A 72,089-nucleotide genomic window follows, 5' to 3' on the forward strand; every position below is an offset into this window, starting at 1 on the left:
CATGAGTCAGTTGTATGTGTGTCTATAACCTGGTGCCTTTTTAGTCACATAACAGACAAAGTAGCTAAAAGGTGATACATATGATCACACTAAATATTTGTGTGTCCATAGGGCGGTTCTCTACTAGTTGTACTTAGTTAACGCAAGAAAAGAAAACAAGTTAGTATTGGTTATTTATGGTCATGTACCTTTTATTATGTGTGCCAAATATGATGGATTGGCTTTGAGAAGAAACAAATATTGTGTGTATAGGTAGCATTTAGTTATGATTACAACTATTATATGTGTCTATATGTAAATATAGTTATAAAAGAACAATAATGTATTATCGGTATAATTAGGGTTCGTTCATTGAATATGTTACTTTAATTATGTAATGTTCATTCTGGTTGTACTATTGTATTTGTAAGTTTAAAGAATAGTCTTTATAAAATGAAAATTTGTTGTTGTAAAACTGAAATTGTTTCCTGGTTAAGTTATTATACAAAAAAATGACAATTTTAGACTTTTTGGAAGACTCATAAATTTGACCATTTTTATCTTTGATATCATTTGGCAGAATAAAAAATGAAAAAAAAGTTCAATCATGGCATTTTACAAAAGTACGTTGCTTTTTTTGCAATTAAAGGGTTGTATAAATTAATGAAAAAAATTGAATGACAGTTTTGTAAAGTTAGAAACAATTTCTGAAAAAACCAAAAAAAAAACTAAAAATAATAAAAACAAAAACAAATAACAATATAGTTGTATTGAATAAGAGCTATAGGAAAGGACCAAATTGCCCTTTTTGTCATCTATTCTTTTAATTGCACCAGATAATACACCATTAAAAATGAAAAGAATACAACTTACTTTAACAGAATAGTATGATAAATAAATGAAAAGAATACAATTTTGTCTAACATTGCATAACGAAAGTACATTGCTATAACATGTAGTTTATGTTATAACATGTTTCAATATATTATCACTGTGAGCAACTAATGGTAGAAACAAAAGACTTCATGTATATTTCACATCACTAAAATCAAAAAGTTACAAGGAAAACAAAACAAGATTTAAAGAATCTCATAATAACAACATAGTTTCATTGTTTTGTTCACAAAATAAAGGGCTATTTAGTAGAATCTAAAAGATTTAGATTCGAACCATTAAAAGGATTAAACCATTAAAAGGCTTGTATAATTTAGTGTTGTTTGCTAAGATTACTGAATGAATTTGCTTAATAATAAAAATTAACATTTTACCCTTATAACAAAACAACTTCAAATCAACATGTTCTAAAATCTAATGCTATATAACCATATTTTTTCTAAATCGCAAAGATTCATCAAATTACATGAAATCCTAATTACAAAATGATTGAATTAACATTCATGTTTTTAAATAAATGTTGAACACTTGGAATATTTTGGCTTGGCATGATTTCCTCCTTCCCGCATTAATAGGTGCTCTTATAAGCTTCTCACCGTTGTCATCCACTTTGAGTAACATTTCAGTTGCATTTTTCCTGCTACAAAATTTCAAAGGTTAAATTAAGCACCACCACCTCAATGTAATAAACCAAAATGGAACTAAGAATGCACAAGGTACTAGCACTTTTTGAATGATTGGGAAAGAATAACTTTAATTAAAGTATATTCTCAATAGCAAAATGGTAGAAACAATGTTATGACAGTATATAAGGAAACATATTCAATAACTTTCTATAATCCATAAAAAAGAGTAAATAGTCGAGAATCATTTGACATTTATTAACATCAAGCTAAGTCCATTAAACATATCAAGTGATTCGTGAACAAACAAAGATTCACAATAATGATCAGATCCATGTTATTGAAAAATCAACAACAGAGCTAAATAAGCTTGCACTTCTTATGTTGATTATGAAGGTTTAACCAGAAGAAAAAGCTTACTTTGTTAACAATGAATTCAATTCCATATTACTTATTAACAAAGAATCCTAAAAAGTCAAAAGAATAAGGTAGAAATTATTGTGGATATAGAAAGAAAACAAAATATGTTAGTAAGAAAATAAATATGAGTGTGTTTTTGGTACGTTGATATGGTGGGGGAGGACTACGACGATGTAGAGGGTGAGACCCCTAATATACCACCAAATCATTCTTCAATTCAACAATCAACTCTCTTCCCACCAAATCATTTACCCCTTTTTCATGATCAACGACCCTAGAATACCTTTTTTCTAGGGTTCCTTTTTCGTTGTAATGTGAGTGAAGAAGAATAATAACCCTTTGCTAAATTAAACCCTAATAACAAGACAATTTGTATATGAATACACATAGACATGTGCATCATCTCTAGAATAATTTAAACAACAATTCTACGTACCAGTTGTAGATACACAAGAAGATAGACAGGTCGAGAAAGAGACCATAGATGCGTCGATGGTGGAGGGTATAGTAGCTGGAGGGAAGCATCGATCGATAGATGTTATCGGCGGATTGGAGTGCTGATTGTAGCAGAAACAGTCACTGATGACAGAAGGTATGCCACAAGTAGTGCATGGGAGAGAAAATTGGATTGTAACACACAGGAGTAAAGTAGATTGAAGCAAAATGGAGTGAAAAATACGATACCATTAAGGCTCTGTGTTAGATTTAGGAGGTATTATGGGTGGGTGTAATTAAGTATCTTTGAACATAAACGGGTGAGATGAGGGAAAACTTAGTCAAAATTTTGGGTAAGCGGGAAGTGACGCAAAAAGGGGAAAAAATATGTGAAAATTTGAATTTAAACTTTTAGTTTATTAAATTCTTTTAACTTTATAAATTAGTTAAATAAAAATAATCATTTATTGGTATATATTATAATTTGTATGACAAAATATTTATATGTTTTAGTGAAATTATTAATATAGATATTTTGATTTATTAAAATATTATAATTTGTATGACAAAATATTTATATGTTTTAGAAAGATTCAGCGACGAAGTTCTGCCCCTGTAGAGCCCGACTCCTAGCTAAAACCCCCTTGTAAGTAAGTTATGCTTACCCTATTTTAATATAGCTTATATTTAAAATTAGTACTGTTATTATGAACTTATAATAAATATTTGAGCTATTATTATGACTTATATAAGTGTCGTTAGAATATCTTTTTAACTACTCGAGGTACGGAGAATCTGGTTTAAAGGGCCGTATAGGGTTGTTGGATTTCAGAAGTGCTATATGCTAAAATGGTCCTGCCCTCCGGTGTTTTATGTGTGGCCCCTGTCTGTACATAGTGGTTGGAAAGTATTGTTTAAACGCTTATATAATAATAGTAATAATAAGAGTAACAATTAGTCACGGTAAATATTAGACTAAAATCTAGTGGTAATAATACTAGGTTTCGTCGAAGGAAATTATTTTAAAGTAAACGAAGCGCTGTACGAGTACCGAGTCACCACCTTATCAAGTGAGTGCATAGTCGCTTTCATCTTACACATAGATATGAAGTATTCAATATAAATTACGTGCTATGTGTGCATATTGTCTGAATATTTGCTGTCTATGCTGGGTGAAATATTTTTTTATACATGTTTTAAATGTTTTAAAATGTATATGTATTTTAGATCTACAAAATGTGTTGGGTAAAACATGGGTAGATGAAATAGTTGTCGTGTGATAACACGATGAAATACCTCAAGGTTGACAGTGATCCAGTCATCTAGTGGAGTATAGATGACGACCACAGACTATACTAGACAGTCCAATGGAATGCTAGCAGGCTCGTAACCTGTAGGTGTTCTTGAATTAGGTGCTCATTAGGTATTTTTGAACTGAGTGTGTTCACCAGGTATTTTGAACTGAGTGTGTTCACTAGGTATTTTTGAACTAAGTGTTCACCAGGTATTTTGAACTGAGTGTGTTCACTAGGTATTTTTGAACTAACTGTTCACCAGGTATTTTGAACTGAGTGTGTTCACTAGGCATTTTTGAACTGAGTGTGTTCACTAGGTATTTTGAACTGAGTGTGTTCACTAGGTATTTTAGAACTAAGTGTTCACCAGATATTTCGTACTACGTGTTCACCAGTTGTAATGCATAAACCCTGGTAATGATGGACTTTGTGCATATTCCATAGGATAATCCTTAGGAATGAATGAACGAGAAATTGTTGATTCTTAGGGTAGACCCTTAAGAGTAAAGTAGATAATGGGGATGGGTAATTGGGTTGATTGTTTGCTGTTTAAACATAATAATTATATTATTGTGGGTTGAAAACCCTATGTACTCATCAGGTTTCCCAACCTGACCCACTCAAGCTTATTTGTATCACTGGTGTCGATATGAATCTACTTTGCACTGAGAGATTTAAAAGAGATGTAGATCACTAGTGTAAATGAATGTAAGTTCTGTTTATGCTTATGTTTCTGTATTGACGATGACATCCCAAGGTTTTAAAAGGAATAAAAATACATTTCTTTGGAAATGCTTTTGATAATGTATTTATAATGTTTTTCTGGGAACAAATTCCACAACATTTTTATTAAAAAGAGATACTCTGATTTTATAAAGCATAAACAAAATTGGTCTTTTCTGGCCGTGAAAATGGGGATGTCAGAGTTCGTATCAGAGCATTAGTTTAAGCGAACTAGGAATAAAGATTTATTTCTAGACTTAAACTTAGAATGCTAAGCGATGATTGTGAGGAGTGTGTCTAATATATTTTAGGCAGTACACCTAAATAGACGCAAGCACTAGCTTATTTAGGGAAAATGGCTAACATGCTTTTATGTGCTAAATGATTTGTGATGCTTTACGCTATCGTTTGATCGGATCTATGGCCTGTTGCCGACCGGATCTGGAAATTTTATGTGCTCAGGTTTCTAAACGTTTGATTACGATACTAGAACTGGCATGTAAATTTTCGGAGTAATAAGGAGGATTACACGTCTAAATCTTCTTTATCTATATTCTCGTCTCAATGCACTGAATGCATGCTTTGGTGTGCAAAACATCATGGTGAAGACTCGTAATGAATTGAGTAAATGGAGGAAATGAGAAGGCTTACGATACTGAGTGGTACCTATCGTAAGATATCGTAAGAGTGATATCTTGCCTTTAGAATGCGTTTAAGAAATATTACGTCTAGTACGAGAGAAGTACACTTTCGATTAGAAGAAAGAAATATTTTTGGTATAATCCGTGAAGTTATCCCATCGTCTGACATTTCCATCACCAACCGAGTTGAAGCAGAGTTGATGATTGAAGATACGCATGGAAGAAGTCCTAGTAGAGTCTAGGGAAAATTATGTGATTGTTTGGACACATTTGTATGTGTTAAAATTGTTTTTGTGATAATGACTTAGAAAACTACGAGACAATACTTGGGATGAGTATGAGTAGGTGTGAAGGGTAGTAGAGACCTATACTACCGGAAGCACATGACTGACGCTTGGATCAAGTAAAGTCACAAGGTTACCAAGGAGCTAGTAATTGATTTCGTTTTATTCAAGTATGTCGTTACCATCGTTTCGGTAATGACTAAGAATTTGATTGTTATTTCGACCCTAGTGGTCATATCAAATTGAGTCCGACTACGCTGAGTATGTTATGTGGTTCAGAGAATCAAGTTCGATGTAGCATCTGACTTAAGACGGAAGATTGAAATAAAAAGCGATCAGTAGAGGTATCGCGAAAAGTTGCTTGTATCTAGAAATGCTACCTTTTAAGATGAGATTAGAACATGAACGAAAGTATAGTCTGTTCTGACACATCGTTCCATTGTAGTAATAAAAAAAAACTTATCTTAAGTTCGTATCCAGTGAGGATTGATATCGAGATTGTTACTTTAACTGTAACAACTATTCTAATTCGGGTCATTCCTTGACTTGAACACCTTTTCATGAATCATATACACACATCATGAATTTGATCTAGTAGTAGAAATTAGGTCCGAGTCTCGTTGGAACTTAAGTCAAAGTTGAAAACTAAGACTAGTATACTTGATTCTTCAATTTCGCGTGAATCTCAGAATCACTACATAGAATGCCAATAAACCAATAAAAATAAATTACAAACATTATTTCTAACTTGAATAAGAGTTAGGAAACACAAAAATAATTTGAAGTCTCAAAGATTCAAATTATTTTGATATCCAAAGATGTATTAAACTCCAAAATCCTAAAAGACATAAAAACTCATATTTATAAACTTTAACCATAAAAATCCTATAAAAATAATTAAGAACCTTTTAATATTATCTTATCATAATAATTATTATGAAATACAATCAAGGAAAATAAAAATTAAGTTATTAACATTTACCCTTGATTTATAAGTCAAAATTAAAGAGGTTTATGCATAAAACTAGGTTAAGGTGCACATTTTGTAAAAAGTTGGATATTTTTATAAAAGATTTGAATTTTTATAAAAGAAACAAGAGAGAGGAAGCCTCACTCACCCAAGATTTCGTCATCCCCTCTCCTAAGACACTCCCTCTCTTCCCAACATACACATAATCATTTTTTCTTCTCTCTCACACTCCACCTTCTCCTTCATTCTCTCTCATTTATCTCTACCTTCACCACTCAATTTCTCTCTTCTCCACCCTCTAAACCACGAAATTTCAAGAAAATAGGACCCAAGAACACTCCTCAAACTCAAAATATTCATCATCTTGTGGTGTTTTTGAAGGTAAAATCGATTTCTACTTCATTATTCCTACAACGTTTACTATTTTTCTTGGATTTTATCCATCTTCTACTCCATTCTTATAAAAGATCATGAACACATAAACATACACACACACACTCATGGTTTTGATGATGATGGTGGTAGGATTTCACCCAAAAGCAACATGCATGTTGTAGATGGTGAAGTCCCATGACCTAAACCTAAGTTAAAATCATGGAAATGCACTTTTCTACAAGTTTTGGTGGAAAATCGTCACATGCACCCTAATTTTTCTTTCCAAAACGATTTTTGACCATTTCAAACTCATGAATGGCCTTTAAAACAACATGCATGTGATGATCTTCAAGCTTAGATGCTTGATGATCAAAGTTTGTTGTTAAAAGCATTCAAATATGTCCATGAATTATTTATTCTCAAATAAATATCTAAAACTTCTTTTCTGATCAAATACGATTTTTCCCAGAATTCCACCAACAAAATGAGAAGTTCTACAAATTTTCAGAAAATAATTCATTTTTCTCGAATTATTATTATTATTTCAAGAAAATAAGGAAATAATTCATATAAAATACTTTCTGAGGTCTATAAATCCTAGGTATGAATGACCCCTAAAGTAAATGATGACATCTCAGTAAGTTTCATCGATTTTGGTAACTGTTTGGTATTGTCACACCCCGAAACCGAAGGCGGAAACGTTCCGGGGCGGAGGACGTCATGCGTAGTATCACAACAGTTGTATCATAGCAAGCATAGTAAACACAACCATTACATTATAATAAGAATATTTACATTGTTCAAAAACATGGTTTATACATGTCAGTATATATAGCAAAAGTAAAAGATGTGACTTCAGGATGTTCCATCTTCTCCAAAAGTTGGCATAAGTACCTGCCTATTGATGCCCTGAGAATACAAGCAGTTTTAAAATATCAGCATAAAGCTGGTGAGTTCATAAGCAGTTAATTCTGGTGAAAGGAATGTTTCCTTGATTCTTTGAAAAGTTGTTTCCCAAGAAAAATCCCATATTTTCCTATGAAAGAGTTTTGATTATCCATTAGTTACACATTAAACAGACTATTTATGAAAGATTAAGTTATTCTAGAAAATCCCATATTTTCTTAAAGATTGATAGTTGATTATCCATACGCGAGTATCTGCCATACTTGGACAACAATTTTCTTTTCGAAGCTCTAGTTACACCCAAAGGAGTATATTAGCCGTATTTTCGAAGCTCTGGTTACACCCAGAGGAGTATATTAGCCGTATTTTCGAAGCTCTGCTTACACCCAGAGGAGTATATTGGAAAAGTAAATTCTCGTTACCTAAGTTGTGAGTGCCATAACCGTACTTTGACTGGATAAGAAACGAACGGGGGCCAATATCTTTTTAAGACTTTGTCACCCCTGAACCTAACGGTTCCGCTGTAGTTAGCAGCGAGGGTGTGTGATAGTCAGTCCCATATAGATCTCTACACAATAGTCACGCTCCCCCTTCAAGAGATTCTGGTTATAAGTCGTAGTCCTCCACTCACGAATCCGGGGGAGTGTTACCAAGGAAATGTCTCAAACATAGCCTAACGAATTTACAAGTAATAGCACGAAAATCCTGATTATGATTTGCATGAATCCTTTATGAGACAATACATATTATGAAAAGATTCACAAGTTCCTTGCTTTAGATTTGAAAACTGTTTCTACGAGTTGATTTCTTAATCGAGTGGTAAAACGGTTTTCTGTGTTAAAAGCATACAGAACATATAATTATTTTAAAAAAAAATAATATATTTTGAGCAGAAGTTTCCTTGTACTTTTTGCTTGTATTCCCCCCCCCCCCCTTAAAAACATGAAAATTTTGGAAAAGTATAGGGGTATGAACTCACCGGTTGACGTGGGATCCTAGAGTAAGTTGCTAGGAATTTTTGAGTGTCAATAAAAGCCTTGGACACAAACAGATCCTATTTAGCATGAAGAAGTTCATATATATACATTAGGTGAGGGTATAACACTATTCGTCATGGAAGGAAACTACCTTAGGGACTAAGAAACACTTAAAACTAAGTGTTAGAATCACATGTGATTGAAAATGAGGAGTTTACGGTCGTAAAAGGGGTTTATGGTTCATGGGCTTACGGTCCATGAGTTTACAGTCGTAAAAGGGGTTTACGGTTCATGGGCTTACGGTCCATGAGTTTACGGTCGTAAAAGGGGTTTATTGTCCAAGTGTTTACGGTCCGGGTGTTTACGGTCGTAAAAGGTGTTTACGGTCCAAGTGTTTACGACCATAAACACTTCGACGAGAAGTGCGATTTTCGGTGTTTCAAGGCCCTTTCTAGTCTTCTAGAAGTGTTCTAAGCTTAGTTTATATGTTTAGGAGGGTGTTGTGGCAACTTTGTGCCACTTAAAGGGAGTTTACGGTCAAGGGAGATTGCCTTGACTGTAAACACCCTTCTGGTCACGATTTCTAGATGTTAACAAGTGACTCTTGTATCCAACAAGCTAAGGGTAGAGTACTTACGAAATAGAAGCTTGAAAGGGTGGTTAGAGTCCCAAAAACACTAGTGTGTGTTCTTGGTGTTTTTGGTGAGAGAGAAAATATAGAAAAATGATGAGATTTATGAGCTAAGAACATGGATTTGCCACTAGAAATGAGATAGAAACATAATCAAGGTGAAGAATCACTTACATTCTTGAGGATCTTTGAGAAAAATCGAAGTTTGTAGAGAGAGAGTAAAGAGAGAAAGTCTTCTGGAGTGTGTAAAGTGAGAAATGGAGGCCACTCATCCCTTATATAGGGGTGAGTTTACGGTTAGGAGGTGGGGGAGGGTTTACGGTCGTAAACAGTGTTTACGGCCGTAAACAGAGTTTACGGTCGTAAACCGGGTTTGCGGCCGTAAACTCCTTTTGAAGAGTCGTTTGGCCCAAATGCTATGTTTCGACTTAGAAAACTTCGTTTTCAAATACAGAAGTCGATCGAACTGAGTTTAGAATATTCCGTTAGACTAAAAATTATACTAACGTAAACGGAAATAAATTCGAAAAGATTTATTTAAACACAAAGTCCTTCCCAAACTATCAAATTTGACGGAATTAGATAAGAATCCAAATTTGATTAACGGAAAGTTAGTAAGGATAACGGAAAAGTTTCGGGTTGTCACAGGTATGGTTTTGAATTTTCTTTTTGTTTAATTAAAATAAATCATAAAACCATTTTAGGGAATGTGAAAAGTCTATATAATATTTTTCGCAGATCGTAACTCATGTGGAATACTTAGAAAAATATTTTTATAATTTTTCATAATGCATAAATATTTTTCCCCGATTTTTGTATATGTATAATAACGGAAAAAATAGTTCTACTAATCCAAAATTCATGAAAATTTATCAGACAATCTTATAATATATTAGAACTCCAAATAAAATTTGGATGATTTTTCTATTCAGTATGTGATTTTTCTTCTATTTTCTAAGAATAAGTACACTTAAATCCACAAAATCGGATTACATTATATAAAAATCATCATTGTTATTTTTTCCGGATTATTTACATTGTAAATGAAGTTTACAAAAACTTTGGTAATTTACTTTAACTGTTTGATAATTATTCACCAATTAATGATTATTCAAGAGAATAAAACAAAGAAAAATAGCAAAACTAATTGAACAATATCTTTTATATTTTTCACAGCTTCTATATGTATAATAACAGTGTTACAACAGGTTTGGGCAATTTTGGAAACCGTCTTATATTTATTTCCATTTTTGTTAGAATAAATGTACAAAAATCTTAAAATCGGGTTAAACTATTTAGAAACCCATTTTTTATTTTTATTAGCTTAAGTACGTTTAATGGAAGTATTATAAAAATTTTGGGAATTTGTATCATCTGGATACTATTTTTCAGGAATTTATATTGTTATGAAGGCTTAAAAAGCTGGAAAAATAGTTAATTACATCAAAATTTCAAGGGAAAATTTATGAAAGACCTCTGCTGGATTTGGAACGAAAATGTAAAATTTCATAAATTTTGGAAATTGTTTGATAATATTTTTGGATTTTTAGGTGTTTAAAAACACCTTTAAATGTATTGAAATACCCCCAATTAATATTACAAAAATCTGGACAATAATATCCAAAATTATCTTAATCACATGAGTTATAAAATTTCACCATTTCAGAAATATGTTTGTAACTTAACAATATTAAATTTCGACGCAATATTGGCATAATTCTATTGTAATAGTAAGTATACTAGTGTTAGATTTCAATTAGAGGCTCATTAGTGTGTAATATTATTGTAGGATTCGGTAATGGTACAAGTGGAACTTAGATCAAGGAATCATTTGCATCATCTCAATGCATTGTGAGTATTCACGACTCCCCTATTTTCGGTTTTTTAAATGTTTTGGGGTGGAAAAGCATGTCCTAAACTATTTATGTTCGTTGTATTTATTTTGACTCGTATGAAACTTGGTTGCTATATTTTGTATGTATGTGTATGTTACTTTAATTCATGAGGACTGTATCTCGGTTAAGTCCCTAGAATCATTCGACACAACTCATTAACTCTTTTGAGCCTATGATTATTATGGATAGCGCTATCAGGAGATAGACAACTCCTCACTCGCACGATTCGCTTGAGTGCATTATACCATTTTATTCTCTATGTTTGCGATACACATAGTAGTCAATAGGGCAGGATTCGATAATTAGGCTTGGGTTGTGAACTCATGAATGGAAACTTGATGCATATACAAATCTTACATCGCATTTTAGCAACGAAACTTGTATACTCATTTGAGCAACGAAACTTGTATACTCATTTGAGAAACGAAACTTGTATATTCATTTTAGCAACGAAACTTGTATACTCATTTGAGCAACGAAACTTGTATACTCATTTGAGCAATGAAACCTGTATACTCATTTTAGTGATATAACTTGTATACTCATTTTATCAACGAAACTTGAATACTCATTTTAACGATGAAACTTGTATACTCATTTTATCAACGAAACTTGTATACTTATTTTATCAACAAAACTTGTATACACATTTGAGCAACGAAACTTGTATACTCACTTTATCAACGAAAATAGCTTACTTATTATAGCAATGAACTTTTATTATTGGAAACTTATTTATTTGTCTTAGCAACGAACTTGGTTGCTCATTATAGCAATGAAACTTGTTACTCGTTTTAGTAACAAACTCTATTTCCCATGAGAATATGAACGTTGCATCTCATTTGGGCAACATACCTTATCTCTCATGATGACAACGAACTTTGTTTATGTAAACTTATTTATTCATTTTTACAATATATTTGTATCTATGGAAACTTTATTACTCGCTTTAGCAACGAACTTCTATTCATGAAAACTTATTTACTCATTTTAAAAATGAACATTGTTTATGGAAACTGTTATCAATATACTGATTATCATGATTTCAAACTATATTATGTTATAAACATGTGAGTACTCACCAACTATTTTTATAGTTTACGCTCGTTTTACATGCTTTTTCAGGAATCATCGAGTAAGTGGCACTTAGGGAAACATCACTTTTAGGAGCATTCGCATGTGTTGTATTTCAATTCACATTGTAATTTCTTTTAAAAGTTGTTCAAACCCATTGTAAATTTGTAATGCTTTTAATACTATGGTTGGTGTTGTCTTTGTCTTTTGCTATGAAACCCTTTGTACTGCCACGCCCTGTATTTCCACTTTAGCGGGGTGTAACAGTATATCCGCCAAGAAATTAGCAGATATCTATTTGAGGAAAGTGGTAGTCAGGCATGGAGTGCCGATATTGGTGGTCTCGGACCGCAATGTTCAATTCACCTCCAAGTTTTGTAGGAAGTTTCATGAGGAGATAGGTACTCAGTTGCATTTCAGCACTGCTTACCACTCCCAAACTGATGGTCAGAGCGAGCGAACTATCCAGACGCTCGAGGATATGCTTCGAGCATGTGTGCTAGACTTCGGAGGGAGTCGGGATACTTACCTCCCACTAGTAGAGTTTTCCTAAAACAACAACTATCATGCTAGTATTAACCGACCCCGATTCAAGTTGTCGTATTGAAGGGGATGTAGGACTCCGATTTGTTGGGGTGAGGTTGGGAATCGAGTCATGGGAAGCCCCAAAGTGGTTCTTAAGAACACTGAGTTGATTCATCAGGTGCGTGACAGGATGTGGGTCACATAGAGTCGTCAGAAAAGTTATGCTGACCAACGCCGTTCGAATCTCGAGTCTCAGGTGGGGGATTTTGTACTGCTGAAGGTGTCGCCCTAGACGGGTTTCATCCACTTTTGGAAGAGGAGCAAGTTGGGACCCTGATTCATTTGTCCAATCAGGATCTCTGCCCGAGTTGGGAAGGTTGCGTATCGATTGGATCTCCTTAATGAGCTGAGTCAGATCTATAACACCTTTCATGTGTCTCAGCTAGGGAAGTGTGTATCAGATGAGGTTCCAGTCATTTGATTAGATGATATTTAGGTGGATGAGATTCTGAACTATGTTGAGAACCCAATTGCAGTTCTGGATAGAAAAAATAAATCCGGACAATAATATCTAAAATTATCTTAATCACATGAGTTATAAAATTTCACAATTTCAGAAAAATGTTTGCAACTTAACAATATTAAATTTCGACGCAATATTAGCATAATTCTATTATAATAGTAAGTATACTAGTGTTAGATTTCAATTAGAGACTCATTAGTGTGTAATATTATTGTAGGATTCGGTAGTGGTACAAGTGGAACTTAGATCAAGGAATCATTTGCATCATCTCAATGCATTGTGAGTATTCACGACTCCCCTATTTTCGGTTTTTTAAATGTTTTGGGGTGAAAAAGCATGTCCTAAACTATTTATGTTCGTTGTATTTATTTTGACTCGTATGAAACTTGGTTGCTATATTTTGTATGTATGTGTATGTTACTTTAATTCATGAGGACTGTATCTCGGTTAAGTCCCTAGAATCATTCGACACAACTCATTAACTATTTTGAGCCTATGATTATTATGGATAGCGCTATCAGAAGATAGACAACTCCTCACTCGCACGATTCCCTTGAGTGCATTATACCATTTTATTCTCTATGTTTGCGATACACATAGTAGTCAATAGGGCACGATTCGATCATTAGGCTTGGGTTGTGAACTCATGAATGGAAACTTGATGCATATACAAATCTTACATCGCATTTTAGCAACGAAACTTGTATACTCATTTGAGGAACGAAAGTTGTATACTCATTTGAGAAACGAAACTTGTATATTCATTTTAGCAACGAAACTTGTATACTCATTTGAGCAACGAAACTTGTATACTCATTTGAGCAATGAAACTTGTATACTCATTTTAGTGATGAAACTTGTATACTCATTTTATCAACGAAACTTGAATACTCATTTTAACGATGAAACTTGTATACTCATTTTATCAACGAAACTTGTATACTCATTTTATCAACAAAACTTGTATACACATTTGAGCAACGAAACTTGTATACTCACTTTATCAACGAAACTAGCTTACTTATTATAGCAATGAAATTTTATTAATGGAAACTTATTTACTTGTCTTAGCAACTAACTTGGTTGCTCATTATAGCAATGAAACTTGTTACTCGTTTTAGTAACAAACTTTATTTCCCATGAGAATATGAACGTTGCATCTCATTTGGGCAACATACTTTATCTCTCATGATGACAACGAACTTTGTTTATGTAAACTTATTTATTCATTTTTACAATATATTTGTATCTATGGAAACTTTATTACTCGCTTTAGCAACGAACTTCTATTCATGAAAACTTATTTACTCATTTTAAAAATGAACATTGTTTATGGAAACTGTTATCAATATTCTGATTATCATGATTTCAAACTATATTATGTTATAAACATGTGAGTACTCACCAACTATTTTTATAGTTTACGCTCGTTTTACATTCTTTTTCAGGAATCATCGAGTAAGTGGCACTTAGGGAAACATCACTTTTAGGAGCATTCGCATGTCTTGTATTACAATTCACATTGTAATTTCTTTTAAAAGTTGTTCAAACCCATTGTAAATTTGTAATGCTTTTAATACTATGGTTGGTGTTGTCATTGTCTTTTGCTATGAAACCCTTTGTATTGCCACGCCCTGTATTCCCACTTTAGCGGGGTGTGACAGTATATCCGCCAAGAAATTAGCAGATATCTATTTGAGGGAAGTGGAAGTCAGGCATGGAGTGCCGATATCGGTGGTCTCGGACCGCAATGTTCAATTCACCTCCAAGTTTTGCAGGAAGTTTCATGAGGAGTTAGGTAATCAGTTGCATTTCAGCACTGCTTACCACTCCCAAACTGATGGTCAGAGCGAGCGAACTATCCAGACGCTTGAGGATATGCTTCGAGCATGTGTGTTAGACTTCGGAGGGAGTTGGGATACTTACCTCCCACTAGTAGAGTTTTCTTAAAACAACAACTATCATGCTAGTATTAACCGACCCCGATTCAAGTTCTCATATTGAAGGAGATGTAGGACTCCGATTTGTTCGGGTGAGGTTGGGAATCGAGTCATGGGAAGCACCAAAGTGGTTCATAAGAACACTGAGTTGATTCATCAGGTGCATGACAGGATGTGGGTCACACAGAGTCGTCAGAAAAATTATGCTGACCAACGCCGTTCGAATCTCGAGTCTCAGGTGGGGGATTTTGTACTGCTGAAGGTGTCGCCCTAGACGGGTTTCATCCGCTTTTGGAAGAGGAGCAAGTTGGGACCCTGATTCATTTGTCCAATCAGGATCCCTGTCCGAGTTGGGAAGGTTGCGTATCGATTGGATCTCCTTAATGAGCCGAGTCAGATATATAACACCTTTCATGTGTCTCAGCTAGGGAAGTGTGTATCAGATGAGGTTCCAGTCATTTGATTAGATGATATTTAGGTGGATGAGATTCTGAACTATGTTGAGAACCCAATTGCAGTTCTGGATAGAAAAAATAAATCTTTTCGAAATAAAGAGGTGAGGCTTGTGAAGGTGAAATGGCAGCACCAGAGAGGCTCCGAATGGACCTGAGAGCCGGAGGATGAGATGAGAGAGCATTACCCGGATCTATTTGCATCTGCAGACTTCGAGGACGAAGTCCAATTCAACTGGGGGAGAGTTGTAGCATTCAAAAATACAGGTATTTCATTTAACCCCCCTTGAATTATTTTATTTGTGAATTTGAGGACCCTTCGTACGCTAGGCATACATATGTGTACGCTTAGCGTACATAAGCGGATGCATCAAGTAACTTAGGTTCGTATAAGGGCGTACAAGCTCGTACGTGTGGCATACGAGGTTGAGGTCTAAAACCCTAATAATCGGACTTGTGACCTATTTAAACATTCTTAATCCATTTGGACGTAACCCTCACCAGCCTCCATCACTTTCAAACGTCCCTAAAATCATAAAACCTTCATGTGTACCTCTTGAGCTTGAAAGTGCCTCAAATACCTACTTTTTGGTGATCTAGCAAGGAGAAGGAAGTTGAAGAAGGCCTTGAACGTGGGAAAAGCTTTTGGATCTTGCATTTGGAGCATCTTGGGAAGCTTGTGGAGGTAAAAAGCTCATACCTTGCTCTTGTTTATGATTAGTTGAGTTAGGGTTTGGTTTTGAGTCCTTTCTTGGTCCATGATTCTTCTCTTGTGAGTTTGAACAGCTCCAGAGGTTATGGGTGTTAGATCTAGGTCCCATTGTCTGGTTTGAAGCCTAAAAATGATAGCTTGATGGTTGTAGTGACTTCTTGCATGAGATTAAGAGCTTAAAATGAAACTTAATGGATTAAATATGGTATTGGGTTCTCTCATGGCATGCAAGGGCATAAAGTTGCAAACTTTATGGCCTATTAACTTAGAAATGACCTAGATCTTGAATTGGAAGGTGAAGTCTTCATGTATTAAGCACTCAATGGATGTTGTGCTTTACCCGCTTGTAATTTGGGCATACCAACATGTACGCTGCGCGTACAGTTGAAGAATCCAATACGCTAGGCGTACTTCTGAGGTACGTTGGGCGTATGCTCTCCTATAGGTGTTGGACTTTCAGTGGGATTTCGGCCCAATTGAACTCCACTTAACCTTGGACCTAGACCGATTGGGGTTAGATGGGCCTTGGGAATTGTTTTGGGCTATTGATGTCATGATTGGGCCATATTGGGCCATATGGCCCATTATAGTTTTAGACTTTGATCCTAGGCCCACTATTAAAGAAATACTTTTGGGCCATCATGGAGGGACTTGGACATAGGATTTTGTGCTCTTTGACTAGGTTATGTTATAATCCTAATTAGGGTAATTTGTAAATTTATTCAGTGTGAGATTTTGGATTGGTAGTCGAGCAACTATTGTTTTTAGCAGAATGAGGTGAGTCTTCTTACTATACCAATGGGTCGAAGGCACCAATGCCAGCCCATTACTTGATATGAGGATTCAATACTATATGCAATGGTTTTGTTATTTGGCATGTTATGTCTTATGTGAAGACCATGTTGGAGCACATGGCACTTGGTAAGACCATAAGGGAGCTCATGGCTCTTGGATGTAAGACCATGGGGGTAGCCCATGACATTCCAGATGAAGACTATGGAGGGAGTCGATGGAAATACTATGTATATCTGTTGCCTGGTATTATGTGGTTATATGTTTTGTGTATTTTGGGAACTCACTAAGCGTTTGATTACAGTTTTGTTGGGTGTTTCAGGGACTTCTGGTTCTAAGGGAAAGGGCTCGGCTTAATGGCGCAGCATGCAGTCCCAGTATTTCTGCATTCATTATTTTGGATACTCTGATTTTATGGAGATGATTTTATGTAATGGAATTTTGGAAAAAAAAATATGGTTGTAGTTTTCAAATATTAAGTGAAAAATTTTATCTAAATTTTTGGGCTGTTATAGACCGCCCCCAAACCTAATGTTAAACATCGGGGCCTCACATAACCTCTGTTGCTATGTCTCAAAAGCATCCGAATGCTACAAGCCCCACCAGAAATCCACTCCCTTCCTTGTCAGATGAGTGAGGGGTACTGCATCTTCGAGAAATCTTGAATAAATCCCCGATAGTATCCCGCCAAACCTAAGAAACTCATGATCTCTAAGGGAGATTTTGGAAACTCCTACTGCATCACGGCCTCGATCTTGGCCAGATCGACCATAATCCCATCCTGCTTAACGAGATGTCCTGTGAATTGGACCTCTCGTACCAAAAATTCACACTTCAAGAACCTGACATACAACCATTCCCGCCTCAATACTCCCAAAAGTTCTCGAAGGTGATACTCGTGTTGCTCTCTGGTCTTGGAATACACCAAGATATCGTCAATGAATACTATAACAGATCTGTCGAGCATCGGCCCACACACCCGTTTCATCAAATTCATAAACACTACAAGCGCATTGGAGAGCACAAATGACATCACCATGAACTCGTAATACCCATAACGAGTCCGGAACACGGTCTTCTTCACGTTCTCCTCTCTCACCCTCACCTGCAGATACCTCGACCTCAATTCGATCTTGGAGAACCAAGATGCACCCTACATCTAATCAAAGAGGTCATCAATAAGCGAAAGGGGATAACGACTCTTCACCATTAACTTGTTTAACTCCCAGTAATCAATGCACATCCGATGTGAACCATACTTCTTATTGATGAATAATATCGACGCTCCCCACGACGACTTGCTCGGTTTGATAAAATGCATGCCTAACAGCTCCTGAAGTTGAGAGGACAACTCTTGCATCTCAGGAGGGGCAAACCGGTACTCCGCTTTGGCAATCAGAGTCGCATCTGGCATTAGGTCAATCCTGAAGTCAACATGCCTCTCGGGAGGTACACCGGCTAACTCCTCCGGAAACACATCAATAAACTCCCTGACAACTAACACCTTTGAAACCGAAGTCTGCTCCCCGAATCGAGTATCAACCACATAAGCAAGGTAACCCGCACACCCATGCTAAATATAATGTCGAGCCTAGTGGCCTAACTAAACCTTGAACCAACCCTAGTGCCCTCTATATTGATTACCAGTTCTCCCCCACTTGGGGTTCAAACCACCACTCGCTGACCCTCGCAATCGATCATAACACCAAACCTGCTCAACCAATCCATCCCTACTATCACGCACTCATCCCCATGGGGATAGGGATCAAATCAATTGGATAAGGAACCTTGAAGATCTCCAATACATAACCCTTATACACACTGGATGCAGAAACCCAGTGTTCGTTGGCAATAGAAACTCACAATGGACACTCCAACTCACTAAGGGGCATAACAAAATCCATACTAAAAGATCGAGACACAAACGAACAACTCGCGCCCGAGTCAAATAACACAACATCCGGTAAAGAGTTCACTAAGAACGTACCTATTAGAACCATAAACATGAGCATACCATAAACATAATCAACAAAGTAATAAATAGAAACATACCGGTCACGACATTTGGCACTACTCTGGCCTCCTTGGCAGTGAGCTGAAAAGCATGGCCCCGAGCCCTCGGGGGCTCCACCCTCCCATGACGCCCATCAGTGATCCTTAGAGTAGCTGGCGTCGGGGCCTGCTGTGACAACCGTCAATATTCGATACAATTCTAGATTTGAATAAACTTAGGTTCACGTATAGGCACGAAACATACTAGACTTAGTAACTAGAAGCTTTTTTATAACCTACTAGAAACTTGGAAACGAGTAGAATCGAAGGATAGTGTACTTAGATTTCACATTGATATGTGAATTCTACAACTACTTTAACTGTAACAACTATCCAAATTCAGGTCATTCCCTGACTCGAGCACTTTTATACATTCGTATAGGTACATCATACATTTGACCTAGTTGTGGAAATTAGGTCAGAAGCTTGTAGGAACTTAAGTCAAAGTTGAAACTAGGATTAGTATATTTGATTCTTCAATTTCACTTGGATCACAAAACTGCTACATAGAATGCCAATGAACCGACAAAAACAATTAAATATTTAAAAATATAATTAAGGGAATAAAATTTGGATCATTAATATCTAACCTCATTTTATAAGCCAAAAATCCAAGTGTTATAATCAAATTTTTATTTAAAATGTATATTTTATAAAAATTTGGAAAAAGGTTTATAAAAATAAGAGGAAAATGATTTAAATGAGTAAAAGAAGAGAGAATCTCCCTCCTATCTCTCCTAAAATCAGCCATACTCTCCCCAATACACCATTTCCCCAAATCACTAATCATTTTACCTCTTCTCACACTTCATCTCCCACTTCTCTTTCTAAAAACTTCTCTCTCTTTTTCCATAACAAATCTGAACCTAAATGAATAATCTGTGGGAGAGATTTACCCACTGTATTCTTCATAAATCAAGTTACATTTCTGGATCCTGGTGTACGAATTTGGTGGAGTATAACCCCAAAGAGATGAAGAGAGAGATGACCTATCCATAGAGATAAAATCTCTCTTTTCTCACTTTTCATCTCTCTAAAATCCCACCTTCTTCCCGACTGAAAATCAGCCTTCAACCCACGTAGTTTGTGAATATTTTAGATGTTCTTGAAGCCCAAAAATCAAAGCTAGGTAAGAAACTTCATTCTATCCTTCATCCTCTTTATTTTGGGATCAAAGTTTTTAGAGAGCCTTTATCCGTTTATTAGTACCTCTCCCTTCATGAATAGATCTGGTCAATTGCCGGTATTGTGGTCCACTTAAACACGAGAGATTGTAAGAAAATTAGGACATACTACAAGTGACAAGCCAATGTGATCCTATGTTCCTAGATAATATTCCTAAAGGACCATTCTAAATCTGACTTCTCTCATAATAATTGTCTGCTCACCTAAAGTAAGGAGTACTTTGGAAGTTCCTGATTATTAGAAATAGGATCTTAACCAGTGATCAAGCAATCTAACAATCAAACAAGATAAGAATGGAGTAGATGAAGATTAAACCAAAGCTTGCAAACGTTTATATCAGAAAAACGTCTAGTACAACTTGGACACAATGACCGTAAACTCAGTGGATCATAACAACCAACAACAGACTCAGACACTCACTATATATAGGACGGATGGACTGGCCGTAAACAGGTTTATGGTCGTAGACCTGTTTACGACCGTAAACTATCTATGGCCGTAAACTAACCAACAACACATCAATTACATGCTAATCACTCAATAAGACCTATTAATTAGCCTAGCCCAAACCATTAACTAGACCCTTCAATCTCCCCCTTGGTTTGGGGCTAGCTGTGACTCAGTCTTTTTCAATTATAAGCACATCGGACCCCCCATTGCCCCACACCACATCTCTTTTCCAATAATCTCGGCAACCATTGTAGTGTACTCTTTTGCAGCAGACTTGAAAATCTCTTCAGCTACCTTGATCTGATGAAGAGCCAGATGATGAATATCCCACTTTCCAAATTGAAGTAGGTCTCTTTTGTCATACAGGCGAAAGCAACCAGCTCGGAACTTAATGATAGCAGTCGCAGTGGTTTCATCATAGACCCAGTAAAGCATGTTTGCAAGAGATCCATCACTGAAGGTCTGCGGCACCAGAATTTGTCTAACTTGATTTGTTGGCGGCCACATAACAATCTGGAAAGGCTTATTTGTTTTGGGATCCAATACATTAGGATATCTTTTAATGAAAGACTCGGCAGTCTTCATGCTAGAAAATTCTTTACTTGGTCCTCCAAGAACAACTTGAAATGAGTTGCCTTTGGATCTCCAGAAGGATTTGCGAATGGACCACTTGCTCGTTCTGAAAGATTAACCCTAGTCCAGGAACTGAAATCACAGAAGTCATTGTAATACTCCACCTTTTTGCTTTTGCGTCTTACTAACCACATGTTTAGCCAATTTTTGCACGTTTAAGAGCAACTACATTTGGTGCTTGAACTGGTTCTATCTCAAATCGATCAACGACCCGAGATGTTCTTTCAGTGGGCGGGTTAACAGGTGGATCTTGAACAGATGACTGGCCGGCACTGGATTTGAATTTATCGCCAAATTCCTCTGCCAGTTTCTTGTTTAGATCAAAATAACATGCAGTCATGGTTCCCATGTGTGTTTGCAGATCAGAAATTTGTTTTGATTTAAGAGTTTTATCCTCTTCAAGATCTGCAACACAAATTTTAAGTTGGGCCTTTTCAGCTTCAAGATTAGCCACACAGATATCAAGCTCAATATTCTTCTGATTAAGCACACTGATCTCCTTTTGAAGTCCAAGAATGGTGGGATCATCTTAATGGGTTTTGTACATAACAAACAATCCTATGTGTGCATGCAACCATAAGGTGAGGATCTATGTTTTCACTATTAGACATACAAACATTGAACACAAAAACTAGAAACCCTAGGAGGCACATGTAATTTTCGAAATTAACATATAATTAGGGTTAGGATACATACCTTGATTGTTATATTGTAATAACAATCAAATCCTTGAAGATCTTGAACTTTGATAGCAAGCGTCACAAGTGTCGCACCTCTAATGGCTCACAAACAAACCTAGCAACCAAGGATTACTATGGACAGAGAGAAGTAGAGTAGAATTTCGGCCCTTAGCCTTTCTTGGAGTGCCTTAGACGAAATCCAACCCTATAGGGGTTTATATAGGTGATAAGGAAGGTTTAGGATAAGGCAGATGTATCTTAGATAACCCTAATCCCTTAACTTCCTCCCTAAGGCTTCCAAGGCACCCTTAGAGCCCAAGGAAACCCTAGGACACTCTAGATTTCGTTCCCCACCTCTAAGGGAGGTTCTAGAATGCTCAATACACAACTTTTGAACATTGTCACCTTTAGTCCCTGCAGTTTCAATTAATTCCTTTAATCCCAAAATTAATTCCAAATTAATTTCTGATTAAATATTAATTAAACAATATGATTTCTAATTAATATATTATATCCATAATACATTAATAAATCATGTATATTGATTATTAATTTATTAACCAAGCAATAAATTAATAAATCATTCTTCTCTCTCCAACAATCACCCTATTCAATTGCCAGGTTTGAAGGCAACCCAAAAGGACATTGCTACTATCAATTCAAGTACATAACACTTATAGTTATGGGCTTAGACACCTAATCCAACAGTATCCCACTTGGATAAGTCTAATAATTATAATTGCAAGTATAACTTGAAAAATCGACTAGCAAATTTTAGCTACCAAAAGCCGTTGTCGAACTCTGACCTAGTCAGTGACGTGTCCTTAGATAAGGGATCATATATTCCTCCATTCTAGATATCGTATAGACACGAGACATGGATTTTATTCATTCTCTCTGTCTATGTTCTGTTTCCCGATTTCCGATTTATGACGACTGACTAATTGAACAAATCAAATCAGTCCCGGCTTGGCCAATCACTTTATGGTGTCATCACTAAATCATCGAGGGGCCCACAGATATCGCTTTTATCCAACATTGGGTAAAAGGAATGCATAAACATCGACTCATATGCTTGCTCTATTTACTCATCAAATCACACACAACAATACGTTTTATAACACCAAGTTACTGGTGCGTTTACGTATTATCAATGTGCAACCGATTTGCAAACTGTAACTCATATCTCTTTGTTTCAAGAATATAAGATATTATTGTCTCACAATCACTCGTGATAAAATCCATGAAGTGATTCAAGTGAGCGTGGGTTTAATCCAATACTCTAATCTTATTAAAGCACTCATGAACTCTGCAACAAACTTTTGCTATGTCTAAACACTTTAGACAATCTACAGACGGACTCATGACAGTCTTGCTTCATACCTACTCCCAATGTATGAGCGACTATGGATGTTTGAATAACCTAGTTATTCTGGAAGTCAAAACATGCAAAGTGAAACACAATAATAATACTTAATCCTATATGACCCCAAAACTTTTGAGTATAAATAAAACACCTTTTATTTAGTCACCATATTGATTACTCATTAATCATTGTATACTGTTTCAGATAATCAACTTGACACTTGAATTATAACAACAGTTGTCCCATGCACCAAGCATGCACACTATGTTTACCTATCATCCTTTCTTTGTGAAATAGGTCAATTGGAAAAAATTTCCAATGAAACTCATTTCACAATCCCCAAAACTCATTGTTAGTGTAAGAATATAAAATTATTGCCACTATTAGAATATGTTAGATTCTAACATTTTATGCAACGATCCTTTTGTAATGTCACTGCACAAAAGTCACCAAGACTCAGCCAATGAAATTACAAAGTTCTCTATTGGAGATTGTTTCAAGACAATTCCATAGACGTGAAGTCTCACATTCAAAGTACATTCCTTTGAACATCCTTCTTGCATAAAAGTTCCTAATCTCGACATAGATTCTTAATATCCAACTCCCATTTATGGAAACATTCCATATTTTCCATATGACAACTCATTCTAAATAGAATCTTATCTATTCATAATAATGTCGATATGGTCCATCCAATACTATACTTCCAACTACTCACAAGCGACAAATCCTTAGGAAATCTTAGATCGTCCTTTGACAGTTGTTTAATCATTTTAGTCAAATCCGGTTCTAGTTCCTTTTCCCTCTTAATGCTCTAGGCATTTGGAAAATTTTAGAACGGTGAAATATTATAGCATATGCAATCGATCCTATACCCGAAGCGTATGGGACACGATTCATAATGTCTCACATAAAGACGTGATACTAGACTAGTCCTCTGCTATAATATTTCTAATTGCCATGTTCTCAAAATTTTGATTATGAAAAGGGATGCTGTAATCATAACCAAATTTTGAGAATGCAATTATCTTTTCCATATATAGAATTTCCTTATGTTGAACCATTCCAACATAACATTCATATATATTTGACTAAATTTGACTAAAAAACTCACAATCTAAGCTTTTAGATTTGAAATGAAGTATAATATTCTCTCCCTTAATTATAGCAAAACAACTCTTCATCCCTTGCAACTTTGCAAATTGAAATTGTTGTTTTCTATAATTAGTATTGTTAACTCGCAAATCATAATAATCATGCTCCCACAAACATTATAATTATCTTCTTACCAGCATAACACTTATGCTCCCACTAGCTTTGACATGTATTCAGAAATCAGTTGGTCTTCTAGAAATCAATACTTATTGACTTTCTTACCGAAGTTCATATTTATGATACGAGATGCTTCGATAAGCTTTTATCTAAGCTCATACACCTTTTAGAAAGCTCACATATGTGTCTAAACTAATTCATAACTTATATTACTAAGTCCCAAATGTTCAGACTAATTTCCAAATCTCACAATTCGAACTATGAAGAGGGATGCCGTAATCATAATCGAATTCGAGAATGCAATTTACATAATCGCCATCTCCTTAAAATATCTCTTAGTGAAAGCGTTTCCTCACAATCATTTTCATGAAGGAGAGAAACCTTATGACACATAGATTTTATGGTGCATGTGTTCTATCCATGTGATTTTGTCATAACCACAATCATAAGATAATGTTTGTGACAAATCCAAACTCTTATGGATAGAACTTGTTCATTCTTAATTTTTTGCCATCAAGGGTCCCACCATTGCTTCCCAGTTATTTAGCAGCTCACCTATGCCAGTCAATGTACTTTCATTTATCAAGGTGTTTGCCCTTATGCATTCAATTGAGAACTCATAGAACTCATATGCATAATCACTCAACTGGATTGGCACAGAAATACAATTTTGTCAACACGATAGGTTATAATCCTCAAGTCGTGTGCTAGTGTTTAATAGGTTTACTTCTTGATTTGTTCTTGAAACTTTTCAGGATCTTTAGACTCCCACTGACCTCTTGACATATTAGATTCTCTTATCAAGAAACATTTCTTGACAAAACAAATATCCAAGAGTTAGTGTGTGTCTATATCAAGACAAAACTACGCGCAATTTGGTACTAGTTGGTCTATGTCTTATTCAAGACATCACAACTTACCAAAATGTGCAAATGTAAGAACATTCCTACTTAAGATTATGTCACTCAAGTCACAATCTTGGAGTTTGACTCTAAGACTTGATTTTGGAACAAAGTACAATTCATCCTATTGTCTTAACCATTTTGACAATTCTCGACTCCTCTTCTTAGCCATACTAGTGCACTAAGGTGTCCTTAGAGGATGAATTGTAATATGGTTCTTAACACGATCATAAACCTAATACAAAAGTACTCTCCCTTCTTCTTAGATTGGAGAAACTTTTAATTTTCTTGCCTAATTGATTCTTCTTATTCGTTCTGCCATTCATTGAAACCTTTCAATGATTTAGAATCATACTTAATCTTTTAAGTATAATCATATTTACTAATCTTTTAGCAAATCATGACGAACATTTTATCGATCTTTGTTGTGGACTTGACTAGCGCACAACATTGTGTACCAGATCTCATTATCCTTCACTTGACTCACATACTTATGTGAACAAGAATTAGTCTTAATTTTCCATATACGAAGGTTCTCATTCGTCACATAATACCAGTTGCATGATTCCAAGTTTCTGTCCAATTAAAACTTGGGCGATGAGAATCTTTCCTCGTTTGGTAAATTTCTGACATTTCCACAAATAACATAACTAAGAATCGAATCCATTCACAATATTGCTAACAATAGAACCATTCAAACACCAATTTTCATAAAATCCATCGCAAGGAAACATAAATAAGATAAATCAAAATTTATTTTATTGCGGAAAAATATTGTCCTTACAATGCGATTACTAATGAAAACTATGTAAATATTACTTAGAAATCTATCCTAACTCTAAAGTAGTAGCTTAAATATCTGATCCTTGAATCATGCGATCGAAATCCATTTCTTCGCGATCAGACTCAACTTGCTCCTTCCTTCAAGCTTCCTTTCCTTTCTTCGATCCTTCAAAACATCGAAATGTAATCTTATCACATCGTGTATTAAGAATCTCCAAATAGGAACTTAATAGAGTTAGATAGTGGATTTTTACCTGAAGCAGAGTCATACATCTTGACTCTCCCATCTCTTAGATCTCTCAGGTAGTCAGGGCAGTTTCGTAACCAATGCCCCTTCTTTTTGGCAGTAGAAACTTATGGACTCTCTGGAATGGCACACGTGACTATCTCAGACTCAGCCTTTCTCTTGTCTAGAGAAAGCTTTTCTGGACTTCCAATGTTACCATTGCCCATAGAGGGTTGGGATATTGATTTACCAGACAAATTTGATGACCAGTGCGCCAAATCATTTCTGATTCAGCAGCAATAAGCAAATAAGTCAACTCAATAAGGGTCATGTCGTGGCCCATCATATAGTACTCTCCAACGAACATACCATATGATTCGGGAAGTGACTGAAGAACCAAGTCAACAGCCAACTTTCTTTAAAAATTGACACCCAACAATCCCAATTTATCAATATGTAACCTTTTATCCAAGATATGAGCACATATAGACTTTCCATTTTCGTGTCTTTTGCCAATAGGGCTTGAGTGACCTTGAACTTTTCAAGTCTTCGAACATGTGGGTCAGGGAGAATTATTGGAGGAGGTGGAGGAAATGAAGCATGATTTCTATTTCCACAATATAATCATGGAACATCATCTTCACGTGGAAAACTTTTTCCAACGGATTTAGGAAGACCATAGTTGTCAGACTTTGACATCTATAAAACGGGAGAAAATTCAAGTTAGTTGATTGAGTCCATAATAAAACACCCAAATGAGATATTAAGGCTAGGATCCAACACAATATTCTACAATTTGGAAGAGGGGTGCCGTAATCCAAATTGCAGAACATTTGAAGGTAAGTGAATGACGATTCACTAATTTTCCACCATGAAAAACGAAAATGAAATTAAGTTTTAAATGTATTGAAAACTCCTAGATCTTTTGAGATTCATTGAACACTTCAATGGCATGTTTAAATCTCGATATGCCCCTCGATTTGTGACTGGGATGCCGAGGATCACAAAACAGGGTGTGAATAACCATGCAAACTTACATGGTGCCCCCAATGTTATAGTCACCTATTCGATGTGCCGGTTAACCACACACGCTCCATCGAACTATGACAAACACCGAGTCACCCTTCGCTACCTTTGCTTAGCACCCATTTAGTGTGGCGGTTAACCACACACGCTCCACTAACGTCTCAACAAAGGTACAAAGTGTAATTACATGGAATTGCATCGATTTCACTTTTTCTTAAAGTAACTAAGATTGGGAATTTGGTAAAAACATTTAGTTGCTTTATTCATTATACTTTCAATGAGGAGAGGGTTTGCCCTATCCTACCCGTTCGGCTAACGACCCTCCACCAATCAAGGAAGCGGTGGGTGAGAGTGGACACCCATTAAACGGCCATTTTATAGGCCATAACCTTATACCCCCCTTATAGATCGGCTTCGTGAATGAGGCCTACTAACGGTAAGACTAGCAGTTTAAGTTATACATATATAATATTAGACTTTTAATTATATATATATATATATATATATATATATATATATATATATATATATATATATATATATATATATATATAGTATAAGGGTGTATTTTACACTTTTAAAATACTAGGTGGTTTTATTAATTTTCTCTTTTAATTAACCTTTTAATTAACTTAATAAAACCATAAGGGTGTAATTTCAACTATTTTGATTTAATAATTATTCAAAAATTAAAAAATTAATTAAATTATTAAATCAAATAAGGATTACCAATTTAAATTAAATATATTAACTTAATTTAATCCTATATCCATGGATTTCGAAACTTAGGCAGGGATATCTTTAATTATCCAATTAAACAATTAACAAGATAATTACCAAAAATAACAACCTACTAACAGATTCCTTAGATTTTGAAATCTTCTGCTTGGAGTGGAAGGCAAGGCTTTCAAACTTGCCTAAAAATCAAAAACCCTAGGGTTAGGAAACCCTAGATTTCGACTCCAAGGTGGCCAAAGGAAAGGGTTTGAAAACCCTTAGGGATTTTAGAAAAATAGGGTTCTTAAACCCTAATTTGCGTAAATTTAAAGGCCTTAGGGTTTAATAGCCATAAACCCTAATTTTGTCTAGTTCAATCAATTGTACCAAATCTAATTGAAAACAAAAACCATACGCTCTGATACCACTGATGGTTTTTGTACATAACAAACAATCCTATGTGTGCATGCAACCCTAAGGTGAGGATCTATGTTTTCACTATTAGACATACAAACATTGAACACAAAAACTAGAAACCCTAGGAGGCACATGTAATTTTCGAAATTAACATATAATTAGGGTTAGGATACATACCTTGATTGTTATATTGTAATAACAATCAAATCCTTGAAGATCTTGAACTTTGATAGCAAGCGCCACAAGTGTCGCGCCTCTAATGGCTCACAAACAAACCTAGCAACCAAGGATTACTATCGAGAGAGAGAAGTAGAGTAGAATTTCGGCCCTTAGCCTTTCTTGGAGTGCCTTAGGCGAAATCCAACCCTATAGGGGTTTATATAGGTGATAAGGAAGGTTTAGGATAAGGCAGGTGTATCTTAGATAACCCTAATCCCTTAACTTCCTCCCTAAGGCTTCCAAGGCACCCTTAGAGCCCAAGGAAACCCTAGGACACTCTAGATTTCGTTCCCCACCTCTAAGGGAGGTTCTAGAATGCTCAATACACAACTTTTGAACATTCTCACCTTTAGTCCCTGCAGTTTCAATTAATTCCTTTAATCCCAAAATTAATTCCAAATTAATTTCTGATTAAATATTAATTAAACAATATGATTTCTAATTAATATATTATATCCATAATACATTAATAAATCATTTATATTGATTATTAATTTATTAACCAAGCAATAATTTAATAAATCATTCTTCTCTCTCCAACAATCACCCTATTCAATTGCCAGGTTTGAAGGCAACCCAAAAGGACATTGCTATTATCAATTCAAGTACATAACAATTATAGTTATGGGCTTAGACACCTAATCCAACACATCTTCTCCTGAGTGGCCTTCCTCAATAGAAATTCCTTTAGCTCGGGAGGAAGGCTCTGAGCTTTGTTCTTGGGCCAGATGTAGAGCAAGTCTCTCAGAGACAACTTCATGATAAGGCCTGGAAGGAGATGATTCTGGGGGAACTGATAAACCACCAACTTCATAAAGGGTGCTTGGTTCGTCATGGGATGGAGTAGATGAAGTAGCAAAAGAAGTAGTTATTGGTTGAGTCGGAAGGCCTTGAGATAGTTCTGGAACAAATACTCCCCGTATCGGATCAAGTCTTCTACTTTTCAATGGAGAAGGGGAGGTCTGAGTCGTTAACGGTTCACTCACTGTTGGCTCAATAGTAGGAATAACATCCTCAAGGGGAGGAATCCCTGAAGATGTCTCCATAGGAGTTGAAGTGTCAGCCATTTGGTTGGAAGAAGGAGGCATTGTTTCAAGAACATCTTCTGTATCCCTTATCTCCGTTGCTGAATGAGAAACATCATGGATAGTGTCAAAAAACGTGTCAAGGTCTTCATTGGACAAGAAATTATCATTGCCTCCAAGATTCAATTAAATATCATCCTTGTCAAAACCTGTAAGATCCAAATCATTAAAAGAATCAACATCATTTCCTTCATTCTCTATCGCATCCTCTGTCATTCCCTCGTTGTAATCACTTTCAACATTTACAGAATGCAAGTCATGCTCTTCAACCACATAGCAGCAGGTGTAGCTTCATCTTCTTCGTGATCGGAAACCGGAATAACATCATCTTCAGAAAAGATATCATCTTCAGAGGTCACGCGGTCTGATGATACATGAGACTCAGATGCCTCACATGAATTGGCAAACGTGCCAAACTTCACTAAGGGATACTTTCCTTGAAAAGTAATTTTTCCCTTTCGGTTTTGCTTCATTAACCCGACGGTGTTCGGCCCAAGATACTTCATGTCGAGGGTTTATCCATCTTTAGCCATTTCAGGAAATTGTTCATTAATAAACACTTGAATGAACCTAAGGTACAACAAGAACTTGTCCCTAGTCTTTCCTTTGATGTTTGCAATCAGTTCTTCGAGAATAAACTTTGAGAAGTTGTAATTCAGTCCCGCAGCCAGAGAGATGATGGCACCAGTGTTTCTCAAATAAATTTCATCTGCCCCTGACTTGCTTCCGGATATACAGTTCACATAAACGTGTGCCAAGAACCTCCAGAATGGTGGCAGCAGCTTCTTTATAGTCGGAGGGAAGACACCTTCATATCCCATTTTGATGAGAAATTCTTCAACTTGAGCGATATCAATCTCTAAGGAGAAGGTTGATTGATCGTCAATTTTTAGAACATCCCTGATGAACTGTTCCGTGATGATGATTTTGCAATCTTTGACTGTAGCTTGAACAGAAACAGATCCATCACTTCCTTTCTCCACTTCTGCTGACCTCCAGAATTCTTTTATCAGGCCTTGAAAGATAGCTGGATTAACAGTCAGTGCAGTAGACAGACAGCATTCTCGTAGTCCATGTATCATTGATTTGAATTCTCCGTGAGCGACAGGGGTATCAGCCAGAAGAATAGCCAGATTGTGACTGTCAGCAAATTTGAGTCTTGCCATTTCAATCTGTACTAAACCAAGCCAAGTGAGAAAAACAATTTAACTAGACTTTTAAATGAACCAAAAATTGAAAAGTCATAATCAGGTTGACCAAAATGGAGTTTACGGTCAAAGGGGAGTTTACGCCTGGCCGTAAACACCTGGCCGTAAACGGCTGGCCGTAAACGGCTGGCCGTAAACGCCGATACTGAATTGTCACCGATTAAACCCTGAAAACACGTCGATTTGATGCGAGAATAACATATCCGTGATCGGAATCAGTGTACCTTCAAAGTCAACGGATCAATTTCACGATATTTCACAAAAAAAATTAGAGTGAGAGAGAGAGAGGATGAGTTTGCGGCCGAGAAATCAGAAATGAAGGATGGAGTGGTTTTCGGCCACAGTTCTTCCTTATATACCTGGTCCAAAATGCCATGGGCCGCAATCCACAATGCATAGAATAAAGTCCAATACCCCAAAACTTTATTAAAATAAAAAGATTTTGAGGAGAAAAATAAAATTAAAAAATTAAAAAATAAAAAAATAAAAAAATAAAAATAAAAATAAAAATAAAAGAAAAACTAATTTAATTAAATATTTTTTATTTTTATTTTTAAAAAAAAGAACTACTACTAAAAATTATCAGGAATTTTATAAAAGTAAAAAGTAAAAATTAAATAAAATTAAAATTAAAAGTAAAATTGAAATGAAATTAAAATTTAACAGGAATTTAAACTAATTTCACCTCTTTCTAACACTAATAATAATTTTGTGACACTGGGATCAAAGTTATTAGACAGCCTTACTCCGCTTATCGGTATTTCTAACTTCATGTCCATGTCTGGTCGATCGCCGGTATTGTTGTCCACTTAAACACGAAGGTTGTGACAAAGGATATTGTTGTCCACCTAAATTGAGCAACGAGATCTACAGACAACCTATAAATGTTCAATTTTAGTTGTACTAGAATGTGTTTCCCGCTTCCTGATATACCCCAATAATCAAGGACTTCCAGAATACTCCTTACATCAAATGAGCAGACAATTATTAAGGAAGAAGTCAGATTTAGAATGCATATGTTGTACACTCAGGTCGGATCTCTTCCAATAATGCAGAGAGTGAAACATATGACTAACTAGAGTTTAGAGGGATTGAGAAGTAGAAGGTTGCATATGTTGTGTACCAAGTCGGATTGTTAATCACGCAAAGGAGACAGCATATGGCTAACAGGTAGGAAGAATAGCGTAGAAGAAGATGCAGAGAGATAGAGTTGCATATGTTGCATTCCAGGTCGGATTTCTTCCAATCAGCAGAGGAAGCAACATATGAATAACAGATAGAAAGAATGAAAATAATTTTCTACAGACCTAATTTATCGGAATTCCCCAGTTGCCCCGTCAATACCGGAATTAAGGACAAAGTCCGCACATCGAGGAAAAGTTAATCCACACTTCTAGATATAGATCATTTAATGTATCCACAGATTGCCATGTATATCCCTCTGCTCAACCTACCCAAGCGTCGTATTGTCATGCTAAATGGAACTATCTAGGTCAAGATTTGTTAAGTCTCTAAATTCCTTAAGTTCATCTGATCCTAGTGAAGTCCATTTTAAAACCCTTCGTGCCTACCAGCGCATCGAACACAGAGCTTAGACAATTCAATTATGGTACCTTACACAGATTTAGATTGTCTGTTATCACATGATTATATCACTTCCCAACACATCACATACAAACAAAAGCTATCAGTAACATATTTTTGATTTTTTGATTTTCAAATGTTTTTGGAATATTTTCTGAAAAAAAAATTAAAACAGAAATAACACTATTTTTGGATTTTTAATTTTCTAATTTTTGTTTGGTTTTTGTTTATTTCTTCCCCTAAATTTGTGCATGGGTGAGAATGAAATTAAAATGCGCAAATTTAAACTAACCTAAAGCAAAAATTAGTCCTCAAAACGTATCATTTTCAAAAAGTTCACAAGCACATCAAATCGATCTTTGTTAAACGGCTTTGTGAACAGATCCGCCACATTATTAGTAGTGGGAACCTGTTCCAGCCGAATGAGCGAATGCTCATAACAATCTCTGACGAAATGAATTTTGATGTCAATGTGCTTGGTTTTCGAATGTTGGACTGGATTTTTAACAATCTGAATTGCAGCCTCATTATCACAAAAAATAAGGGTTTCTAGATAATTCAATCCGTAATCCAACAGCTGATGTTGGATCCATATAACTTGAGAGCAACAAGCAGAGGTAGCAACGTATTCCACTTCTGCTGTTGAGGTTGAGACGGTGTGCTGTTTCTTGCACTGCCAAGACACTAGCCGATCACCAAGGAATTGACACCCTCCAGACGTAGATTTAATGTCAACCTCACAGCCTCCATAATTACTGTTAGCAAATGCATATAAATCAAATTCAAAAATTTTCAGATACCAAAGACCCAATTTTGGGCTTCCTTTGAGGTACCGAAAGATTCTTTTGACAGCAGTAAGATGTGAAAGTTTAGGATTAGCCTGATAGTGTGCGCATTGACAAACTGCAAACATGATGTCTGGTCAGCTTGCAGTTAGATACATCAACGAACCGATCATTGATCTGTAGTGAGTTTGATCTACGGGTTCGCCATCCGTATCTGGAGTCAGCTGGGGTCTCTCGGCCATTGGCGACAAAGCAGGTTTTGCGTCTTGAAACTCGAACTTCTCAAGTATATCCTCCACATACTTTGCTTGATGGAGCAGGATTCCGGTTGATCTTTGTTGGACCCGAAGTCCCAAAAACATGGTCATTTCGCCTAACGAGCTCATATCGAACCTCTTTTTCATCACTCCTTCGAACTCTTTGCAAAGCTGTGGACTTGTAGACCCGAAGATAATGTCGTCAACATATATCTGGACTAGAATCTGATCATTACCCACATGCTTGATGAATAAAGTTTGATCGATAGTGCCGCGAGAATATCCATGTTCGAGCAAGTGCTTTGTGACAGTTGCATACCACGCTCGAGGAGCTTCATGTAACCCATACAACGCCTTGTCCAACTTGTAGACATGATTGGGAAACTTCGAGTTAACAAACCCAGGGGGTTGATCAACGTAGATTTCTTCCTTCACTTTGCCATACAAGAAGGCTGTCTTGACATCTATCTGATAAACAGTGAAATTCATGTAGGAAGCGTATGCAAGGAAGATACGGATAGCCTCCAAGCGAGCCACCGGAGCATAAACCTCGGTGTAGTGAAGACCCTCGATCTGTCTAAACCCACGAACCACCAATATCGCCTTATTGTGCACTATGACTCCAGAATCATCCTACTTATTGCGGTATACCCAGCGTGTGTCAACAGACTTTTTGCCCTTATGAAGTTCAACCAGCGTCCAAACCATGAGTTTTTCAAATTGATTTAACTCTTCGTGCATAGTATCTACCCAGTTGGGCTAATTCAAATCCATTTCAACGTTGTTTGGGTGAGAGATAAAGCAAGAATAGAGACATGTATTAACATCTCCACTCTGGCTTCTTGTTTTGACACCATCACCCAGCTGGCCAATGACATTATCGATCGGATGATCGCGTTGAATACGAGAAGGTATCTCCTGGCTGATGTCATTGAGTGAAACGGGAAGATTGTGAATGTTTCGAACTCCTTCATTTGCCGAATGATCCACTTCAGACGAACCTGTCTCATTAGTAGGATCTGCCACAAACTCATTTGCAATTTTCTCAGGAAAGAGAAGTTCCATAAAAGTTTGAGTAACAGCGAACGCATCTCGGGACATGAACTCTCTTTCATCAGGAGTAAGAGGAGTGACATCAGCATCTGGAGCGTGTTGTTGACTTGTAGATTCTGCACAAGTAACTAGAACAAATGACTCCACCATAGGAATTGCAGAAGACACTATCGGCGGTCTGTAAACAACTTCTTCGTCTTCATCTTCAGGTACAGTCTTCGAACCAGAAGTTCAATAGATAAACTATCTTAACACACATTGAACGATTTGAACAAAGATGTGTAATCAAACAGCCAATCAGGACCCACTCTAGCATCTGTTTCATTCTCCTCCAACCAGCACACATCGAAGGATTGTACAATTTGCTTTGTTCTTTTGTTGTAGACCCTGTACGCAATGCGAGCAGCATACCCCACAAAATAGCAGTCATCATCTTTGGCATTAAACTTCGGGTTGGACTCCAGGTGAAGAAGGGTACAAGGGCAGCCAAATACGCGGAAATGGCTGACAGATGACTTGTGACCATATAGGATTTCGTACGGAGTCTTCATCTGGGCTTTTTTGATCAAAACACAATTCTGAACGTAGCAAGAAGTGTTGATCGCCTCAGTCCGAAAGAAAACTGGTAACTATGAGTCACACAGCATCGTCCTTGCAGCGTCTTGCAACGTTCGATTCCTCCGTTCAGCAACACCGTTTTGCTGAGGCGTGCGAACTGAACTATATTGACACACAATTCCCTTTTCTGCGCAAAAGTCATCAAGAACCACATTCTTGAATTCTGTTCCATTTTCAGTACGAAGCGCCTTCACCCGGTTATTGGTTTGGTTCTCTATCATTACGATCAACTTCTTGATCAGATCAGATACCTTAGCTTTGTTAGATAAGAAGAAAACCCACGTGAAATGCGAGAAGTCATCGATCACAACTAGATAGTTTGAATTCATGTTGATGCTTAGAACATTGACCGGGCCAAATAAGTCCATGTGCAATAATTAGAGCACCTGGCTGATTGAATTGACCTGTTTTGGCAGGTGTGGTTTTCTATGATGCTTTCCTTGGGTACATGACACATACTTTTCAAATGTTATGAAGTCTCTGACAGGCATGCCACACACCATTTCATTCTTAGCAAGACGATTCAGATTCTTAGCGTTCGCATGACCGAGTCGTCGGTGCCACAACATAGCATTTTGTTCTGAGACTTTTGAAAATAGGCAGGCGACTTGCTCAGGAATGTTGCTATTCATGTCCATGATGTATGCATTTCCATCCCACTTTAATTTAACAAGAATCCACTCATCCGGTACGACAATGCCTGGCTTTAAAATCAGACACTCTTTATCAGTAAAATGCGTTGAATAACCCTTGTCGCAAATCTGAGAGACGCTCAACAAGCTGTGCTTTAACTCGGGAGCATAGTTGACGTTCTCGAAACTCAGCACTCCGTTTGTCACAGTTCCTCTCTGAGAGATTTTTCTGCCTTCTCCGCCTGCAAAGGAAACAAATCCCCATTAAAAGTTTGAATGTCGTTCAATTGGGAGATGTCTCTTGTCATATGTCGGGAGCAGCAGCTATCGTGTAACGCCCCCTTCTAAGAGTAATTATTCATGGATCCCCGATATCAAGAGTAAGGGTGTTTCGGTTTTTTATGGGCAATGGGTTTTATTCGAGAAGGTTTCGGGTCGGGGTGTGTTGCTAGAAGCATAGGGCTTCTCGCCACCTTTTCGTGGATATAAAGTTCGTCGGAAACAGGCTTATAATAAAGGAGTTATGACACTTTGAAGATTGTGTCAATAATGGTCCCTAAAGGAAATATTTCGCAAAGGGGTCCTAGGCTTGCATGGAGTGCATGCGTGTAATTGGCTGGGTACGCCCAGCGTAAGCTAGGTTACGCCCAGCGTAGAGCAGTTAAATGAACGCGGGTGTTGGGGGCGTACGCCCAGCATACAGGATGTACGCCCCCACATACGTCCAGTGTCCAGAAACCCTAATTTTAGGGCCAGCCATTATATAAGGAACATTATGGTTCCAACCCTAGCCTCCATATCTGCTCTCTTACTCTCAGAAACCCTAAGTAGCCGTTTTCTTCCATGATTGTGGATATTTGACCTTGGGGAGCTTGGTTTGGCAAAGCAGAGCCCAGGAGAAGAAAAAAGAAGTTGTCAAGGAAGCAGTTGGGTGGCGGGAGCTCGTAGATCAGGGAAGGCATCATCTTCTGGAGCCCTTTTGAGTTGGGAGTCCCGGTGAGTCAGCGGTCAGAGATTTGCAGGATTTCGGCAGTTGCAAGGTGAGTTATCCTCACTATATCGATAGAGTCTACGGCACCAAGGCCGGCCCTTTATCGGATGGAAATCGAGGTATTGTTGTTATGTTATTGTTTTGCTAGATCTGCATCCTGGTATTTAGGATGATGTTATGTTAGTGACCTGGTTAAGGTCGGTACCCGGGATATAGGGTAATGCTATGCTAGTGACCGGTTACGTCGGAATCCTGGTTAGGATGTTGATATGCTATGTGATCTGTTAGACTGTTTGTCTGGTTGAGGATTGTTATCTGATTAATTGTTGTATGTGCACATGGTTGTTTGACGGGGGTTGGGTTGAGGCGGGTCCTGATTTGTGCTGTAGGTGTAAGGTCCAAATAAGGATCTTTACCGGTAGTTGCACAACAATCAATCACAAAATAAGAGTAAGATGAAAGAAATCAAGCTTGCACACGATTATATTGAGAAATCGTCTGGTACAACTCGATAGGACTTCTTTGGCATTCACCACACTAAAAGACTAACACCTCCTCTATATATACAAGACACGATCAAGACACAACCGCAAACTGGGTTTGCGACCGTAAACTGAGTTTACGGTCGTAAATTGTGTTTACGGCCGTAAACACAGTTTACGGTCGTAAACGTGTTTACGGCCGTAAACCCAGTTTACGGTCGTAAACAGACAAAATGTTCAACAGACAGCAAACAACCCGTATACACTATAACAGACTCATTCTGAACACAAAAACAGTGAAAGCCTAGACCAAACCATTTCCAGGGTCCTTCAATCTCCCCCTTGGTTTGGATCTAGCCTAGACTCAATCCTTCTCGACCACCAGAACATCCGACTTTCCCATTGCACCATTCCACATTTTCTTCTTAATGATCTCAGCCACCATTGCCGTGTATTCTTTCGCCGCGGTCTCGAATATTGGTTCAGCCACCATAATCTGCTGAGTGGCAAGATGATGAATGTCCCATTGGTGAAATTGAAGCAAGTCCCTTTTCTCGTAAAGACGGATGCAATCATCTTTAAGCTTGATGACAGCAGCATCTGTTAATTCATCATATACCCAATACAGCATGGATGCAGGAGAACCATCAGAGTAGTTTTGAAGAACAGGGACTTGTTTCACTTGAGCAGTGGCTGGCCACATCACTTGTTTAAGAGGCTGATTAGTTTTGGGATCAAGCACATTGGGGTGAACCTTGACGATTGACTGAGCGGTCTTCATCGAAGGAAATCCTTTAGCAACTTGATCTTCCAAAAACGATTTAAACTGGTTCGCCCTGGGATTATTTGAAGGATTGGAGAAAGGAGCCTTAGACAGCTCAATAAGATCAACCTTGGTAAAAGAGTCAAAGTCGTGAGCATCTTTGTATAGTTCATTTTTGCCGCTCTTTCTCCTTACCATGAACATGTTCATTGTGTCATGGAATCCCCATGAGATGATTCCAGATCTGTCACCATAAATGTCTCTGAAGCGATTTTCGCCCAGATCCGTAACAGTAACCTGTTGTTTATCCCAGGGCGCCTTATGATCTGCGCTTCGTTTGAATAGAAGTTTACCCTTTTTAGATTCCTGGGTCGACTTCTTGCGTTTTAAGGCCTTTCCACGTGGAGCTTGCTCTGGTTCCTTTTCAAAGCGGTCTACGACAGTGGTGGTTCTGATAGTTGAAGGGGCAATGGGAGCATCTTGATTAGGAAGATAAATCTGTGGCTCTTCAATAGATGACTTGAATTCGTCCCCAAACTTATCTTCCAGCTTTTTCTTCAAATCATAGTAACTGGCTGTTAGAAGGCCAAAATGAGTCTGGAGATCTGTAATTTGTTTGGTCTTAGCAGCATTTTCTTCATTAAGTTCTGCCATTTGAATACTGAGCTGTGTGTTTTCAGCTTGAAGGCTTGTGACTTTAATGTCAAGCTCAATATTCCTCTGATCCAACTCTACATTTTTCTGATTCAGAGTATCGATCTGCTTCTGAAGACCAACTAGTGTAAGACCTTCTTCTCCTGTGTTATCACCCCCTATATGAATTCCTTTGCCACGCAGGAGTGATGTTGAAAATGGTTCTCTGGCCAAGAGCATTGCTAACTTGACAGAGGTAGCGTTGTGCTCTGGCCTCGGAGGAGAGAGGTCCGTTTGGAAGGACGAGCCACCGGCTTCATAAAAGGTACTGGGACCTTCACTGTTTGGCACGGTTGAGACTATGACTGGGGTTGTTGTTGGTCTAAAAACATTTAAAAATTTAAAAATCCAAAAATAATTTGTTTCTGTTTTATTTTTTTTTTAGAAAAACATTAAAAATCCAAAAACATTAGAAAATCAGAAAATTAAAAAAAAGTTGTTAGACATCCTTAATCTGCTTGTTGGTACCTTTCATCTTCACATCTTTATCTGGTTGATCGCCGGTATTGTTGTCCACTTAAACACGAAAAATTATGACAGATTTAGGACATACTATTTGTTATAAGGCAAGGTGACCCTAAGTTCCTAGATACTATATCTGATCCTAATTTCCTAGATATTACATCTTAAGGACCATTCAGCTGACGACGACCAGGGATATTGCTGTCCACCTAAATTGAGCAGCGAGATCTATAGACAATCTTTGAGTGTTCAATTTTAATTGTACTGGAACATGTTTCCCGTTTCCTGATATGCCCCAGTAATCAAGAACTTCCAGAGTACTCCTTACATCGGGTGAGCATACAATCATTAAGAGAGAAGATAGATTCAGATTATTGTTAATTATAATTTTAGAGGGATTGAGAAGTAGAAGGTTGCATATGCTGTGTACCAGGTCGGATTATGAGTCACGCAAAGGAGACAACATATGGCTAACAGATAGGAGGAATTTCATAGATATAATTTTCAGAGAAATAGATTTGCATATGTTGCAGTCCAGGTCGGATCTCTTCCAATCACGTAAAGGAGGCAACATATGACTGACAGATAAGAACAGAAAGAAAACAATTTTCTACAGACCTAACTCATCGGAATTTACCAGTTTCCCCATCAATACCGGATTTAAGGACAGAATCCGCACATCGAGGAAAAGTTAATCCACGGTTCCAAGTACGAGTTCATTTAATGTGACGAGTAGATTCCCATATATATCTCCCTGCTCAACCTATCCGAGCGTCGTACTGTCAGGCTAAACGGATCTAACTAGGTCAAGATTTGTCAAGACTAAGAATTTCTTAAGTTCAACTTTGCCTAGTCAAGTCCATTTAAGATCTTTCGTGCCTACCGACGCATCGGCCCAGAGTAAAGACCCTTTAATTTTGGGTACGTTACGCAGACTCAGATTGCCTGTTATCACTTGATAATATCACTTCCCAGTACATATATCAACAAGCAGAACTATAAGAGACAAATTTTTTTTTAATTTTCTGATTTTTAAATGTTTTTAGACTTTTGTTGGTTTATTTCTCCCCCTAAATTTGTGCATGGAAGAGAATGAAATGACTGAAATGCTCAAATTTAAACTAAGAAAACCAAAAATCAATCCTCAAAACGAATCATTTTTAAAAATCCCACAAGCACATCGAATCGAGCTTTGTGAAAAGGCTTTGTGAACAAGTCCGCAACATTATTATCAGTGTGAACATGGTCTAGCCTAATGAGCGAACGCTCATAGCAATCTCTAATAAAATGAATTTTGATGTCAATGTGCTTGGTTTTGGAATGTTGGACAGGATTTTTAGCGATTTGAATAGCAGCCTCATTATCACAAAAGATGGGGGTTTCTAGATAGTTCAAACCGTAGTCCAACAGCTGATGTTGGATCCATATGACTTGAGAACAACAGGCAGACGCAGCTACATATTCCGCTTCTGCTGTTGAGGTTGAGACCGTATGTTGCTTTTGGCACTGCCATGAGACCAGTCTATCTCCAAGAAACTGGCATCCTCCTGAAGTCGATTTTCTATCTAGCTCACACCCGCCATAGTTGCTGTCTGCAAAAGCATAAAGGTCAAATTTGGGATTTTTCGGATACCAAAGTCCCAGTTTTGGGCAACCTTTGAGATACCGAAAAATCCGTTTAACAGCAATTAGATGAGAGAGTTTAGGATTGGCCTGGTAGCGTGCGCATTGACAGACTGCAAACATTATGTCTGGGCGACTGGCAGTCAGATACATAAGCGATCCGATCATTGATCGATAATACGTCTGATCTACGGATTCGCCTTCAAGATCAGGAGTCAGTAAAGGTCTCTCCGCCATGGGTGTAAGAGCAGTTTTCGCGTCTTGGAACCCGAACTTCTCCAGCATATCATCCACATACTTCGCTTGGTGAATTAGGATTCCGGTAGAAGATTGTTTGACCTGAAGACCCAGAAACATGGTCATTTCCCCAAGAGAACTCATCTCAAACCTTTTCTTCATCACACCTTCAAATTCCTTGCAAAGCTGGGGACAGGTTGACCCGAAGATAATGTCGTCAACATAGATTTGAACTAGTATCTGAGCATTACCCACATGCTTGATAAACAAGGTTTGATCAATGGTGCCGCGAGAATATCCATGCTCAAGAAAATGCTTTGTTAGAGTCGCATACCAAGCTCGAGGAGCTTGATGTAACCCATACAATGCTTTGTCCAACTTGTAGACACGATTAGGGAACTTTGAGTCAACAAACCCAGGGGGTTGATCAACATAAATTTCTTCCTTCACCTTGCCATACAAGAAGGCAGTCTTGACATCCATTTGGTAGACCGTGAAATTCATGTAGGAAGCATATGCAAGAAAGATGCGAATAGCCTCCAACCGAGCTACGGGAGCAAATACCTCAGTGTAGTCAAGACCCTCAATTTGTCGAAACCCGCGAACCACCAGCCTTGCTTTATTTCGCACGATTACACCCGAATCATCTTGCTTATTTCGATAGACCCAACGCGTGTCAAGAGCCCTTTTGCCCTTCGGTAAGTCAACCAACTTCCAAACCCCGAGTTTTTCAAACTGATTCAGCTCTTCATGCATTGCATCCACCCAGCTGGGATCATTCAAAGCCATGTCAACATTCTTCGGCTCTATTTGAGATATAAAACAAGAGTAGAGACATGCATTAACATCTCCACTTTGACTTCTGGTTTTAACTCCATCTCCCAGCTGGCCAATGATGTTATCGATCGGATGATCGCGTTGAATACGTGAGGGAATGTCTTGGCTGATATCATTGATAGAAACAGGAAGAGTGTGAATATTAAAACTTCCATCATTTGCTGATTGATTCACATTAGATGAATCTGCTACAAACGCATTTGCGATTTCTTCGGGAAAGAGGAGTTCCATAAACGTTGGATTGACAGCGGAAGCATCTCTGGACATGAACTCTCTTTCAACAGGTGTAAGAGGTGTAGCATCAGTATTAGGAGATCCATCTTGAACTATAGACTCTGGACTATTAGGTTGATCAGATGGCTCCCCCTCCGGTGGAACAGAGGACTCCTCCCCAGATGGAGCAAAGGACTCCCCCTCAACCGTTGGAGGTCTATAGACAACATCTTCGTCTTCGTCTTCATACACGATCTTCGAACCAGAAGAGGATCCACTTGAGCTATTTGAAGACACATTTAAAGATTTGAAAAGAGATGTGTAATCAAATAACCAATCAGGACCCACTCGAGCGTCTGTTTCATTCTCCTCCAGCCAGCGTACGTCATAGGATTCGACTATCTGCTTAGTCTTCTTGTTGTACACCCTATACGCGGTGCGCGCAGCATACCCTACAAAGTAACAATCATCGGCTTTGGCATGGAATTTAGGGTTGGATTCCAAATGAAGAAGGGTGCAAGGACAGCCAAATACACGGAAATGGCTGACAGAGGGCTTGTGTCCATAGAGAATTTCATACGGTGTCTTCATCTGTGCTTTGTTGATTAGAACACGATTTTGCACGTAGCAAGCAGTATTAATCGCCTCGGCCCAGAAGAAAACAGGTAGCTTGGAATCACAAAGCATCGTCCTTGCGGCGTCTTTCAATGTTCTATTTCTCCTTTCAGCAACACCGTTCTGTTGAGGTGTGTGAGCTGAACTATATTGACGCACTATCCCTTTTTCCGCGCAAAAATGGTCAAGAACCGAATTTTTGAACTCAGTTCCATTGTCGGTACGAAGCGCTTTCACTTGATTGTTGGTCTGTTTCTCAATCATCACTACGAACTTCTTTATCAGGTCAGCAACCTCCGCTTTGTTGGATAAGAAGAAAACCCACGTAAACCGAGAGAAATCATCGATCACAACGAGGCAGTATGAGCTTCTGTTGATGCTCAGAATGTTGACCGGACCAAATAAGTCCATGTGTAATAATTGGAGCACTTGACTTATTGAGTTGACGTGTTTGGGCAAGTGTGGTTTCCGATGGTGTTTGCCTTGAGCACAGGAAACGCACTTTTCAAATGTAATAAAGTCTCTGATGGGTAGGCCTCGGACCATCTCATTCTTGGCAAGACGATTTATGTTTTTCGCGTTAGCATGACCTAGCCTTCGGTGCCACAGCATTGCATTTTGTTCAGCGACTTTTGAGAATAGGCAAGTGACTTGTTCAGGGAGATTTGTGTTCATGTCAATAATGTAAGCATTCCCATCCCGCTTAGATTTGACGAGAATCCATTCTTCCGGGATGACAATGCCTGGCTTTAAGATCATACATTCCTTGTCAGTAAAGTGGGTGGAGTAGCCTTTGTCACAAATTTGGGAAACGCTCAACAAGCTGTGCTTTAACTCGGGAGCGAAGTTGACATTCTCAAAGCTTAACACTCCATTTGTAACAGTTCCTCTTTGCGTGATCTTTCCTCCATCTCCTCCCGCAAAGGAAACATACCCCCCATTAAAGGATTGAATTTCGCTCAATTGGGATATGTCTCCAGTCATATGCCGGGAGCAGCCACTGTCGACGTTCCAGGGACGAACGACATTCCTCCGCAACTGTCCCTGCAAAATGAGCGGAATCATTTAGATTTAGGAACCCAGGTCATTACAGTCCTGGGTTTCCTTTTTACTTTCTCTGAATTAATATTTAAAGGTTTCAAACGAGGATCTTCATTTCTAATTACTTCAGAGGGTGGCAAAGATGAATTAGAAAGTGATTTAGGTTTCCATTGAAGTTTAGGTTTTACAACATTCTCCTGTGGTTTTGAAATAGATTTCTTAGAGGTTTGCACAAAGCTTCTGGATGTTCTACCAGAAGTGGTTGAAGATCTAGAATTGCTTTTTGACGAAACCGATCTTGGCAGAGCCTTGTTCGTTTTTGGCAAACTCTTTTGAGATTTGTTGATAAAAACCCTTTTATTCTTTTGAAAAACAGTTCTTTTTCTGGTTCGGTCATCTTTCCAATCATCAATTCGAGAACAATTTCTTGAAGATTTTCTAATTAAAGATCTTCCTCGAGATTCGTTCTCTCCTCTTGGTGACAGATAGTTTACAAAGATCCTGTTATGGCAATTTCTAGCTATGTGACCACCAATGCCACAATTAAAACAAATCTGTTTATTGTTTGAACTTGTGTCACATTTATCAGATTTATTTTCTTGAAGGATACTCTTACTTTTCTCAGAGGAGCATACATGAGAGACAGATTGTGATACAAGTAAGGGTGCCTCAGAATGTATGACATGAGGAATTGATGAATTTTCATGAGAATGACCGTCATCAGAATTACCAAAAAGTTCATCAAACATATCAAAGAAATTGAATTCAACAGAATTAGAAACAGGAACGTCACACGAAATACTATCAGTCTTAACATCAGAATCACAAATAGGAATAGAAACATCAGAAATAGGAACAGAAACAGAAACACCAACTCCATGCTTTGCCTGATCTAAAGGATGATCTGCAGAGGAAGAAGAAGCGTCAGTACTTTCAACATTTATAAATCCTCCTGAAACGAAGCCAGATGGATAGCCATAAACCATAAAAGATTCATTGGCAATCTCATCTTTAGACAAGGGTTGATACTGATAGGTATGATTATATGGAGGAGGCACGCTATGATACCCTAAACCCTTAGACTGATTTCGTTTAAAATCCATGCAGTGATCAATCATGGTGGCAACTGCGTCGCTTGATCCATCAAATTTTTTAAAAGCAAAGTTTGTAGAATTAAACCTTTCCTTCAGTGTATCAAGCTCGGTAGTTAGCGCATCATTTTGTCTTTTAACATAATTGTACAGTTCACATTTCTCACTGTACTCTGCCTGGATTCTTCTAAAATCGTTTATCTTAGCTTCTAATTGAGCTTTAAGAGGCTTTTGTCCTTTCCTAAGTTGGTAGCCCTCATATCTAAGGTCCTCTACTTCTTTACGCAATAATTGGACTTCATCACGAAGAACTTTAACATATTCTTTACATGCATAAGAACAGGAGGGTAAGGTTACCTCGCTTATCTTGGACTCAGAAGAAGTAGACGCCATGAAAGCAAACTGCAGCTCCATCATTTCCGCCTTGGGATCAGCGTCATCAGTCTTTAATGAGGCATCATTAATCTGAGCAAGGTGAGCATTTTCTGGCCCTGAAATGTTCAAAGCCTGAATCTGGTCCTCCCAGTCAAAAGACTGAGTGACCATTGCAGTCTCACCATTAGCTGCAGCACCTGCACGGTTGTTTCCCACTGCAACCATCATTCTGTTGTTGTTGACCCTGCGATCTGGTTTAGGACATTCACGAGCAAAGTGACCCGGCTCGTGGCAGTTGAAACATCTCAGCGTGCTCTTGTTGAATCCCACCTTCTTGTCAGCATTCATGCCCCAATTGCTCTTCCCAGTCTTCTTAGCAAACTGCTTGGCCCTGAAAACAGCCATAGCAATCTGCCACGTAATGTCCATCTCTTCTACGTCTTCAGGATGAATCTGGTCCAGGTCAGCAAATGACAGCTGAGGTGGAAGTTCTCCAGCCACAAAAGCATTATAGCAGTTAACAAGCCCAGTAGCTAAAGCCAGATTTTCATCAGAATCCTTAGGATTTGAGAAAGTGGCTAGAGTAGGTACATTTGGGGAAGGAACAACATGTGGGGAGATAAGTGGTTGATTATGAGGATGAAGATTAGCTGATACAGCATCGAGGGTCTGAATTTGAGGTGGTTTAGCAGTAAATCCTTGACCTGAAGAGGACATGATTGAGGAAAGAGCATTTTTGGATGAGATCCCAAGGTTTGCAGTAGAATATGAACTCATGTGATTGATCTCTCTCTGTTTGTCATCAATATCACAAGATTTGATGATTGCCATGGTTTCAGCAAGAGTGAGGCGGTTTAGATCCTTAGTCTTCTTGATCACAACAACATTCATATCCCATGATCTGGGAAGAGCATTGAGAAGTTTTTTGTTGATTTCTGACTTGGTTAAGTAAATCCCAGATATGTTCATATCCGTTGTGAGAGTTGTGAACCTCTGCAATTGAGCCTCAAGGGTCTCTCCTGGAATGTAGTTGAACATGTTGAACTTTTGTCTCAACATGTCCTGGCGACTCTCTTTCATATCCTCATTGCCCTCATAAACTTCAATTAAGGCTTCCCATAGATCTTTAGCTGAAGTGTACTCACGAAAACCTTGAGCAATATCAGGAGATAATGCCATAGTTAGAGTGGCTAAAGCTATTTCTTGCTCTTCTATTTTCTCAAACTCCTCATCAGTGTAGTCTTCAACCGCCTTGTCAATCACTTGACCTGCAACTGTCGTAGTGATTCTAATAGGGCCTCTAAGAATGCTTCTCCATACCTTAAAGTCCTTCATTTTGATGTACTTTTCAGTTCTATACTTCCATTCGGGAAAACCATCCGCAGACATTAATCTTGGAATTCGTGTGGTGGTGCCCATAACAGCGTCAAGGTCATGGAAATGATTTTGACCTTGAGAATCCATTTGAGATTAAGCAAATTAAGCAAATTAAGCTCAAAATTAAAGTTTACAATTGAAAGGGTTTACGACCGTAAACCGAGTTTACGGTCCAGATGATTTTGACCGTAAACGGAGTTTACGGTTCTGAGCTTACGACCGTAAACTGTGTTTACGGTTGAACAGTTTACGGTTTGAACAGTTTACGGTTTAACAGTTTACGGTTTATGAGTTTACGGTTGAACAGTTTACGGTTTATGTGTTTACGGTTTAACAGTTTACGGTTTATGAGTTTACGGTTGAACAGTTTACGGTTTATGTGTTTACGGTTTATGTAGATTCAATAACCGTAAATAGAATTTACGGTTGACAGCAAACTCCCAGAAAACCTTTATGAATACGATTTTTCAGTAGAAACGATTCCCTTCACTACATAAACACTAACAGCAGGTTCGAACTTCAAAGATATCGGTTGAAATAGCCCAAAAATCGATTGAAAGAAGATTTAACACCGGTTCTTGCTCTGATACCAATTGTAAGGTCCAAATAAGGATCTTTACCGGTAGTTGCACAACAATCAATCACAAAATAAGAGTAAGATGAAAGAAATCAAGCTTGCACACCATTATATTGAGAAATCGTCTGGTACAACTCGATAGGACTTCTTTGGCATTCACCACACTAAAAGACTAACACCTCCTCTATATATACAAGACACGATCAAGACACAACCGCAAACTGGGTTTGCGACCGTAAACTGAGTTTACGGTCGTAAACTGTGTTTACGGCCGTAAACACAGTTTACGGTCGTAAACGTGTTTACGGCCGTAAACCCAGTTTACGGTCGTAAACAGACAAAATGTTCAACAGACAGCAAACAACCCGTATACACTATAACATACTCATTCTGAACACAAAAACAGTGAAAGCCTAGACCAAACCATTTCCAGGGTCCTTGAGTAGGCCAACATACCCAGGGCGCACCGGATATTCCGAAGGCCCAACGAGCGGTCCGGATAGGCTGAAGGCCCCAAGAGGGCGGACCAGACGTGCCGAGGCTCGGGGAGTGGACCAGGCCGACTGAAGGCCTGGTGCGGGCGGACCAGTCATACTGTAGACTCAGAGAGTGGACCAGGTCGATTGTAGGCCCGGTGCGGGCAGACCAATCACACTGTCGATTCGACGTACATGGCTAGACTCCGAGGGTGGACCAGGTGGACTGAAGGCCCGGTGTGGGCGGACCAGTCACACAGTAGACCCGATGTGCATGGCTGTTCTATTTATGATATGTTATGAGTATGATATGTGTGGTTGGTATTTTGGGGGTAACTCACTAAGCTTTCGGGCTTACAGTTTCAGTGTATTGTTTCAGGTACTTCAGGAGATCGTGGCAAGGCGAAGGCGTGATCGTACCGCTCCTCATGTTTTATGATTTATATGATATGGTTCTGGGGGATACTCTGATGTTTAAACTATTTTGAAAACGAGTTGTATGAACGTAATTATTTTTGAATGATTTAAAATGTTTTAATTTGGCTCAATTTTATGGGTGTTACAAGTTGGTATCAGAGCCTTGGTTTGAGTGAATTGGAGGAACATTCGTGTGAATCCAGTCTCAAATCAAGGTGGGATTTTCAAAATGGTTTTCAAAAGGTTTTCAAAATAAGTAAAGGAGGATGCAGAGGGTACGATCAGCCAGAGCCAGTAAGTAGACCCCAAAATACCATACAAGTTATTTGATTATGTGATATGTTAGAACAACATGCTAGTACTAGGCTAGGGATCTTCAGGAATTGCATGATAGAATTGCCTGATTATGTGATGCCTATTAGCCTAGGGTTTTCCTTATTTGAGATATGCAGCCTTTCCTCTAGGAGTGAGGATTGAGCGGGTATGTGTATATATGGTTAGAGTGTTGTGGTGATACTTAAGACAAATATGGGTAGGTTTGGAAGGTAGTATGGGCCCGTACTACTGAAAGCACAGGACCCATACGCATATCAAGGAAGTCACAACTCTCTAGGTATCGGTTATGAGATAGTTCCCCGGGTGAATATGTGATGTGTCTAAGGGTCTCGTTGGTGTATTGCAGTATGGCGATTACGAGATGTTTAGGGGCAGGATCCGGTTCGGGATCAGGATCGGGAGAGGGTGGACAGGATGGGTCAGTACCGCCCGAGGTCATTGGTCAGATGAGCACGGACGAGTTGGTTGCCAGGATTCGTGAGATCCTGCATGATGAGGTTATTGTTATGTTCCGGGCCGAGTTGCCGGAGATGTTTGGGTCGATCAAGAGCGCCATGGTCGAGTACTTTGATGAGCGCTATGCAGCTCTTGCGGAGGCGGCTTCCGCGGCAGCTACAACGGCTGTAGCAGTGGCAGGGGGAGGAACCGGTCGAGGTTTTCAGTATCGGGACTTCGATAATACGAAGCCCCCTACTTTCGATGGAGTTCAGGATCCGATCGTTGCTATGAGGTGGTTGTCAGACGTGGAGGGATGTTTCTTCACGTGTTCATGCCCTGCTGATCAGAGGGTGAGGTGTGCTCTGAACCTGTTGAGGCTCGGATTGACTACGGGATCAGTTTCGGTTACTTGGGATCAGTTTCGGGAGATGTTCAGCACTCGTTGCGAAGGATTAGTGGAGGTTGACTACGGGATCTTATTCTGATGCGCAGCGTGCTGCGGTTACTTGGGATCAGTTTCGGGAGATGTTCAGCACTCGTTATGTTCCACGGGTTGAGAGAGAGAGATTGGCTCAGGAGTTCCTGGAGCTGAAGCAGGATTCAGAGTCAGTGACGGAGATCACCAGGATGTTTAGATGTCCCGATATCTGAGTATGCTCATGAAGGACCCTGGAAATGGTTTGGTCTAGGCTTTCATTGTTTTGTGTTCAGAATGAGTCTGTTATAGTGTTTATGGGTTGTTTGTTGATTGTTGAACTTTTTGTGTGTTTACGACCGTAAACTGTGTTTACGGTCGTAAACACGTTTACGGTCGTAAACACTGTTTACGGTCGCAAACCCAGTTTATGGTCGTGTCTTGTATATATAGAGGAGGTGTTAGTCTTTTAGTGGTTGTTGATGTCATAGAGTCCTATCGAGTTGTACCAGACGATTTTCTCAATATAATCGTGTGCAAGCTTGATTTCTTTTCATCTTATTCTTATTATGTGATTGATTGTTGATTAACTACTGGTAAAGATCCATATTTGGACCTTATAATTGGTATCAGAGCTTAAACCGGTGTTAAAGCTTCTTTCAATCGATTTTTGGGCTATTTCAACCGATATCTTTGAAGTTCGAACCTGCTGTTAGTGTTTACGTAGTGAAGGGAATCGTTTCTACTGAAAAATCGTGTTCATAAGGGTTTTCTGGGAGTTTGCTGTCAACCGTAAACTCCATTTACGGTTGTTGAATCAAAAACATCAAGAATCATAAACACTGAATCTTCATAAACCGTAAACCAAGTTTCGAGAACCGTAAACACATAAACCGGAAACTCACAAACCGTAAACTGTTCAACCGTAAACACAGTTTACGGTCGTAAGCTCAGAACCGTAAACTCCGTTTACGGTCGAAATCATCTGGACCGTAAACTCGGTTTACGGTCGTAAACCCTTTCAACTATAAACTCAAATTTTGAACTTAATTTGCTTAATTTGCTTAATCTCAAATGGATTCTTAAGGTCAAAATCATTTCCATGAACTTGACGCTGTTATGGGCACCACCACACGAATTCCAAGATTGATGTCTGCGGATGGTTTCCCCGAATGGAAGTATAGAATTGAAAAGTACATCAAAATGAAGGACTTTAAGGTATGGAGACGCATTCTTAGAGGCCCTATTAGAATCACTACGACAGTTGTAGGCCAAGTGATTGACAAGGAGGTTGAAAACTACACTGATGATGAGTTTGAGAAAATAGAAGAGCAAGAAAGAGCTTTAGCCACTTTAACCATGGCATTATCTCCTGATATTGCTCAAGGTTTTCGTGAGTACACTTCAGCTAAAGATCTATGGGAAGCCCTAATTGAAGTTTATGAGGGCAATGAGGATATCAAGGAGAGTCGCCAGGACATGTTGATGCAAAAGTTCAACATGTTCAACTACATTCCAGGAGAGACTCTTGAGGCTCAATTGCAGAGGTTCACAACTCTCACAACGGATATGAACATATCTGGGATTTACTTGACCAAGTCAGAAATCAACAAAAAGCTTCTCAATGCTCTTCCCAGATCATGGAATATGAATGTTGCTGTGATCAAGAAGACTAAGGATCTAAACCGCCTCACTCTTGCTGAAACCATGGCAATCATCAAATCTTGTGATATTGATGACAAACAGAGAGAGATCAATCACGTGAGCTCATACTCTACTACAAATCTTGGGATCTCATCCAACAATGCTCTTTCCTCAATCATCTCCTCTTCAGGTCAAGGGTTTACTGCTAAACCACCTCAAATTCAGACCTTCGCTGCTGCATCACTTATTCCTCATCCTCATAATCAACCATTTATCTCCACACAAGTTGTTCCTTCCCAAAATGTACCTACTGTAGCCTCTTCCTCAAACCCTAAGGATACTGATGAAAATCTGGCTCTCGCTACTGGGCTTGTTAACTGCTATAATGCTTTTGTAGCTGGAGAGCTTCCACCTCAGCTGTCATTTGCTGACCTGGACCAGATTCATCCTGAAGACGTAGAAGAGATGGACATCACATGGCAGATTGCTATGGCTGTTTTCAGGGCCAAGCAGTTTGCTAAGAAGACTGGGAAGAGCAATTGGGGCATGAATGCTGACAAGAAGGTGAGATTCAACAAGAGCACGCTGAGATGTTTCAACTGCCACGAGCCGGGTCACTTTGCTCGTGAATGTCCTAAACCAGATCGCAGGGTCAACAACAACAGAATGATGGTAGCAGTGGGAAACAACCGTGCAGGTGCTGCAGCTAATGGTGAGACCGCTATGGTCGCTCAGTCTTTTGACTAGGAGGACCAGATTCAGGCTTTAAACATTTCAGGGCCAGAAAATGCTCACCTTGCTCAGATCGATGATGCCTCATTAAAGACTGATGAAGCTGATCCCGAGGCAGAAATGATGGAGCTGCAGTTTGCTTTCATGGCGTCTACTTCTTCTGAGCCCAAGAGAAGCGAGGTAACCCTACCATGCTGTTCTTATGCATGTAAAGAATATGTTAAAGTTCTTCGTGATGAAGTCCAATTATTGCTTAGAGAAGTAGAGGACCTTAGATATGAGGGCTACCAACTTAGGAAAGGACAAAAGCCTCTTAAAGTCCAATTAGAAGCTAAGATAAACGATTTTAGAAGAATCCAGGCAGAGTACAGTGAGAAATGTGAACTGTACAATTATGTTAAAAGACAAAATGATGCGCTAACTGCCGAGCTTGATACATTAAAGGAAAGGTTTAATTCTGCAAACTTTCCTTTTCAAAAATTTGATGGATCAAGCGAGGTAGTTGCCACCATGATTGATCACTACATGGATTTTAAACGAAATCAGTCTAAGGGTTTAGGATATGATAGCGTGCCTCCTCCATATAATCATACCCATCAGTATCAACCCTTGTCCAAAGATGAGATTGCCAATGAATCTTTTATTGTTTATGGCAATCCATCTAGCTTCGTTTCAGGAGGATTTATAAATGTTGAAAGTACTGACGCTTCTTCTTCCTCTTCAGATCATCCTTTAGATCAGGCAAAGCATGGAGTTGGTGTTTCTGTTTCTGTTCCTATTTCTGATGTTTCTATTCCTATTTGTGATTCTGATGTTAAGACTGATAGTATTTTGTGTGATGTTCCTATTTCTGATTCTGTTGAATTTAATTTCTTTGATATGTTTGATGAACTTTTTGGTAATTCCGATGCTGGCAATTCTCATGAAAAACCATCAATTCCACATGTCATACCTTCTGAGGCACCCTCACTTATATCACAATCTGTCTCTCATGTATGCTCCTCTGACAAAAGTAAGAGTGTCCATCAAGAAAATAAATCTGATAAATGTAGCACAAGTTCAAATAATAAACATACTTGTTTTAATTGTGGCGTTGGTGGTCACATAGCTAGGAATTGCCATAACAGGATCTTTGTGAACTATCTGTCACCAAGAGGAGAAAACGAATCTCGAGGAAGGTCTTTAATTAGAAAATCCTCAAGAAATTGTTCTCGAATTGATGATTGGAAAGATGACCGAAGTAGAAAAAGAGTTGTTTTTCAAAAGAATAAAAAGGTTTTTATCAACAAAACTCAAAAGAGCTTGCCAAAACCGAACAAGGCTCCGCCAAGATCGGTTTCGTCAAACAGCAATTCTAGATCTTCAACCAATTCTGGTAGAACATCCAGAAGCTTTGTGCAAACTCCTAAGAAATCTATTTCAAAACCACAAGAGAATGTTGTAAAACCTAAACTTCAATGGAAGCCTAAATCACTTTCTAATCCATCTTTGCCACCCTCTAAAGTAATTAGGAATGAGGATCCTAGTTTGAAATCTTTAAATGTTAATTCAGAGAAAGTAAAATGGAAACCCAGGACTGTAATGACCTGGGTTCCTAAATCTAAATGATTCCACTTATTTTGCAGGGACAGTTGCGGAGGAATGTCGTTCGTCCCTGGTACGTCGACAGTGGCTGCTCCCGACATATGACTGGAGACATATCCCAATTGAGCGAAATTCAATCCTTTAATGGGGGGTATGTTTCCTTTGCGGGCGGAGATGGAGGAAAGATCACACAAAGAGGAACTGTTACAAATGGAGTGTTAAGCTTTGAGAATGTCAACTTCGCTCCCGAGTTAAAGCACAGCTTGTTGAGCGTTTCCCAAATTTGCGACAAAGGCTACTCCACCCACTTTACCGACAAGGAATGTATGATCTTAAAGCCAGACATTGTCATCCCGGAAGAATGGATCCTCGTCAAATCTAAGCGGGATGGGAATGCTTACATTATTTACATGAACACCAATCTCCCTGAACAAGTCACTTGCCTCTTCTCAAAAGTCGCCGAACAAAACGCAATGCTGTGGCACCGAAGGCTCGGTCATGCTAACGCGAAAAACTTGAATCGTCTTGCCAAGAATGAGATGGTCCGAGGCCTACCCGTCAGAGACTTTATTACATTTGAAAAGTGTGTTTCCTGTGCTCAAGGCAAACACCATCGGAAACCACACCTGCCCAAGCATGTCAACTCAATAAGTCAAGTGCTCCAATTGTTACACATGGACCTATTTGGTCCGGTCAACGTCCTGAGCATCAACAGAAGCTCATACTGCCTCGTTGTGATCGACGATTTCTCTCGGTTTACGTGGGTTTTCTTCTTATCCAACAAAGCGGAGGTTGCTGACCTGATAAAGAAGTTCGTGGTGATGATTGAGAAACAGACCAACAATCAAGTGAAAGCGCTTCGTACTGACAATGGAACTGAGTTCAAGAATTCGGTTCTTGACCATTTTTGCGCAGAAAAGGGGATAGTGCGTCAATATAGCTCTGCTCACACGCCTCAACATAACGGTGTTGCTGAAAAGAGAAATAGAACATTGAAAGACGCCGCAAGGACGATGCTTTGTGATTCCAAACTACCTGTTTTCTTCTGGGCCGAGGCGATTAATATTGCTTGCTACGTGCAGAATCGTGTTCTAATCAACAAAGCACAGATGAAGACACCGTATGAAATTCTCTATGGACACAAGCCCTCTGTCAGCCAATTCTGTGTATTTGGCTGCCCCTGCACCCTTCTTCATTTGGAATCCAACCCTAAATTCCGCGCCAAAGCCGATGATTGTTACTTTGTAGGGTATGTTGCGCGCACCGCGTATAGGGTTTACAACAAGAAGACTAAGCAGATAGTCGAATCCTATGACATACGCTGGCTGGAGGAGAATGAAGCAGACGCTCGAGTGGGTCCTGACTGGTTATTTGATTACACATCCCTTTTCAAATCTTTAAATGTGTCTTCAAATAGTTCAAGTGGATCCTCTTCTGGTTCGAAGATCGTGTATGAAGACGAAGACGAAGAAGTTGTCTACAAACCTCCAACGGTTGAGGGGGAGTCCTCTGCTCCATCTGGGGAGGAGTCCTCTGCTCCACCTGAGGGGGAGCTATCTGATCAACCTAATAGTCCAGAGTCTAAAGTTCAAGATGGAACTCCTAATACTGATGCTACACCTCTTACACCCATTGAAAGAGAGTTCATGTCCAAAGACGCTTCCACTGTCAATCCAACGTTTATGGAACTCCTCTTTCCCGAAGAAATCGCAAATGAGTTTGTAGCAGATTCATCTAATGTGAATCAATCAGTAAATGATGGAAGTTTCAATATTCACACTCTTCCTGTTTCTATCAATGATATCAGCCAAGACATTCCCTCACGTATTCAACGCAATCATCCGATCGATAACGTCATTGGCCAGCTGGGAGATGGAGTTAAAACCAGAAGTCAGAGTGGAGACGTTAATGCATGTCTCTACTCTTGCTTTATATATTAAATAGAGCCGAAGAATGTTGACATGGCTTTGAATGATCCCAGCTGGGTGGATGCAATGCATGAAGAGCTGAATCAGTTTGAAAAGCTCGGGGTTTGGAAGTTGGTTGACTTACCGAAGGGAAAAGGGCTCTTGACACGCGTTGGGTCTATCGTAATAAGCAAGATAATTAGGGTGTGATCGTGCGAAATAAAGCAAGGCTGGTGGTTCGCGGGTTTCGACAAATTGAGGGTCTTGACTATACTGAGGTATTTGCTCCCGTGGCTCGGTTGGAGGCTATTCGAATCTTTCTCGCATATGCTTCCTACATGAATTTCACGGTCTACCAAATGGATGTCAAGACTCCCTTCTTGTATGGCAAGGTGAAGGAAGAAATTTATGTTGATCAACCCCCTGGGTTTGTTGACTCAAAGTTCCCTAATCGTGTCTACAAGTTGGACAAAGCATTGTATGGGTTACATCAAGCTCCTCGAGCATGGTATGCGACTCTAACAAAGCATTTGCTCGAGCATGGATACTCTCGCGGCACCATTGATCAAACTTTGTTTATCAAGCATGTGGGTAATGATCAGATACTAGTTCAAATCTATGTTGACGACATTATCTTCGGGTCAACCTGTCCACAACTTTGCAAGGAATTTGAAGGTGTGATGAAGAAAAGGTTTGAGATGAGTTCTCTTGGGGAGATGACCATGTTTCTGGGGCTTCAGGTCAAACAATCTTCTGCCGGAATTCTAATTCACCAAGCGAAGTATGTGGATGATATGCTGGAGAAGTTCGGGTTCCAAGACGCGAAACCTGCTCTTACACCCATGGCGGAGAGACCTTTACTGACTCCTGATCTTGAAGGCGAATCCGTAGATCAGACGTATTATCGATCAATGATCGGATCGCTTATGTATCTGACTGCCAGCCGCCCAGATGTAATGTTTGCGGTCTGTCAATGCGCACGCTACCAGGCCAATCCTAAACTCTCTCATCTAATTGCTGTTAAACGGATTTTTCGGTATCTCAAAGGTTGCCCAAAACTGGGCCTTTGGTATCCGAAAAATCCCGAATTTGACCTTTATGCTTTTGCAGACAGCAACTATGGCAGGTGTGAGCTTGATAGAAAATCGACTTCAGGAGGATGCCAGTTTCTTGGAGATAGACTGGTCTCATGGCAGTGCAAGAAGCAGCATACGGTCTCAACCTCAACAGTAGAAGCGGAATATGTAGCTGCGTCTGCCTGTTGTTCTCAAGTCATATGGATCCAACATCAGCTGTTGGACTACGGTTTGAATTATCTAGAAACCCCAATTTTTTGTGATAATGAGGCTGCTATTCAAATCGCTAAAAATCTTGTCCAACATTCCAAAACCAAGCACATTGACATCAAAATTCATTTTATTAGAGATTGCTATGAGCGTTCGCTCATTAGGCTAGAACATGTTCACACTGATAATAATGTGGCGGACTTGTTCACAAAGCCTTTTCACAAAGCTCGATTCGATGTGCTTGTGGGATTTTTAAAAATGATTCGTTTTGAGGATTTTTTTAGGTTTTTCTTACTTTAAATTTGAGCATTTCAGTCATTTCATTCTCTTCCATGCACAAATTTAGGGGGAGAAATAAACAAAAATCCAAAAACATTAAAAATTTCAGAAAAATCAAAAATATTGTCTCTAACAGTTTTGCTTGTTTATAAAAGACTGGGAAGTGATATTATCAAGTGATAACAGACAATCTGAGTCTGCGTAACGTACCCAAAATTGAAGGGTCTTTACTCTGGGCTGATGCGTCGGTAGGCACGAAAGATTATAAATGGACTTGACTAGGCAGAGTTGAACTTAAGAAATTCTTAGACTTAACAAATCTTGACCTAGTTAGATCCGGTTAGCCTGACAATACGATGCTTGGATAGTTTGAGCAGGGAGATATATATGGGAATTTACTCGTCACATTAAATGAACCCGTACTTGGAACCGTGGATTAACTTCTCCTCGATGTGCGGATTTTGTCCTTAAATTCGGTATTGATGGGGCGACTGGTAAATTCCGATAAGTTAGGTCTGTAGAAAATTGTTTTCTTTCTCTTCCTATCTGTCAGTCATATGTTGCCTCCTCTGCGTGATTGGAAGAGATCCGACCTGGACAGCAACATATGCAAATTTATCTCTCTGCATATTAAATCTATGAAATTCTTCCCATCTGTTAGCCATATACTGTCTCCCTTGCGTGACTCATAATCCGACTTGGTACACAGTATATGCACCCTTCTACATCTTAATCCCTCTAAAAACTATAATTAATAATATTATGAATTCATCCTCTCTCTTAATGATTGTCTTCTCACCCGATGTAAGGAGTACTCTGGAAGTTCTTGATTACGGGGGCATATCAGGAAGCGGGAAACATGTTCCAGTACAATTAACAATTGAACTCTCAAAGATTGTCTATAGATCTCGCTGCTCAATTTAGGTGGACAACAATATCCCTGGTCGTCGTCAGCTGAATGGTCCTTAAGATATAGTATCTAGGAACTTAAGCTCACCTGTCTTGTAACAAATAGTAATGTCCAAAATCTGTCACGATTTTTCGTGTTTAAGTAGACCATAATACTGGCGATCGACCAGATAAAGATATGAAGATGAAAGGTACCGACAAGCGGATTAAGGCTGTCTAACAACTTTGATCCCAGTGTCACAAGATCTTGTTAGTAGTGTTGAAATAAATTTTGTTTGTTCAAAATTTAAATTTTCCTTTGTTTTATTTTCTTTTTAATTTTTATTCTAATTTTATTTTATTTTTTATAATTGTCAAAATTTATTTTTTAAATCCTTTAATTCTTAAATTTTAGAAATTAGTTTATTTTTAGTTTAATTTTAATTTTATTTTATTTTTATTTTTATTTTTATTTTTATTTTATTTTTATTTTAAATAAATCCTCAAGAGATTTATTCTTAAAAATTTTATCGGGATAAAAGACTGGTTTTTACACTGTGTGGGAGACTGGTTATTTCGAGGAAGTATAAAACAAAGAGTTTACTTCCGTAAACCCTTTTCCACCTCCTCCTCTCCCTTTACAGCCGCAATCACATTCTCTCTCTCTCTACTCTGTCTCATCGAAATTTTTGTTGAAGTTTTTGAGAAATTGGCCTAGTACATCTCGAAGGTATGATGAATCCGACCAAGGATATGCTCTCTATTCGCCATTCCGACCAAAAACGAAGGAGTAATCGAAGTTTAAAGTTCTGTCGGCGTTTACTGTTCACGAGGAGTTTACGGTTTCGGATCATTCAAGAACCGTAAACCCAAAGTTGTCTTACGACCGTAAACCCGAGTTTTGGTCTTACGACCGTAAACCCAAGTTTTGGTCTTACGACCGTAAACTCAGTTTACGGTCTGTTGACCATCTTTGACCGTAAACCCATGCTTAACTTCCTTTGACCGTAAACTCCAATGTTTGACTATTTTGACTATAAACTCCAATATTTTGTAGTCAAACTAATTTTTAAAAGCCAAAATAAATTGTCTAATTGAGAAAACTAAATGATTTAACTTGTTAAAATCCTGTGTTTTCTTACTTGGCTTGTTTAGTGCAAAAAAAAAATGGCCAATCTTAAGTTCGCGGATATGCACAATTTGGCGACCGTGTTGGATGATCCTCCAGTCGCTCATGCGGAGTTCAAATCCATGATCTACAGGCTAAAGGAGTGCTGCTTATCCTATGCCATCACAGTAAATCCCGTCATTTATCAAAACATCATCCGGGAATTTTGGCAAACTGTAAAAATGGAAAAGGTCAACGGAGAGATAACAATTGAAGCCATAGTCAAAGGTTGCAAGATCACTATTACGGAGGAGTACATCAGAAATACTTTGCTTGTCGTTGATGAATCTAATTTCCCTACTGAAATTAGAATTGAACATGTACAAAGGGTTCTTGAGAGGATGGGATACGAGGGTATCTACCCTCCCACAGTGAAGAAGCTCCTGCCTCCTTACTGGCGATTCCTGGCACACGTGTTCGTGAGCTGCATATCTGGCAGGAGATCAGGAGCCGATGAGATCTCTCTCAGAAACACCGGGGCAATTGTCTCCTTGGCTGCTGGCATAAAGTTTAATTTCTCAAAGTTCATTCTTGATGAGTTCTCGGTGAACATTAATGCCATTACCCGGGGGACCAGAGATGCATTTCTACTTTATCCAAGGCTTATCCAAGTGTTTGTCGACGATCAGTTTCCAGAAATGGTCAAGGATGGTGACAAGTTGGATATCAAATCCTTGGGCCCTCACACAATTGGTCTTATCAAGCAAAATAGAAAGGGCAAAGTCGTTTTTCAAGGATTGCATCCTCTGGTCAAATTTGGAAAATTTGCTGAAATTGACGAGTCTTCTGAGTCGCATGGAACGTCAGAGAAAATGTCATCTGAGCCAACTTCCTGCGAGAGGGTCATTTCTGAAAATGTCATCACTGTCTCATATCATGAAGAAGAAGAAGATCCAGCTGTTAATGCTGATGTAGCTTCGGAACATGAATTGACATCCGCTTGGGTTCAAGAAGATTCTCACAGGGGGTCGGGGTCAGAAATTGACTTATATGAAGACCTGGATCTCACAGGTTTTGACAATGATGAAATTCCTATTAATTTTGGGAGTAACGAGGATTTCCTGACAGGGGTAAACCTCAATGAGTTGCTCGACAATGTCAATGAAGTTGCTAAACCGGCAACTGAGACAAGGGAAGAAGAAGATGTTCTTGAAGCTACACCTCCACCAACCAAAACATCGGCGGAAATAGCAATTCCTATGGTGGTGACGTCAGGGATTCCTCCCCTTGATGTTGTCTTACCTACATCTGCGCCGATGGAAAGTGATCCTCCAGTCACTCAAACTACACCTTCTCCTAGCAAAAGACGAAGACTTGACCCAAGACCGGTCACTCAAAGTGCTTCAGCTCCACCAACAACAACCCCAGTCATAGTCTCAACTGAGCCAATCAGTGAAGGTCCCAGTACCTTCCACGAAACCGGTGGCTCGTCCTTCCCAACTGACTTCTCTCCTCCGAGGCCAGAGCATGACGCTACCTCTGTCAAGTTAGCAACGCTCTTGGACAGAGAACCATTTTCAACATCACCCTTGCGTGGCAAAGGAATTTATATAGGGGGTGATAACACGTGAGAAGAAGGTCTTACACTCTTTGGTCTTCAGAAGCAGGTCGATGCTCTGAGTCAGAAAAATGTCGAGTTGGATCAGAGGAATATTGAGATTGACATTAAGGTCGCATGCCTTCAAGCTGAAAACACACAGCTCAGTATTTAAATGGCAGAACTTAATGAAGAAAATGCTGCGAAGACCAAACAAATTACAGATCTCCACACTCATTTTGGCCTTCTGACCGCCAGTTACTATGACTTGAAGAAAAAGCTGGAAGATAAGTTTGGGGGCGAATTCAAGTCATCTGTTGAAGAGCCACAGATTTATCTTCCTAATCAAGATGCTCCCATTGCTCCTACAACTATCAGAACCACCACTGTCGTAGACCGCTTTGAAAAGGAACCAGAGCAAGCTCCACGTGGAAAGGCCTTAAAACGCAAGAAGTCGACCCAGGAATCTGAAAAGGGTCAACTTCTATTCAAACGAAGCGCAGATCATAAGGCGCCCTGGGATAAACAACAGGTTACTGTTACGGATCTGGGCGAAAATCGCTTCAGAGACATTTATGGTGACAGGTCTGGAATCATCTCATGGGGATTCCATGACACGATGAACATGTTCATGGTAAGGAGAAAGAGCGGCAAAAATGAACTATACAAAGATGCTCACGACTTTGACTCTTTTACCAAGATTGATCTTATTGAGCTGTCTAAGGATCCTTTCTCCAATCCTTCAAATAATCCCAGGGCGAGCCAGTTTAAATCGTTTTTGGAAGATCAAGTTGCCAAAGGATTTCCTTCGATGAAGACTGCTCAGTCAATCGTCAAGGTTCACCCCAATGTGCTTGATCCCAAGACTGATCAGCCACTTAAACAAGTGATGTGGCCAGCTACCACACAAGTGAAACAAGTCCCTGTTCTTCAAAACTACCCTGATGGTTCTCTTGCATCCATGCTGTATTGGGTATATGATGAATTAACAGATGCCGCTGTCATCAAGCTTAAAGATGATTGCATCCGTCTCTATGAGAAAAGGGACTTGCTTCAATTTCACAAATGGGACATTTATCATCTTGCTACTCAGCAGATTAAGGTGGCTGAAACAATATTCGAGCCCGCGACGAAAGAATACACGGCGATGGTGGCTGAGATCATTGAAAAGAAGATGTGGAATGGAGCGATGGGAACGTCGGATGTTCTGGTGGTCGACAAGGATTGAGTCTAAGCTAGAACGAAACCAAGGGGGAGATTGAAGGACCCTGGAAATGGTTTGGTCTAGGCTTTCATTTTTTTGTGTTCAGAATGAGTCTGTTATAGTGTTTATGGGTTGTTTGTTGATTGTTGAACTTTTTGTGTGTTTACGACCGTAAACAGTGTTTACGACCGTAAACACGTTTACGGTCGTAAACACTGTTTACGGTCGCAAACCCAGTTTATGGTCGTGTCTTGTATATATAGAGGAGGTGTTAGTCTTTTAGTGGTTGTTGATGCCATAGAGTCCTATCGATTTGTATCACACGATTTTCTCAATATAATCGTGTGCAAGCTTGATTTCTTTTCATCTTATTCTTATTCTGTGATTGATTGTTGCTTAACTACTGGTAAAGATCCATATTTGGAACTTACTGGCTCAAGAGGGATATTCGGCAGTTTGTGTCCACACATAGGTGTGATACCTTGTTAGAGTTGCAGGAGGCCGCCAGGCGGCGTGAGTTGGAGATTGAGTTGCAATTGCGAGAGCAAGGCAGGCCCCAGTGCAGTCGCAGTCGGCGCCGAAATGGTTCAAAACCGTTGACTCCAGGATTGGGAGTCAGAGCAGCCACACTTGAGAAAAGTGTGGGAAAGGTTATACCGGAGTTTGTAGGTCCGATGGTGCATGCGGCAAGTGCGGAAGAGAGGGGCATTATGCGAGGGATTGCTGTCAGTCAGCCCCGGTGCAGGATATGAGGATTTGTTATCATTGCCATCAGGTTGGACACTTGAGGGCCAACTGCCCACAGTTTGCTGCAGGATCGGTGCAAGCTCCAGCACCGGCTACTTTGAGGATTACTGGCAGGAGTCAGGGTGGAGCGGAGCCTCCGAGGGCTTAGGGACGCGCATTTCAGCTTACAACAGAGGAGGTCAGGGCAGAGCCAGATGCAGCTGCGGGTTTGTTTCCATTGTGATATCTTGTTATCTTGTTGATTGTGTAGTATGGTAAATCTGTCTGCCTTGTTCCGCATGTTTCATAGTATGATTGAGGATCTTAGTAGTTAGGAGTGGTAGTTAGTGTTCAGGAGGATTCTTGGTCGAAAGATAAGGTATATGATCTCGTTGCTTGGAATAGCGACTGCGTTACGAGGAGCGTTCAGTTGAGATTCAAACTTCCTTGGAGTTAAGGTGTGAGATGGCGGAAGGGTTATATGGTGAAGGTTACTCACTCCCGAGGGAGTCACTTCATGGATAAGAGGGAATATATGGAGTAAGGGCGATTGAGCCATGCCGGTTTTGGGAACAGTGGTTAGTAGTCGATGCACTAAGTGGGGGAGAATTGGAAAATTCTCCGGTGGAACAACATGCATCCAGGGATGGTTAGCTGTTGGATTTCAGCGTTGTGTTAGTCGAGAATGTGGAGATAGACACGTGGGGTAGGGAACAGACCTGGGATCAGGCCGGGGTAAAAGATTCATAGAACGGATGTGGAGTTCGGAACCCCTAGAGGGCTAGAACAGACTGCACGGGAGGGATTCCCGAAAGGAATGGTTCAGGGTGATGTGCGACGGCATTTGAGCGGTCCGGATAGACTGAAGGTCGGGAGGCATACCAGTCAGGCCGAAGGCTCGGGGGAACGGTCCAGACAGGCTGAAGGCCCAGGAGGGCGGTCCAGACATGCTAAAGGTTCTAAGAGTGGTCCAGATATGCTGAAGGCCTGGGAAGGCAGTCCAGTCATGCTGAAGACTATGTATGTGTTCATGGATCGATAGAAGGAGAATGAGTGAATAAGTCACCATGCAATACTAATTGATATGGTCTGGCCCCAAGTATTGATCATGATGATGGAGTCGGTCGGAGGTTCAGGGAACGGTCCAGACAGGCTGAAGGCCCAGGAGGGCGGTCCAGACATACTGAAGGTTCTGAGAGTGGTCCAGATAGGCTGAAGGCCTGGAAGGGCGGTCCAGTCATGCTGAAGACTCTGTATGTGTTAGTGGATCGGTAGAGTGGAGCTTAGCTCAGTGGCACTTATAAGTGTTGTTATGGTTGTGGAGTAGACTTCCTGGAAAGGAAAGGTATGTAACTCCGGAAGGAGTGTGGGTCCTCTGAAAAGGAGGCAGTGGAGTAAATGGATGATCGAAAGTGCTTCAGCTATTGGTAGTAAGCACTAGGATTGTACCAGATATATGGAAGCACATACGGGTTGGATGCCCGTTGAGGTTGTGGCAATGTTGGATGATGCACAGACATGTTTTCAGTCTCCTTGGAAGAGGAGGAGGATAGTGGTTCCAGATCGGGGAATGGGACAGAGGAAGGTGATTCAGCAGGATAACAGACTCGGGAGCAGTCTGGACCGGTGCTGAGGACTGCATAAGGATATTACAGTCGGAGGTCAAGGACCTAGAGATCGCGATAGGGAAGTGTGAGTGGGTTATACTCAAGTGTGGCGAACCGGAGAGTTCGAGGGGGGACGCAAGGACAAGGTCCTTGGTTCCGAGTATGGTTTTGGGTTTGAGTTATGTATGTGGAGGTATTTCAATCTGGGGTATTCCATCATGAGGATGACCGCACCCTATGATTGATTGGACCTGATGTGTTTGGTATTCCAACCCGAGGGTTGATTGGGCCAAACATGGGTAGGGATACGAGGGTATTCCATCCTAGGGATCAGCGGACCCGTCGTAGGCATGCCTGGTATTCCAGCCGGAGGCTGATTGGGCCAGGTGTGAGTGTTAGTTTTGGTAAGGGTATTGATGTATGTACGTTTGGGTAGCCAGAGTTGACAATTGGCGATTTTGAGGGCCAAATCATATTTAAGTGGGGGAGAATTGTAACGCCCCGTTCTAAGAGTAATTATTCATGGATCCCCAAGATCAAGAGTAAGGGCGTTTCGGTCTTTTATGGGCAATGGGTTTTATTCGAGAAGGTTTCGGGTCGGGGTGTGTTTCTAGAAGCGTAGGGATTCTCGCCACCTTTTCGTGGATATAAAGTTCGTCGTAAACGGGCTTAGAATAAAGGAGTTATGACACTTTGAAGATGGTGTCAATAATGGTCCCTAAAGGAAATATTTGGCAAAGGGGTCCTAGGCATGCATGGAGTGCATGTGTGTAATTGGCTGGGTACGCCCAGCGTAAGCTAGGTTACGCCCAACGTAGAGCGGTTAAATGAACGCGGGTGTTGGGGGCGTACGCCCAGCGTACAGGATTTACGCCCAACATACGTCCAGTGTCCAAAAACCCTAATTTTAGGGCCAACCACTATATAAGGAACATTATGGTTCCAACCCTAGCCTCCATATCAGCTCTCTTACTCTCAGAAACCATAAGTAGCCGTTTTCTTCCATTATTGTGGATATTTGACCTTGGGGAGCTTCGTTTGGCAAAGGAGAGCCTAGGAGAAGAAAGAAGAAGTTGTCAAGGAAGGAGTTGGGTGGCTGGAGCTCGTAGATCTAGGAAGGCATCATCTTCTGGAGCCCTTTTGAGTTGGGAGTCCCGGTGAGTCAGCGGTCAGAGATTTGCAGGATTTCGGTAGTTTCAAGGTGAGTTATCCTCACTATATCGACAGGGTCTATGGCACCAAGGCCGGCCCTTTATCGGATGGAAATCCGGGTATTGTTATTATGTTATTGGTTTGCTAGATCTGCATCCTGGTATTTAGGATGGTGTTATGTTACTGACCTGGTTAAGGTCGGTACCTGGGATATAGGGTAATGCTATGCTAGTGACCGGTTAGGTCGGAATCCTGGTTAGGATGTTGATATGCTATGTGATCTGTTAGACTGTTTGTCTGGTTGAGGATTGTTATGTGATTAATTGTTGTATGTGCACATGGTTGTGTTGACGGGGGTTGGGTTGAGGCGGGTCCTGCTTTGTGCTGTAGGCCAACATACCCAGGGCGGACCGGATATTCCGAAGGCCCAGCGAGCGGTCCGGATAGGCTGAAGGCCCCAAGAGGGCGGACCAGACGTGCCGAGGCTCGGGGAGTGGACCAGGCCGACTGAAGGCCCGGTGCGGGCGGACCAGTCATACTGTAGACTCAGAGAGTGGACCAGGTGGATTGTAGGCCCGGTGCAGGCGGACCAATCACACTGTAGACTCGACGTATATGGCTAGACTCCGAGGGTGGACCAGGTGGACTGAAGGCCCGGTGCGGGCGGACCAGTCACACAGTAGACCCGATGTGCATGGCTGTTCTATTTATGATATGTTATGAGTATGATGTGTGTGGTTGGTATTTTGGGGGTAACTCACTAAGCTTTCGGGTTACAGTTTCAGTGTATTGTTTCAGGTACTTCAGGAGATCGTGGCAAGGCGAAGGCGTGATCGTACCGCTCCTCATGCTTTATGATTTATATGATATGGTTCTGGGGGATACTCTGATGTTTAAACTATTTTGAAAATGAGTTGTATGAACGTAATGATTTTTGAATGATTTAAAATGTTTTAATTTGGCTCAATTTTATGGGTGTTACATGTCGACATACCAAGGTCTGACGACATTCCTCCTCAACTATCCCTGCAAGATGAGCGGGATCATTTAGATTTGGGAACCCATGTCATTACTTTCCTGGGTTGACCCTCTATGATCACAGATTTATCCTTTGAACTTTTTGATTTTGAATCATCATTTAAAATACTTTCAAAGGATGACGATGATTGGTTGGAAGTTAATTTGGGCCCCCACTGGTATTTGGGTTTTTGAAAAATCACGGGTGTTTTTGAAACATTTTTCTTTTCCATTTGCTTAGAGCACTTGGATTTTCTACCAGAAGTGGTTGAAGATCCAGATCTGCTCATTGACGATACCGACCTCGGCTTATCTTTGTTCGATTTTGGCAAACTATTTGTGACTTTATTATTGAAAACTTGTTTGTTCTTTTGAAAAACTGCCTTTTCTTATTTTGATTAGCCTTCCAATCATCATCTCGAGGGCGAGATCTCGAGGACTTTCTAGTTAAAGACCTTCCTCGAGACTCGTTCTCTCTTCTTTGAGACAAAAAATGCACAGATGCCCTATTAGGACAATTTCTAGCGATGTGACCAGCAGTACCACAGTTAAAACAAATTTGCTTATTATTATTGTAACTGGTACTGCCTTTGAACGATTTACTTTCTTTACTAACACCCTTACTTTTCCCACAAGAACATGTGCAAGAATCAGATTGTGTGATAGATGAGGGTGAACTATGTTGTGTGATTGGTGTAGTGGATGTGCTTGAAACAGAAACATCAGTATTGTCAAACAAATCATCAAATATATCGAAAAAGTTTGAATTTTCATTTTGTGATGCAGAATCATCACAGGATACATCATTGATGTCAACATCAGAAAAAAAAGAGTTATCATTTGAAATAAACACAGCAGGTTCAGAAACATTTTTATTTTCAGAAACACATCCTTCAGCTTCTTGCTTTGATTGACTTAAAGATTGATCTGCATGGGAAGTAGAAACATTAGTATTTTCAACATTAATACTACCTCCTGACACAAATCCATATTTAAGATGTGGCTCTCTGTCCATTTCCTCTTTTGTCAAAGGATTATTAGAATAGGTATGATTAAAAGGAGGTGGCACTTTATCATATCCTAAACCCTTTGACTGATTATTTTTAAATCTTAAATTATTTTCCATCATTGTGGCAACTACTTCACTCGACACATCAAATTTTCTAAAATTAAAATCGGCATTTTCAAATTTGTATTTCCATGTGTCAAGCTCAGTAGTTAACTCAACAAGTTGTTCAGTTACAAATCTATAATTGGCACATTTATTGCTATACTCTTCCTGAAGTTTTCTAAAATCATTTGTTTTTGCTTCTAATTATGCCTTTAGAGGTTTCTGTCCTTTCCTAAGTTGATATCCATCATATTTTAGGTCCTCGTTCTCTCTACGCAATAATTCTATATGCTCAAGTAAATTTTTGACATTATCAATGCATGTTTGAGAACAGGAAGACCGACTTACCTCTTTCTTCTCAGGTTCTGGAGTAGAAGATACCATAAAGGCAAACTACAACTCCATCATCTCTTCTTCAGGATCAACCTCAGCTTTCTCTTTTGGAACATCATCGATTTGAGCAAAGTGAGCACTCTCAGGTCCTGAAATATTCAGTGCCTGAATCTGGTCCTCCCAGTAAAAGGACTGAGCAACCACTGCCAGATTAGCAGTCTCAGTATTTATAGCAGCACTTCCACGACTATTTCCCACTGGAACCATTGTCCTATCATTGCTTACCCTTCTGTATGGCTTCGGACATTCACGAGCAAAATGACCTGGCTCGTGGCAATTGTAACATCGAAACTTGCCCTTGTTAAACCCTACCTTCTTGTCTGCATTCATTCCCCAGTTGTTCTTTCCCGTCTTCTTTGCAAATTGCTTTGCCCTGAAGACTGCCATTGCTATCTGCCAAGTAATATCCATTTCTTCCACATCTTCTGGATGAATTTGATCCAGATCAGCAACTGAGAGTTGAGGTGGAAGCTCTCCAGCTACAAAAGCATTGTAGCAATTTACAAGTCCAGTGGCAAGAGCTAAGTTTTAATCGCTTTCTTTGGGATTGGGAGCAGGAACCATAACTGGTGCTTTGGATGAGGAAACAGCTTGTGGAGTAACAAAAGACTGACTTTGTGGATGAGACATAGATGATGAGGCAACATATGGTGCAGCTGATGGAGCAACAAAGGTTTAATTCTGAGGTTGTTGAACGGCAAAAGCTTGACTTGGAGAGGAGGTAAAAGATGAAAAGGAATTATTTCAAGAAATCCCAAGATTTGCAGTCGAGTAGGAATTCACATGATTGATCTCTCTTTTCTTATCATCGAGATCACAGGCTTTGATGATTGCCATAGTTTCAGCAAGACTGGGATGATTGAGATCTTTCGTCTTCTTGATGAAAACCACATTCATATCACATGCATTTGGAAGTGAATTCAGTAGCTTTTTGTTTATCTTAGACTTAGTCACATAATTCCCGGCTGAACTCATTTCAGTGGTCAGTGTGGTAAAACGCTGCAACTGGGCTTCTAGAGTTTCTCCTAAAACATAATTAAACATATTGAATTTCTGTCTTAACATGTCTTGGCGACTCTGTTTCATGTCTTCATTAACCTCATAGACCTCAATCAAAGCTTCCCACAATGCCTTGGCTAAGTCATACTCTCTAAATCCTTGAGCAATATCAGGAGACAAAGCCATAGTTAAAGTAGCCAACGCCCTTTCCTGTTCTTCAACCTTTTCGAAGTCTTCATCAGTGTAATCAACATACACTTTGTCAATTATTTTTCCATTCGCAAGAGTAGTAGTGATTCAGTCTAGTCCTCTGAGAATGCTTCGCCAAACCTTAAAGTCTTTCATTTTGATGTATTTCTTGATCCTGTATTTCCATTCTGGGAATCCTTCTGCAGACAATAATCGTGGAATGCGGGTGGTTGTTCCCATGATGGAATCCAATTCATGATGAAGTGTTTGGCCTTGAGAATCCATTTTTTTGTTGTTTTTTTTATTTTTTAATTGAAAATGACTTGAAAAATAAACTAAAATGTCAAATAAACAGTTTACGGTCACACGATTATGGCCGTAAACAGGAGTTTACGGTCAGGTTTACAGTTGATGTTTCCGGTCAACGTTTATGGTTGAGGTTCACAACTGAGATTTTGGTTACTGAAGGTTGCTTGTTTACGGTTGCTGAAGTTGCTCATTTTACGGTCAATAATGGAAGTTTAATGATAGTTTGCGGCCGTAAATAGGAGTTTACGGCCGTGAACTCTTGACCGTAAATGTACAGTTCTGGATGAAAACTCGAGTTTTAAGCAGATCTGATTCTCTTTTGCCACGAAAACACCAATTCAAGCCTTGAGCAGTGATGAAACTAAGCTCCTTTAACCGAGAACGTGATTGAAAGATGATTTGACACTGGATTTGCTCTGATACCACTTGTAAGTCCCCAATCTGCTTGTGTATCAATCAGATCCGTTTGATGGGGCGGAATCCCAATCAAACGGATGATGTCAGATCAATAGAAGAAGGAGGAGAAGAAGAATATGGTGAATCTAATGTATGAATTGATTAGAATGAAGATCCAGATACAAGATTCACACACACTAATACACACTAAACTCCTCTCTTCTCTCTAACTTTCTCTCTACAATATGCTCTCACTTTTTTGTCTTACACTCCTCTCTTCATTTACCACTCCTATATAGTAGACATGGGCCATGAATGGGTTTACGGCCGTAAACACAACCATAAACACGTATACGACCGTAAACAACAAGCCGTTTACGGTCCTAGACATAAAAATACATTTTCCGAGAAAAGTAAAGTATAAACCATAATTTTAGACCCAACATCAGCCTTCCAACAAAGAGCTCAAGGTTGAGATTGGTGTGTTGAAACAGACGATCATCAAAAAAGATGTTTTGATAGGTAATCTTGAAATTCGTCTTTCAGATGTTGAAGCTGACAATAGGGCCAAAACAAAGCAAATAACTGATCTCCAAACTCACCTTGGAGCTCTGACTGCATGCTACTATGACTTGAAGAATAAACTTTATGAAGAATTTGGTGACAAATTCAAGTCATCAGTGGATCTGTCTGCAGCCACTGAAGGTCTTTCTAGTGTCCCTGTCCAGCCCTCTAAAAATGACAACCCTGTGGATCCTCCACCTCGCAGAACCATACGAATTGTCGATCGATTCAAAACTGAGCCTGTCAATGCCAATCGTCAAATTACTATCAATCATGCTAAGAGAAAAGTTACTGCTGAAAAGAAAGAACGATGGCTGTTTATGAATAACCCTGATGGGAATCGAAGTGGAGACCAGCATCAACTCACAGTAGCTGATCTTGAAAAACGAAGATTTGGCGACAATTTTGGAAATCGTTCGGGAATTAAGATGTGGGGATATCATGTTGATTTAAATTTGTGGTTGGTGAAGAGGAACGTTGGCCCTTCTGTATACTACAAGAGTACACACGACTTTTGTTCTTGGACAAGAGTCGATCTTACAGAACTCTCAAATGTTCCATTCCACAATCCCTCCAAAGATCCTCAGGCTTTCTATTTAAAGTTTTTCTTGGAGCGACAGGTCAAAGAAAAATTTTCTGGAATGAAGACAGCTAACTCTATGATTAGAAGAGATCCGGAGGTGCTCGATCCCAAAACAAACGAGCCAATGAAGATAGTGTTGTGACCTGCTACTAAACAGTTAAAAGAAATTCCAATCCCTCAACACTTTCAAGATGGATATCTGGATGGGATGGAACTTTGGGCTTTTGATGAGGTCACAACCACTGCAGCAATCAAGTTTTCAGATAGTGACACTGTCCTTCGACTTGTTGAAGCTAAGGATCTTCTGAGGTTCAGGGAGAGAGAAATTCACACCTTGGCAACTCATCAAATAATTTTCACATCATATATTTGGGAGGCAGCTGCTAAAGAGTACACAGGAATGGTTGTAAAGATCATTGCTAACAGGCTTTGGATGGGGGCTATTGAAAGATCGGATGTGAGGCTGCTAGAGAACCCATGATAAAAGAAGACCGAACTCGTGCTAGCCACAAACCAAGGGGGAGATTGATAGGTCATAAATTTGTGGTTTGGGCTAGGCATTCATTTGTATAATTCTTGGTCATGTTTGAGGTGTTTTGTAGCTTGTTGATGTGTGTTTACGGCTGAGTTGGTGTTCACGGCCGTAAACCTGTTTACGGACGTGAACCTGTTTACGGCCGTGAATTTGTTTACGGCAAGTCGGTCCCTATAAATAGTATGTGTCAGAGTCTGTCAGAAGTGATGTATCATAAGTGTTTATGGTCAACTGTGTGTAATTCAAGGTGTAACAGACGTTCTTCCTTAATAGATGTGCGCATTGCTTGATAATTCTCTTCTTCTACTCATTCTTGTTGTTGTTTGTTTTGATCACTACTTTGGATCTTTTAATTGGGACCTTACATCAACTATGGATTGAAAACCTTAAAAATCCCGGTTCAAGATTCTTATGGGCTAAGATTCTCTTATTGGGCCTAATGGACCAATAAACTTTCAATTTGACTACTTTGGGCCTAAGAACCCTATTTGGGCTCTAATTGGACCCACATCCACGAAATTAAGGTATTTGGGTCATATGGGCCTAGAATGATCCATCTTATTCGTAATGGGCCATACCTAGTTTCATAATCCCTAATGGGTCG

The sequence above is a fragment of the Lactuca virosa genome, chromosome 3 (genome assembly GCF_052849685.1).
Source record: "Lactuca virosa cultivar CGN04683 chromosome 3, Lactuca_virosa_CGN04683_v6, whole genome shotgun sequence".
Classification (NCBI taxonomy): domain Eukaryota; kingdom Viridiplantae; phylum Streptophyta; class Magnoliopsida; order Asterales; family Asteraceae; genus Lactuca; species Lactuca virosa.